The sequence below is a fragment of the Mchenga conophoros genome, linkage group LG1 (genome assembly GCF_057382185.1).
Source record: "Mchenga conophoros isolate Kocher_MC1m ecotype Shallow Benthic linkage group LG1, M_conophoros_male_GT1.1, whole genome shotgun sequence".
NCBI lineage: Eukaryota > Metazoa > Chordata > Actinopteri > Cichliformes > Cichlidae > Mchenga > Mchenga conophoros.
In genome coordinates this window covers 3947856-4019944 of record NC_140526.1, presented here as the reverse complement: position 1 = coordinate 4019944, position 72089 = coordinate 3947856, and the positions used below count along the sequence as shown (strand labels likewise).

The following is a 72089-nucleotide window of genomic DNA, read 5'->3' as shown; positions in this document are numbered from 1 at the left end:
AATTAAGAATCAGACGTGTGTTTGTCTTCATCAGTATCAGGATCAGCGAGCGTGTTAATCTGACACCAGAAACAGGCACCAGTCCGTCCAGGAGAACAGCTGACTACCTGATGAGGCAAACACCAATCAGAAGCTCTTTGTTGTTTTTAACTGAAGTGTTCAGCAAACCGACGAGTCTCCGCTCTGTCTGATCTCCCTTAAATTCGGTGCCAATGTTTGGAGGTGTTTATGAAGTTTGCTGTGAGCTGCAGGTTTCTGTGAATGTGCAGGATGTTTCTAAGAGGCTGATTCAGTTCAAGCTGAATCAACCTCTTAACCGAAATAGCTGCATATTTAGTCTGAGTCTGCTGCAGGGCTGCTAATCTAAACTGAGCTAACAGTGCTGGGGGTGGAGAACATACCTGGGGCCCCAGTTAACCCTCACCCTGCTTTTTCCACTCAGCTCTGCACCTCCACCCCCACCCTCTGCTTTCCCTTTGTTTATTTTACTTCCTTCAGGATCTTTTCTTTTCAGCAGCTGCAGAGGTTAAGATGGAAGAATCAATGCAGAAACAGAGCAGCGGAGATTCTGAACCAAGCAGATGATTCTCCTCCTCCTCGTCATTAGCATCATATTCATCAGTCCAGAAAAGATCCAGGGAACATTAATCACCTTCAGTTTGTGGAAAAGAAACTATGTAGGCTTCATGTTCTGGTTATTGCATCCAGATCAGACCTCAACCACAAACCAAACCACAAAACCAAACCACCACATCACCAAACTAAACTTTTCAGACCTCATCACACATTGTGTTTGTCATTTAGAAAGAAGAAGCCCTAAACCCATAGAGTCCCAGCAGAAAGCTTTCTCTTCTGTGGCAGACTTTGAAATACAGAAATGTCACAGACTTGGTTCACCCAGCAGCCCAGAGTCTAGAAAAACACTTTCTGTGCTGGCTGTGAAAGATCACAACCTCCTCACTCCAACGTATGATTGAACATCACGTTTTCTGATGTGTTGTAACAGCTTTAACTAACTTAATACTTTTATTAACTCTCTAGTAAGGAATGAAGCCATGGGCAACAAATATTCTCTCATAATTCACACAGATGTGACAAACTGTGTGACTTTAAAAACATTATTTATATTGAATAAAATTAGGAAAAGAATGTAAAGAAATAGCAGCGTTACAGTTATGTCAGTAATTGGAGGCCATGTGCTAGCTTATCAGCCCCTCACCCAGGCCTGGCTTCAGAGCGGGACCAAAGTGTCCCTATTCTGACGTTTCTAGGTAGATATTTTCATCAAAGGCTTTTTTGCCTTGGGAGACCCGACCAGGATTGAAAACAAACTATCTCGTGGGATCACTCAGGCCCACAAACCGCTCCACTGATAAGATCATGGATGCAAACAGTACTGAGCTTCCTTTGACGGGTGCCTGGGTTCTCTTGATAACATTCAATCAAGAAGAGGCACTGGGGAAGATCCTGGAGAGGGTCGGATAGTTGGAAGCATTGGCATCTTAACTTAGAATGCTGCCCCAGTGGTGGGTGGACAGATCTATGTTCCTTACGTTACTTCTAGTCAGAATACGTTACGTTACTTCTAGTCTAGTCTTCTAGCACAGAATATTATAATAGAAGTGGCTTCAGCGCCTGAAGGTTATTCAACAGAAACAAGCGACAGTGAAGCATACGGCAACCTTTTTACTAGACGTCAGTAGAGTGCAGATTGCAGGCAACTGAATTTGGTTTTCTTGTCCCTCCATATTCAAGTGCATAATCCTAGCTACGGTGGCCGCTGTAGGACAAACAACTTTGGCTGCCGTTCATCTGTTGCCTCTGTTTACCTCAGCTGTGAAAGGAGTCAAAGATGAGTCAAAGATGACGACAATACTCAAGCGAGTTGTTGAGGATATCAGCTTTTCTGTTGGTAAGTGCTGCTGTTATTGCCGCAGTGTTGGGGAAACTGTCTTTGAAGTGGATCTAACATTGTTGGACTGACACTGAGCGAATAAATGATGTGATGTGAGAATGTATTCAAACTTCATCGGAGGCAAAGTGTGATTTTTAGGACGTTCAAGCCTAACATTAGCTGGAATAATATTAGCTTATAACCAGCAGTCATTGTTTAAAGATGGGAGGGTCACATGTGTAATCTGCTGACAACAAGTAATTGGGATACAATCAGGAATAAATAAGAATGTTTATGCACGCTTTCATGTGTTAGAGCCTTGACTTTGGTTCAGGAGATAAGGCTGAGGTGTGGAGGAAGAAGATGACATTTTATCCTGATACCAGTGGCGCTGTCTCTTTCCTATGTGTTTCTGGTTCTTTAGTAAGTGCGACCCCTTCTCTTCTCATATCTATAGTCTGAAGGTGCAGACACACGGCACATGAATGCCTACGAGTTCTGTTCTCCTCTGGCTTTGGTGTACGACCATTGCAGCTGATCTTGCAGAATGGCAACGTCCAGCTCAACCATCTGAAGATGGCAGCTTCCAGAAACTGGGAGTCTGTCCAATTTATTTTTAATGAATTAATTATAAACTAATGAGATTGCATCCGTTGGTCTCAAAAAATGACTGACTGTTCCTTTAGAGAATTAACTGTGACATCATGGCTACACTTACGTGCAAGAAGTAAAAATACATTTCCTGTAGGAAGCACAAATTGGAAGTGAGGAGGTGTTTTCATGGTGAGCATCAATCAAACTGCAACATTATACCAGACAATATCGTGTTTCCTGCAAACGCCAAACAAAGCATGGAGGAAAAGATCAGAATCCATTAATATTGTTATCAGCCTTGTTCTAATATTACTTCTCCGCTTGTACATACAGGAACTCGCTCAAGCTGATAAATCTGCCTTTGAGCACGTTCAGTCCAACTAATTAAGACATCTGAGTTATGCAAACAAAAGCAGAGAAAACTGAGCAGAAGAAATTGGGCTGCAGGGACCCCCCTAATATATTTTATGCAAACAGTTATTAACAATATTATTAACACTGACTAAACTAATTCAGTCCAGCTCGAACATGCTGGGCTCAGCAGGCCACAGTTTCTGATGGCGTAGAAATCGAACATCCTCCTCTGCTCAGCCTCAGGCAGCTGGAAGTCATTACCTCCCCCAACCCACCCTCCCTTCCTCATGCTCCCTCCCACCACCCTCACCCTCACGCAGCCAACAGTGTTTTTACCACATTATAAATCCATTCAGGACTCTGCCAGCGGACTCTGAGCCAACTGTGCCGACCCTCACAACAACAGTTTGTGGTCATTTCGAACAACGCAGACATGAGCAGCCAACCTGCTCTGCCATCTGCATGCGGATAACACGGACGCACATGATTAGACAATTTTTACATGTGCGATTTAAGCCTGCAACATGTTTAGCTGCTGACAACAAACAATGTCACTGACCAATCAGGAGCACTGCTGGGAGGCTGAATGTTTAAACTCCAGTGTGAGGAGGACAGAGGAGGCAAACATTTCGAAATGATGATTCACCAGAATTATGATTTAATTCACAGAATTCTGGGAGGCTGTGACTTCCTGCCAAATGCTCACAGTTTTACTGTGTTATTACAGTAATTACATGTATTTTTACCTGCTGCTATAAACACAGAGGAAGGTGGAAAATTATAGGCAGAAAAACTAAAGAACAGAGAGAGAATCTGAAAACCTGAGCTTTTGTTTTTAATGCAGCCAGGTATCACTATCATTTGCATCCAGAGTTTTTCACGGCCTGTAGAGCACACGACCCCCTCCGTCCTCCAGGTCTGTGAGACGTCAGCAGTTTGTGGAGCAAACCAGCGTACAAAATCATTTCCAGGCTTGTTTGTGATCCTGAATGTGTGTCAGGATCTGATTTAATGAGTCAAACCTCCAGCAGAGAACAAACACCGTGACTCACTGGTGTTCAAACTGGCTCCTGTTAGAAGTTTATACACCAGTAAATCCAGTAACACATTAAAGAAAGCTGCAGTCAGACCATCTGCAGGATGAACGGCTGCTGTTACACAGGCATTAAAACGGGTTAAGACCAGTTTGTACATCAAATGAAAGCACGCTGACAGACCTGAAACAAGTGAAGAGCTTCAAAAGAAAATCATCAGTTTCTGCAGCAAGCGCAAAGCCTGGAATTAAATCCTGATATTTCCTCCAGCTATCATCAAACCTCAGTTCCTGTTTCAGGAAAAATGCACGCAGGAAGTTTGGCAAATCAAAATGGCCTTTGTGCCTTGGCCTTGACTGTCTGATGGGAATGCTTTTTTTCAAGGAGATACATTTTTTAAAAGAATTTATCATCACTGGAACAGTCGGGTAAAGCTGAGGCTTTACAGCAAAGAGGTTAAAAAGGGGCAGGAACTGAACTTGCATATGTAGAAATAGTATTTCCCAATGCATTTACACAATTATGTGCAAAATATTATTCTCCTATCGCCTCCAAAGTCTGATACAAGAATGACTGAACGAACTGTGGATGCATTTGATCAGCAGCAGAAAATTCCTCTGATCCTTTTTTGTATTAAACAGCAGCTGTGAGGCTGTAAATGTTCTCAATAAAACTGAAAATTACCTGAAATATCAGAATACTTTATTGATCCCTGGGGGATAAAACAGCAAGCTGCTGTTCAGCAAGAAAACCCTGCAAACATGTTGTGTTTGACAAGTTTCCTTCTTCAGTCTCAACACTTTATGATAAAAATTGGCAACAAACGGTAAATTCATTGTTAGTGAAACAAACACAGACTCTTTATGTTGTTATTAAACACTGAAATGCAAAAAAATATATAATTCTAATAAAACCACTAAGTAAGACATGAACACATGGAGAATATCCAAAATAAAAGACCCTCTCCAGAGTACATGTGTAAGTTGGAAAAGACAGAACAAAAGTGCACTGAAGACACAACGTGAAAGACACGCGTCATCATCATCATCATCGCTGCTCGTTCCGTGATGCTGAGGTCCAGCCAATCGGGAGGCAGTACTCGCTCATAAGTTGTTGTATTTTAATCCAAACTATTTTAGTGCCTAAAGGTGGTAAAAGTAAACGAGGACACCAACGTCCACAGTGTTGAACTCCATCTGCCAACCTCTACGTGCTTTAAAACAGGTATTATAAACATCACGTGGACATTATGTGGATATTACTCTAAAGTTGGATCTGGTTTACACAATTAATGATCACTTCATTATTTAATTACAGTACATAACCAGTAACTAAAGGTTAATTAACTATCAATTTACCATTTATTAATTATATTTTAGTGTTACCGCCATGTATTCTCAAGCTACTAATTGTGTTACCTTCACGGACGCAACAAAAAATCTGAATTCTAGAAGTGCCGAAGTTTAAACGCCTGATGGGAAACTGTGAGTCAGCCTCAGACCTGAACAGTTGAAGAAGGAAAAACAAACCCCTGCAGATGTTTGAGTTAAAGGAAGGTTAAAGTAAACAGGAAGCTCTTCATTTCTAAAGTTTGATTACAGTGAACGCAGTGCTGCTGTAAACACAGCCAGGATGCACCTAGTCAAGTGAACGTCTGTCTGTCTGTCTGTCACTGATGCATTTAAAGAAAACGTTTCAGCATCCAGCACATTTTTTTAATATCTGGAAATCAGTTTTACTGACTGGAAACAGCAGCTTGTGTGCTAATCTAAATTTATCTAGTCTGATGAGGGCAAACCTTCAGCAACACTTGTAATATTTTAAACAACTTTGTTTCAACAGTGCATGTTGGCTTCTGTACTTTATCTCAGATTATAACCCAGGAATTTGAATTTTTGTTCTGGACTTATTTTTGAAAGTTTAAGAGAATGATGTGAGGTTCCCAAATATGTTATTGTCTATGTTATCATGAGCTTTGGGTTTGAGCTTCTGTTCTTTATGTTCTAGTTTCTGAACATGCCATTTCCAGTGCCTCTGAGCTTGTATTAATAATTCTTGATTTCTGCTCTGTTCATTGTCTGTCATAGTCTCATGTCCATGTCTGTTTCCTGTTCTAGTGGCTAGCCCATGTGTCACTGCCTGGGTCTCTGCGTTTGTTACTTCCTGTTTTATTTTGATAGTCTTCCATCCTGTTCAGTTTTGCTTCCCCTGTCTCATTAGTCAGTTTCAGCTGTGTATGTAGTCTATTCCCTCGTTATCCTCTGTGTATGGTGATGGTTGCATGTGATCACACAACTGAATTACTCTGGTACCTGGTTGGTGCTCCAGTCCTTCCTGACTTAAGTAAAAGGATGCTAAGGATGGAGCTGGTTTAAGCGCAGAGGCCAACAAAATGGACTTAACCACACAGGGGGAACGGGGTTTCTTCTTGTGTCATGTTTAGTTACTGTCTCTGTGCTTTTTGTCTTTAAATAGTTCGTTCAGTTACTATATAAGCTGAGCTGTCTCTTATTGTGGAGGTCAGTTTGTTGAGTTATGATATCTTGTAAAATATTGTTGTTTTTGGAGTAGAATTATGTCTGGTTGCCCACTTAGTTCTTAAAATAGCTTGCTTCCATTATTTTGAGGTTTTGTAGTAACTTCTTCTTTTCGGGGGTTTAATAAAACCCATTTTTAGAAGATGACACCTGTGCTTGTATGTTTTTGGCTGCTTGGTCCCTGATAGTATTTATTTCCTCAGTCTCCCTCTCGTCGTTGTCATGTCAACCAATCATGCTCTGTGGTTTCCCTGTTAAATCCAGAATTCAAAATCCTGCTCCTCACATACAAGGTCTTAAATAATCAGGCCCCATCTTATCTTAATGACCTTGTAGTACCATATCACCCTATTAGAGCACTTCGCTCTCACTCTGCAGGCCTACTTGTTGTTCCTAGAGTATTTGAAAGTAGAATGGGAGGCAGAGCCTTCAGTTTTCAGGCCCCTCTTCTGTGGAACCAGCTTCCAGTTTGGATTCGGGAGACAGACACTATCTCTACTTTCAAGATCAGGCTTCAAACTTTCCTCTTTGCTAAAGCATATAGTTAGCCCATATGGAAAAGATATATATAAATCTTATAAAGTTTGTATCTGTCTTGTGTGAAACTTGTATGAAAAGCATACAAGAGTGAAAACAGATATAAGATCCCTTGAAGAATTATATAATGAAACTTGTATGTTTTGGATACTTACTAAAACAATATATTAAAGTAATGAGAAAGTGGCCACTTTCATGAGTAAAATCATATAAGTTTTTACTATTTCTTTTCCATATAGTTAGTGCTGGACCAGCTGACCCTGAATCCTCCCTTAGTTATGCTGCAATAGGTGTAGGCTGCTGGGGGATTCCCATGATGCACTGGGTGTTTCTTCTTCACTCACTATGTGTTAATAGACCTCTCTGCATTGAATCATACTAGTTATTAATCTCTGGGTCTTTTCCACGGCATGCCTTTTATTCTGTCTTCCTTCTCTCTCCCCAGCCTATGTTGGCAGATGCCTCCCCCCCCGATCCAGCAGAAAAAAAGACTCTTTAATGATTCTGATGGTGTAACTCGGTCCCGTCTTCCAAAGCTGGTTATGCAGAGCAGGCCCAGCCTCCAGTGTCTCTTGGCTTCCTTACACCACTGCTGGCTGAGCCAGCTGTCTGCCATGTGCAGCACCCAACACAGAGTTCACCGCTCCATTGTCTGATCCTGCTCCACCCAATCCAGCAGGCCCCTGTCTCCGTTACCGGCCACCTGCAAAGCCGCCCTCGGTTGTCTGTCTGCTCATCTGGCCACGTCATAGGCCTCCAAAGCTCCACCGTCTCCGTCGGCTGGCCTCCAGAACTGCTCCTTCTGCGCCGCTGGCCACGTAGCCGGCCTCCAGAACGTCTCTGTCTTTGCCGCCAGCCTCTGAGTTTTGCCCTGAGGCCCGGTCGACCTCCTGAACTGTTGTTTTTTGGTTTCGGGCTCTGTTTTTTCCCTCCACTCCTCTGTATTCTGAGCAGCTGTTTTTGGTCTGTTCCCCATGAACTCATTTCTCCTTCACGTGTTCATATTTATAGCAGCTGGATAAAAACGGGTTCCACCTGACCTTCACTCATAGCAAACTCTTTGTGTAAAACAAAAAAAGCAAACTCGATAAAACCACAAGAGTCGTCACGCGATGATAACCTGCAGAGACGCAATGACTCTTCACTTCCTTTCTCAGCTGTTGTGGGAACAGGAAGTTGTCAAACTGTTGTCATAGAAACCATAAATCAGAGCATTTTTCTATAGCGACAGGATGAATGAGGAGATATTGGCCGACCGAGGTCCCGAAGTCACATTTGTCGGTCAGAGTTATTCTGAGAGGAGAGGCGCGCTTTTGTCCATCGCTAATAAATGATCAATAATAAATAGCTGAGTGTGACTCTGTGAACTTCACTCATCACAAACAATTTTAATGCTTTATCCTGTCACCTCGGATTGGACATTGGATTGGATGTCACCTGATGATCCTGAGATTGCACTGATGTACATTTATGAAGGCTTCATGAAAATTAATCGTCATGCTAAAAAATGAAGCCATTGCCAGTCAGACTCTTTCCAGACTGTATTTTATGGTGAATCCAAATCTGACTGTCCTTTCTTACATTCATAATTCCATACATTGTGAAAAAGTCCCAGACATCACAGGTTGTAATGCAGCCCTAAACCATTACAGTTGGCTGTAGACACTCACTGTCGTACCTGACCTGCTCTGTGCAGCTCTGACACTCATCTACCTTCACTACCTCTGCTCTTTGCATCCTCACTGTTACGCCAGTCTTTCATACTATACAACAGTAGGCATTCTCAACATTCAAACACCCATCCCAAATTAGCCTGATTAGCACACGTCATGGAGTACTATGTTTATTTTCATTTTCTTTGGTTAATTAACCAGAGGCAGTTGTTGTTAAGCCGGGCAGGATCGATCCAATATGGAAATCTCTTTCTTTGTCATCTGCATGTTTCATTTGGCAAAGTGTACCTCAGGCTTTTCCTGTTTCTCTTCATTAAGAATGGATGCCTGACAGTCACTTTTCCACTGAGACATTTCTGTATCAGATCTTTGCTTTCTTACAGACACAACTTTTAGTTATTGTTCATCAGGGGTGATCGTGGCTCAAGAGTTGGCAGTTCGTCTTGTAACCGGAAGGTTGCTGGTTCGAGCCCCGGCTCGGACAGTCTCGGTCGCTGTGTCCTTGGGCAAGACACTTCACCTCCTGCCTACTGGTGTTGGCCAGAGGGGCCGATGGCGCGATATGGCAGCCTCGCTTCTGTCAGTCTACCCCAGGGCAGCTGTGGCTACAACTATAGCTGCCTCCACCGGAGTGTGAGAGTGAATGAATAGTGGAATTGTAAAGCGCTATATAAATGCAATCCATTATTATTAGCTGCAGACATTTTTTTAGGCCTGCCACTTCGTTTGTCGTCCACCTGTCCAATGTCCTCAAATGTTTTAAAGATATGGCACACATGATGGTGAGATTTTGGCTAATAGCTCTTTGGGAATACTCTTACTGAAGGATCCCGTCCATTTTTGACATCACACACATCCAAGGCTAGAAAAAAACTGTCTGAAACTGAGCATTTAGAGCAGTGTGGTCTGAGTCATGTCTAACATGAACATCCACCAATGCAACAGTAAAGATATGACAAAAAATAAGGACAAATATTATTGATCCCATTTAAAAGAGAACTACATATGAAAACACCCATAGAGGCAAAACCTGTGATTCTTCTCAGATTCAGTCAGAACTTAGACACGTGAAATGTGGCTGCTTACAACCAGTTTGACTTCCAGTTCCAGAGTGGGTAATCATCTCTGATGAACCCCCTGAGAAAGCAGAAACATCTGACTCAGAGTGGAGCGCAGTGGAGCCCCAGTGGTCTGCTTCAGTCTCCTTCAGCTGAGCTCAGGTCTGTTTCTGCTCTCTGATGAATAATTTCCAGATGTTTCCATTGTCTCAGCAGCAGATCTCAGATCAGATTACTGAGAGGAACCTACCCATGATGCACCGGGAACTCCTCCTACGCTGTCTGTCTTCAGGTTTTCAGTTTGATGTAAACTGACTCTGGGTCAGTTTAAGGTGCAGACCCATGACTCACACTTCAGCTTAAAAATGGACCAATCAGCTCACAGCTCTGTTTTAAAAATATAAACGAGTCAGCAGAAACATCAGCATCTGGAAATCATCTTCAGCCATTTTTTTAGCCTACTGCCATGACAACAACCTGCAGCGACAACCTTACGCAGTGTGTGTGTGGTTGTGTGTGTGTGTGTCTGTAAACAGCTGTTGCACACATCAGTCAAAATGTTTCTTTTTCTCCTCTCTGTGTCGTAGCCGGAGATAAATCTTTAAAGTGGAACATTATTGTGGTGTAAACTCGAGTGGACCTCCCTCAGTGCTCAAAGTGAAACTGATCCAGGTTCAGTCGTCAGAGAGAGAGATCAGTCTCTGCTGCCTCCTGCTGGTCTGAAAGAAAAGCTTTAAAAGATCATCTCAGTTCACCAAATGATTTTTTGACCCAATAAAAGGTTTTTCATATTTAAATTGTTGTTCAACTGAAAAATAATTAACGTAACCATGGAAATCCAGGAGTAACCTCGACACGCTAACCCTAAATCCTGCTTCACGATGCAGACCTGCAGCTTCTGTTCATTTACTCAGCGTTTTGTCTTTTTCTGTATCCATCAGTTTGAACTCAGTGTGTTAAGCTTTTCCAAGTTCAGCTACAATGGGACTAATCTCATGCTTGTTGATGGTTAATCTCTTGAAAGGGTGCACACACACACACACACACACACACACACACACACACACACACACACACACACACACACACAGTATAGGAAAATATGACAACTTTTTCTTTAATGTCCACAGTGCAAACTCAGGGCATCAATGTTGCTTTACAGTACGAAGGTCCTGGGTGTATTAAATACATCACTGCTCAAAGACGAGGAATTTATTAAATATTTCAAAAAGAGAGTGGACTTCATATTTAGACTATGATGACACTCCCGGAACATCAGCTTCTGTTCTATGGGAAGCAGGGAAAGCTGTGATGAGAGGTAAAATAATTTCTTTCCCCTCACACAAAAAGAAAGAAGAAAACAAAAATATTCAGGAACTAGAAAAAAAACATCAAATCCTTAGAAAAAGCCTACGCGTGCGGCCAAGATCAAGAAATAATGAACAAAATACGCAAAACGAAACTAGAATTATATGAAATTATTAATAAAAAAACCACAATTCCTTATACAAAGACTTCTCTTGCAGAATTTTGAACACAGTAACAAATCCGGTCGATTTCTAGCTAACCAGTTAAAAATAAAGAAAGAAAAAACAACTATATGTGCTGCTAAAGATTTGTCTGGAAACACAATATATGACCCTTGAAGAATAAACAACATTTTTAGGGATTTCTATGAAACTTTATATTCACCAAAAATAAACCCATCTAAAATGAAATTCATCAGTTTCTTGACAACATAACTCTTCCAAAATTACTAGACAGTCAATCAATGGCACTGGATTCGCCACTGACGCCAGGTGAACTCCAGGAAGTGCTGATAAGTATGCCTAATAATAAGGCTCCTGATCCAGACGGCTTCCCTGCAGAATTCTACAAAGAATTCTGGACAATTTTGGCACCAGTATTCCACAGCATGTTGCAGGAAATCGAGGAAAATGGCAGACTACCACCAAATATGAATTCTGCCAACATTAGTCTCCTGCTAAAACCAGACAAAGACCCTTTATTTCCCTCAAGCTATCGTCCAATATCCCTTATAAATGCAGACCTCAAAATAATCTGCAAAGCTCTCTCAAAGAGACTGGAGAAAATAACCCCCCTCTTAATTCATCCTGACCAAACTGGTTTCATAAAAGGCAGGCACTCATCAACAAATACAGGTAGATTACTTAATTTAATAGACTACTCATACAGTAAAAACATTGAAACCATAATATTATCTCTAGATGCAGAAAAAGCGTTTGACAGAGTTAACTGGAAATTTTTATTTGCAACTTTACACAAATTTGGTTTTGGAAACTCTTTCATAAACTGGATAAGAATATTATACAATTCCCCAACAGCTTGTGTCAGAACAAATGACCAGACATCCTCCAGCTTCTGTCTCCTGAGGGGCACCAGACAGGGATGCCCACTCTCCCCTTCACTGTTTGCAATTTTTATCGAACCACTAGCAGCAGCATTTAGACAGGCTACAACAATTAAGGGCATAAAATGTAAGAACATAGAACATAAAATCAGTCTCTATGCGGATGATGTGTTACTTTTTCTCCAAAACTCACAAACCAACCTTTCTGAGGTAATTACTCTAATAAACTGGTTTTCAAGAGTTTCAGATTATTCAGTTAACTGGTCAATTTCTACATTTCTTCCAATTAACTGCTCCTTCCATAATTCCTCTTCTGCCCCACTGCAATCAGGAAATATTAAATATTTAGGTATTAATGTTTCTCCTAAGCTTTCAGACCTAACTAAATTAAACCACATCCCACTTCTAAAGAAAGTAGAAGGCGATCTGACTAGATGGAAATCTTTACCCATATCACTCATGGGAAGGGTCGCCACTATAAAAATGATGATCTTACCAAAAATAAATTACTTATTTCTAATGATCCCGAACAAACCATCACAAGATTGGTTCAGATCTCTGAATTCATATATTTCTAAATTCTAAATAAGATAAACCCAGCTTAAAAACGCTACAAAGAACCAAGGATAAAGGAGGATTAGATCTGCCTAATTTTCAACAATACTTCTCAGGCTTCAGTACATCTCAGGATGGTTAAAACATACCTTCTTAGATGAGCCCAGGGTAGATGTTGAACAGGCACTATGCAATAATCTAGAGATTTCAGACCTACCATTTATCAGCTCAAACATCAAAAGACATGAATGCTTTAAAAGCATCAACATCAGCTCTTCTCTGACAGCATGGTGGGAGTTTCTAAAAATAACGGAGTCTTCATTAATCCCATGCAAACGTACACCTATCTGGAATAACCCTGACATATTACAAAACAATAATATGATTAATTTTCCAGAATGGAGTGGTAAAGGAATTAAATACTTAGAACATATATTAGAAGGAACAGACTTTATTCCATTTGACAGACTAGTTACACAATATGGGATCAACAAGAAAAGATTTTTAGAATATCAACAAATTAAATCCATAGTAAAAAAGCAGTTTAACCTCAGTCAAGTTGAATTGCAAACACCACCAAGCGCGGTACATTGTCTTACTCTTGAATCCCCTAAATTATTGTCTAAAATATACAGAACACTTTCTAAAATAGATGAATCAATATCCCTTCCTATTGCAAAGTGGGAAGCAGATTTGTCAGTCAGCTTAGACCAAAACTTCTGGTCTCAGATTTGCTTAAAAACCTTTAAATTGATTAGAAATCCCAGTCTGCAATTAATTCAATACAATACAATACAAAATACTACATAGAGTACAGGTACTACAGGTCATCGGATGTTCCAGATGGGCTTTACATCTTCCAACAACTGCTCACACTGTCAAGGCAATACACCAGACAATTACATCCACGCTCTTTGGTTCTGTCCACCAGTGCAGAAGTTTTGGCCGAGATATGTAAAGACTAGGGGTGCAACGATACACAAAATTCACGGTTCGATATTTTTTCGATACAAAAAAAATTGTTCATGCCTTTTTAATTTGTCATTTATTAAAATTATAAATATATATTATAACTCAAAAGTACAGTTTTTAAATTTAATGTTGCTGAAACAAAGTAATAAAAAAAATAAATCTATCTGCTCGAGAAATCACTCATCTTTGGAAAAGAGAGTTTATTACAGAGAAATGGCTCTTTCCAAAATAAAAGCTATTCTATACGCTTCTTCTGGGCTATATTCTCAGCAGCATATTAAACATATCAGGTCCCCATAAGGAGAATCCTGTGCTAACGGCTGTCTAAATGACTCGGGTAAAGTTTGTAGCATGCGTGCTTGTTGTTTTTGTCTGCTTCCACTTGTCTTTGCACTAGGATGATGTCTAAATGTGCAGTCATATTCGTTGTGTTCCCACTAGTGCTGTCAGCGTTAATCTGAAATGACGTTAATGCCACCACACGGCAAATCTACGTTAACGAGCTACCCCGGGACAACACGTTAACGAGCTAACTGTCTCGCTCCCTTGTCCTGTGCTCGGTGAATCTGCGTTTGACTACTCCGCCTAGGCTGCACTGACGAGCGCAGATCCACTGAGCGCTCAACACAGACAGCATCATCAGAAGAAAAGTTGATATAATAAATTAAAAACTTTGTATTGTTCGATACATATGTGTACCGAACCGAAAGCACTGTATTGAACGGTTCAATATCGATACAAGTATCGTTGCACCCCTAGTAAAGACTTATCAAAGTGTCTGAAATGTAAAATTCCAACCTCCCCTTTAGTGTGCTTGTTGGGCAAATTGGATGATGTCACTACAGAAACTAATACAGTCCACATGGTTTTTACTGCCCTATGCATCGCCAAGAAAACGGTCCTCATCAACTGGAAAAATAAAAATCTTAATTCTAGCCAATATAGAAACCTTCTAATAGATCACATTAGTCTCAAGACAGCCTCTGCCACCACATTACATCAATCCCTCTGGGCTCCTTTGATCGGCTACATCACTTAGCGGGGGTGGGGGGTCGTGGTTTGGTCCCGCCTTCGCCATTGTGGTTGTTGTGGAGGTGTCCCACATCAACCTTGACGCTTAGGGCGTCTGGAGAATCCTTAGGGACGTTATCCCTGGAGGGCTTAACCCAGGGGTTGCGGTCATAACCTGGTTAGTGGCTCTGGTTGCTCTTAGAGAGTGTTCTCCTCGTGGCTGTGTGCAGCAGTGGCGTCGGGTGGGCTCCCCCAGGTCCTGTCGGGCTGGGTGGTCCTGCTGCTGTAGGCCCCGGTCTGGATGGGCCTGGGCTTCCTTGCCTTGGTGGGTGCCGAAGGACGGGGGTGCCTACTGGGGTCAGCGGGAGAGCTGGCCCCAGGGAGGGGCATCTCCTCCTTTTCCTCCCCATCCCCGGCTGCCTCCCTCTTCCCGCTCCAACACACCCACCCACACAAGTAGGGCCTTGGGGTGCGGGTGTGTCACCAGGGTGCAGGGGAGGCATTCCCCCTCTGGCTTCTGCTCCGTGGCTGCTGGGTGACCCCTCGTCTGGGGCTCTCCTCAGCTCTTCCCAGGAGGGTGGCACGGATGCCCCTCCGGTGGTCCTCCTTGAGCCATGCACTCCTCCATGCCTGCTTCATGACGACCCTGAACCCTGGATTGGCAAAAGAAAATTGACGGACCGCTAATCTCATTGGGAAGCTGAGTGCAGATTAGTTTTTGCTTTAGGATTAAATCTTGCTTTTGTTTGTAATTCTTTACAGGTCACAGACTAATATTTGAATCTCAGTCTGTGATGCACCAAGTTAGGACTCATTCTCTCAGATTTGATGAAATATTTTGATAATGAAAATAGTACTTCTCTTTTATGACCTCCTTGTAATTTTAACCAAAGCTTTCACCACCAGGGGGCAGCATGTAATCTGCAGGTGTGTCCAGATGATTTTGGATTGGTGCTGGTGTTATTTTAACTTTTAGTATCCTTTTACCTCTTGCCCCATTGTTACGACTGTTAATAAGAACACCAGGTTAAATAATGAAGAATGCAATTATCATATTTTTTCAGTGTTATTTATTGAGTTGATAAGTTAGATCTGAACTCTTGTGAAGCAATAGAAGGAGGTCAGTCTTTTACTCTGACAATAGTGAACTTAAAGTATATAGTGAACTTTAATCTGATGTCAAATAAAAGTTGAGGGCTGTCCCAGAAGCTGCTGTGATATCGCTGATTTCTCACTCATAAAAATCCCCCCAAAAAACAACAATATCCACCAGAAGTAGTTCAATGTCATCTTTATAGAAAATTGTTCAGGTTACAGGTCAGTGTATTTTGTTTTCCTTTCCAATAGAAAAGAGCTCCTTCTGCCCAACATCAGCACAGAGACAAATACAGACTTTTGGTTACAGCAAAAAAACCCAATAAAAATAAAGTGAAACGATTTCCTCGTTTCACTCAGCAGGTCTGAAACGATGTAAACACATTCATCTGGTCTTTGAGGAAAAAACACGTTTCATTGCGCTGTTTAAACAGACAAAGATCTGCAGGTCAAACTGGAATAGTTAACATTGACTGTATGTTTAAAACAGTGGGATTATTTCATGATAAACTGATGAGATCTTTGTGTTTATTTAACTGGACATGAACAACAGCATTCATATTAGCAATTAGATCAAATAGTCTTTTAGTGCAATGTGTTTTTATGGATTCATCATGGGCGTGAAGTGTTGCAGCTAGCCAATGACACCTCCCCCCAAACAAAACACAACTTAAACTAAAAACAATTAAATACAAATTAAGGTAATAAAACAAAATAACCAACCAGCATATATAGATATAGATATTTGGATGGAATTAAATATTTCTCATAATATTGTGACTTCATTTCTTCCTTCACTGTTCTCATTCAATAGTTTCACAGGTCAACTTTCTTACTCTTCAGAAACACAAAGCTGAGCTTCAAACCGGAACTACAGAAACCAATGTGTGACATCACAGCAGCTGTGTCCAGCTTTTTTGTGTCAAGCAACAAAAAAGAAAACTACAATCCCATAATTCTTTCATTTGATAAGTAAGAGCTTCCCACTGTTAGCATGTTAGCATGATGAAAAAAACCTAAATGTCTGACTGGACATTTTAACTGAACACATGTATGTGCCGGCATAAATCCGTTTACATTTCTTAAAGCAACAGAAACCTTCCTGCAAGCTTTCCAAATATTTACTGTGAATCAGCTGCAGACAGGAAGTGACCTCACTGCTTGTTGCCCAGTTTCAGGAAGCGCTGTGACTTCTGTCTTGCCATGCGACGCTGCCGCTGTGCCATCTGAGCATCAAATATGGCGGTGTGCAGCTTCTGCAGGGAACAAGAGGAACCAGGTTGGGGAGGGTTACATCACGAAACAACACACATCCACACCGAGGCTTTCATTCATACCCAGGTTTCCACCCATACAGACGCTTCACCCATACTGAGGCATCCATTCTGTGATTTTTATTTAAATGCACTAAATTCACCTCAGATTAACAAAAAAACAACTCAACAAATAATGTGAGTATACAGGCCCTTTCCAAAAAATTTGAATATCATGGAAAAGTTTATTTATTTCCATAATTCCTTTCATGACTTTCATAGATTATAGATTCAGGGCCCACAACTTAAATAATTTGAAGTACTGTTGTTTATTTGTACATAATAAACCCACGAACTCATCTACTAAACTCAAAGCACCTGCACAGGTTTTCCCAAGTGTCATTAAATTGTTTCACTTTGACCCAATTGCCTCAGTTAGGTTCAATATGGGGACGACTTCAGACTTGACAACAGGCCAGAAGAGCATCATTGGAACCCTCCATAGGATGGGTAAGCCACAAAGGTTCATAGCTAAGGAGGCTGGCTGTTCACAGTGCTGTGTCCAAGCATATCAATGGAAAGTCCAGAGGAAGGGCAAAATGTGGCAGTAGAAGATGCACCAGCAGAAGAGATGACGGGGGCTTTCAGCAGATTATCAGACAGAAGATTCAAGAATCTGTCAGAGATCCAGAAAGGGTGGAATGAGGCAGGAGTCAAAGCTTCAAAACCACTTCTGCACCTGAGCCAACGTCAGAAGCGACTCAACTGGGCCAAGGAGAAGATGGACTGGACTGGTGGCCAGTGGTCAAAGGTCCTCTTTTCTGATGAAAGTAAATTGTGCCTTTCATTCGGGAATCAAGGTCCAAGGGTTTGGAGGAAGACGGGTGAGAAACAGAACCCATGCTGCTTGAGATCCAGTGTGAAATATCCACAGTCAGTCATGTTTTGGGGTGCAATGTCCGGTGCAGGTATTGGTAAACTCTGCTTTCTTAAATCCAAGGTCACCACAACAGTGTACCAGAATGTTTTAGAGGGCTTCATGATTCCTTCTGCTGAGGATCTGTATGGAGATGCAGATTTCATCTTCCAGCAGGACCTGGCCCCTGCACATACCACCAGAAGCACCAAAACCTGGTTTGATTGCCATGCCATCACAGTGCTTGACTGGCCAGCCTACTCGCCGGACCTAAACCCCATTGAGAATCTGTGGGGTATCAAGAGGAAAATGAGGTCCACCAGAACAAAACAAAGAAGAGCCGTCAGCAAGCATCAAGAACACCTGGGCTTCCATAACTGCCAGGCAACACCACAGGCCGATTGCATCAAGGAGACGGCGCATCGAAGCAGTGATTCCGGCGACGGGATTCCCAACCAAGTATTGAAGATTAACATATCATTTTGAAAATACCACATTTTGACTGATTTGATCCTAATTTTTTCTTTTTTTCCTGCAAAAACTGAGAAGTAAATGGTGATGTCTTCACAGTATTCTAATTTTTTGAAATCCTGTTTTCGTGGGTTTATTATGTACAAATGAACAACTAAGTACTTGAAATCGTTTAAGTCGTGGGCCCTGAATCTATAATCTATGAAAGTTTAAAGTTTTGAATGAAATTATGGAAATAAATAAACTTTTCCATGATATTCAAATTTTTTGGACAGGGCCTGTACGTTAGCAACCCCCCACAGTGAGTGGGGTTAGTTGTCGAGAGGTTTGTGGTAACTTTGTAGCATGACAAAGTAAGCAGAACTTTTTGCAAAATGCAGAAGTGAGTTAGGATTATTATGTAGCACACAGACGAAAGCAGGGTTAATGTGCAACACAGAGGCGAGCGTGGTTAGTTTGTAGCACGTAAAGAGGAAGCAGTGTAATTTGCAATGCCTCAGGTTTGCTCACGCAGACATAAACAGTCTTTGTTTTGGTGATTATTACTGTTTGTTTCACGCTGTTATTGGGGCCAAACTGAGCTCATTAATACTGTTATGTGCTGCACACGTCACACCTGCCTTAGGTAAACACCATAACTGTCCTTATTTACTCCATTAAGTGCGAGTTCGTCAATAAATAGTTAAAACCTCCTCCTGTCTCCTGCTTTCTGTGCGTCTCTGATGGAATTTGGTTCCGTCCTCCTTACAATTTGAAATCCCACCAGAAGCTGTTCAAAAGTGGAGCGTTTAATCTGGACCTGGTCTTTTATTTTGAAAATTGACATGAATGCTAATGCTGCTCTTGTGCCGGACTTCTAGCTCTCACCTACTGTGTAGCTTGATGCAGCTTCGATAAATAATCGACCCAAGAGGTTTACAATGAACAGTGTTCAGGCTTTCCTTAGCCTGCTTTCAGTTCAAGTTAATAATGTTACGGCTGCGTGCGCTCTCCAAAATTATGACTGCACAGGAGAGCTCTGAAACTTTAAACCAGATACATTTAAATATTAAAGCTTGCTGTCCCACAGCCTGATACAGGAGATGAGGAAATCACTTTAGTTTGTCTGCAGATCAGAGTGAGACTAAATTGACTGATTTAGCAGGTATGTGTGTGTGTTGTGTTCTAAGAGCTGCATGTTAAACAGTGTGAAAGAGACTTAACAGCACATTAGAATTAAATGTAAAAAAAAAAAAGAATCTTCAAATGGATACATGAAAATTTCACTAACAATGTGCTGTCGCAGATAAATCTGCTGGTTTTACAGCTCTGCAGGGAACCAATGTGAAACATTTTCCTCCAGCAAACAGTCTGTAATGCACTTAAACCAGCTACGACAAAAGAACAACAGAAAGTGGACTCTGAATATAACCTCGTCCCAACCAGGTCATGTATTCAGCATGAGTTACCATGGTTACACTGACTTTAAACTTGACACAGCACACTTTGCCATTACTCTTGCTTTGTAGTCCTCCACATGCTACTGTAAACGAAGTTGAGCAGGAAGCTGCTATCAGCTTTGGTCCATATTGAAGTCAGAATGTGCTGCAGCCTCACAGACCCACACACACACACACACACACAGTACCTGAGCAGTGTTAGGGTCGTTGAGCTGAACGCTCCTCACAAACTCTTGACCATCTCTCTTTGAAAACGACAGCTTCTGCTGCTCCTGAGACACAAGACATTGAAATGTAACATGGTTACAGGATGTGACCTCACACCTAATCTTAATTGTTACCTTCCTGATTAAACAGCCGACAAATGTGGCCGATGAATTTGAGTTTTATTCAGAGGTTTATTTTGGTACCTTGCTGTAAATCTTCAGCTCACTTCCCACCACAGCCGGCGGTCGACAGATGTTCTCATACAAACATTCCCACTCTTTGTTGAAATGACCCACAAATTCTATCTCCTTAACACACAAAACCCTCCTGCACAAAAACAACAACGACACCGTAAGCAACGACACATGCTGACAATCAGCAACGAAAAAACACAATAAAATAACAACAGGTTTTACCTGTTGGTGACGATGATGTTGGTCTTTCTGTGTCCAGGATACAGACAGTGATCTCTGAACACTTCACCCTCCAGCTGTTTGATCTCTGATCGCTGGAAACACAAAGACTCCCAGGTTTTATTTACCGACCACCTGCGGTTTGAATCTGAACATTATACATGAACATAAGGTGACCCCGTCGTTCAGTAAAACCATACAGGGTCCACACTGATGCACCAAGAGGTGGATTTTACCATGCGGTGTAGCTCGTTGCTGGATGACTTCTAGTTGAAACAAGGACATTTAACAGTATGAAAGAATCGGCTATATATAAAAGGAGGAAGCAAGCTGACATGTTTGATTGTTTTGGAGATTCTGAAGGTTCAGGTTTGGCATTTTTGTTGCTGGCATCTATTTTTATTTGCGACAGGACTTCATAGCGAAGGGAAGGATCTGTCTCAGAAAAAAAAAAAAAAAAGATTAACCAAATCAAAGATAGACCTGTCCTAAAATATATCCTGCTTTTTCATAAAAGGAACATAATCTTGCATTAAGGACATCCTGAAACCAACAAACGAGACCTTAATCTCACAGGAAAGTATTTATTCAGACTTATATGAGGTGAGAAGTAGAGCATCTTTCTGAAACACTTGCAGTCCAACTATACGACTATTTGTAATAATCCTTTAAAAACACCGTTCTCCTTGGAGAACCCCAAACTTTTTGTGCAGATGCCAGATGGAGGAAATTCTGAAAGCATGACACCGAATGCTTCGATTAACAGCAGAAATGTTAATAAGCGTGAAAAGTGATCCCGTTTTGTGGAATAAACCATAACTAATTAACCAGTGAAGCAAACCCACCACCAGAAGAAGAGAGAGGAAACTGTGGACGTATCAGAGGAGCTATACACACACTTCTATATGGCCGAGGATGCTAACATGTTGCAAAGCACACTAAAAGACGTATACGCAAACCAAACACGCCCTCTGAGAGAAATCTGACCTACTTCAAAAGAAGGATCGGAACCAGAGTGTGTGATAGCGTGATTCTGTGAAAGCACGTGTTAGTGAGTCGTTACTCTTCTAACCACATGCTGACAGTAAAGGCGACAGCCCCGCCCCCTCCCACCAAGCCCTGCATTTGGAAAAAGAAAGGTGTGAGTAAGAATTTTTATTAAACACAAATCTTACAGACAGCGACACGCTCTCAGCTGACAAACACTCAGAGTTAGTGCAGACACAACAGAGGTCATGCAGACTGAGTCGTACAAAGAGTACATCATCACAAAGACACAAATATTAAACAGCAAGTGTTCATATACAAGTTCAGAATGAATTTAAAGCTGACGCTACAGAACGATACAAAAATATCGGTAAGCTCTACACGGACATGTATCTCAGCTTTATAGCAAAATAATTTCACCACCTGCTAGTCTTGTCTGAATAAACAATATGTAATAAATGGCTATAAACAAAAAGGGTCATTTAAAAACTATTGTTTATAAACAGAAATAAAAAACTAAAAGCAGAAATGTTTTGTGTAGAAAAAGTAATAAACTGAGAGCTGAGTGTAGAAATGTTTGAGGTATGAGAAGAGAGATTAGTTTTGGCATGCATAGAAACCTGAATCATCTCAATATCCAGAATCAATGTGGATATAACAATAATATAGACTATTATAGAATATTATAGGATGAGGAATTGAACCATAAACATTTTATTAGTCATAGACAGGATTATAGTCTTTCAAAGCACTTGATTGATAAGTTGATCCGCCCAAACGAACACGATTATTCCTCCTCAGGCTGCATGTGGCACCAACACAAGAAGAAAAACAAAAAAGAAAGAAAAAAAAAGGGGTTAGAAGCACAGACACACAATATATTAGCAGCTCCAGAATAAAGTTTTTCTGGTGTGTTTTCCAGCAGCTGAGATCTGATTCCTCATATCTCGTTTCTCCTGCTTTCTGATGTCTGCCTGATTGCTGGGTGTAGACTGTGTTCACAGTGAATGTGTGTTTTGGCTCAGCTTGTTTTTAATTCATAAATATCCGGAGTGTGTGTTCAGAGCTGCTGCTGGTTTGGATTTTTATCTGCTGATTGGTTTTGGGGCAGAACTGTTTTTGTTTTTAACAGCAGAAGACCACACCTGCTTCCTCTCAGCAAGCAACATCGGGTCGTTATGGAGCAAAACGGTCAAAGCGATCGAACCTGGAAAAGGTCGAATCCCTGCGACTCGGTCAGGTCATACGGCCTGATGATCCCATCCTCCCTGATCAGACGCACCGGCCGTAGCTTGGTCACTTCCTCTGTCGCCTCGGCCGCCCTGAAATCACAACACACGCGGGAAAACAGAGACGCACTTGAAAAATTATTCTAGTGCTACAGAAACTGAAACAGACTCATTTCTGTGCCTTCCTGCTGAAGCTTAATAACTTCATATGGTGGAAGTGAAGTTGAAGCATCATCAGTCGGCATGCTGACTAGTCGTTTCTACAAAATGAGCCCTGAGAGTTGGATCTGCTACAACCCCGTTTCCAAAAATGTTGGTGCACTGTGCAAAATGTACAGCAAAACAGAACAGTCATCTGCAAACCATTTAAAGTCTGTATTTAACTGAAAATATCTTAAAGGTAAGAGATCAAATATTGAAACAAACATTTTTCTCAGTTCTTGAAAGCTAAATGGACGCGTTTAATGTTAACTCTGTCCCCGTAGTGACGAATTATGTCACTATTAATAAAGCTAGGGCTTGTTTCCAGATTGTTCCAAGAGCTGCTGCACGGGCAGAGACCTCACCCTCGTCTGATGCACACCAGGTCAGTTTGAAACCTGCCACAGACTTTGAGGCGGTAAAGAGTCACTCATTCTTCTACCAACACTTGCTGTGCTTTTGGAAGCCAAACAATTTTCTATTTCACTTATTCAGCAGAGCCTCCTGTGTGTATATTTCCAGTGGCTGTTTATGAACAGAGAATTATGGATTCTGTGGATCTTCTAATGTTGTTAAATTCATTCTTTAAGAAGTACTTTTTCTCTAAATTGTAGAAACTACTGCATCTATCTGTCATTTTGTACCACTGATTACACTCAGTGTTGTCTTTTTGATCCATTTTCAGTCAAATAAAGATTTTAAATGTTTTCCTTTAACTTCATATTTGTCCTAACCTTTTTGGAAACGAGGTTGCAGTTCAACCCTGAAGCGCATTCAGAGTGAAGCAGGTTCATTTCTAATGCGCACGATGCTGCGAGAAGCTTCCGTCAGGTGCGATATCTCACCTTTGGTGACCTCTACAGTGACAGCGTGAAACGGTAACATTCAACAGGTTATCATGAACCGACTGACGTGTCACAGGACAGATGTGTCCTCCATACGGAGGAGGGGGAGGAGGATGAAGGTTGATAAGGTTCCTGGGAAATGTTTTGGGCATTTCAAAGTATTTCTTTCTACTTAAATGTGTGGACAAAAGACTAGTTAAAGACAAAACGCAAAGGTCACTGCTGATGTACACAGAGTTGTTCTACCTTTATCCCAAATATCTCTGTCCTGATAGAAGAACATATAGAAGACAGATGTTGATATCCAAATAGGGGAATGTCTTTAGTAAGAATGATTTGCATCCCTCCGGTAGAGCGCTGGCCCAGAACCTTCATGAGACACTTGATATTATTATTTGTCACCTGCTTCCTAGTATCTATAATTACTTCCACGTATATTTTAAATCTGAACCATCGCCTAACATGTTCAGAATGTACTATGTAGATGGAAATAATCAACTAGTATTTAAAAATATTTAGCAGTACTTTGAACTTTGCAGTGCAGTTTTCTCTTTGATGCAGCTCAAAGCTGTTTTTAGTGCGAGCGTCACCTCAAACAAACCAACACCGTGGCTGTTAGTGTTTCTTTACACAATCAGTATGAACCAAGGTGCCAAACTCAGGCTGGAAGAACCATGTGACCATTCAGTCAGCCAATCCCTGAGGAGAGACCAGGTGATGCTTTGAGATTCACTGGCAGGTGGGACAACAGAGGTTACTGCAGACTTTAAAGTACTCAGTGGTGAGATTAAGGTAAGTGTATACAGAAACTCATCTGTCCTCGGTTATATACCTGCAGAAACGTCAGCAGGACGTGAACACAGTGTTTCCCATAGATTAGCAGAGATGGGTTTGTCCACACGGCCTCTTAATGAATCAATAAATGTATCTACACATATTTTATGAGTGACAAATAAATAACTGATCAGCTGCCTCTCATCCTGTCGATTAACTCTAAATCCATCATCGTGTTGCCGCAATGCTGGACAGCCAAACCCACAGGGAGGTCGGCAATTTAGAATCACCCTAAGCCCAATAACTGCATGTCTGCACGACTGGAGGACCCATGCAGACAGCCCAGACAGTGGATTCAAACCTGGGACCTGAAAATAGGGATGAGGGTGTGAAATAGACTGTGGAGGGACGAAGACAGAACAAATGCTAAAAAGAGTCGCCACACTGGCTGGTTGTTGACACAGGGTGACCTGCTAAGGTTAAGTCTACGTGTGGGAAACAACGGAAGGGAAACTGCGAGGACCAAGCAGACAAATGTTTTCAATTTTCACGATGTAAATGCATGAAGCACTTCGGATCTCTTTACAAGCAGGACCTGTGACTCTCCTCGGGGGTGTGGCTTTCTGAATCACAATGCTGCCACGAGCTGGTGGGTTTAAGAAAGGGGAAGGGGCAGCAGAGGCAGACTGATGGTGGGTGACATGATGAGCATGAATCAGTTTAAACTCTTGACACGATGCAGCGACTTACCGTCCATCTGCCGCAACAGTCAACATGCAAACGTCAAAGTGCCGCAGGTTAAAGCTCGACCCCCTCACTACTGCTTCATCAGGTCTGATCAGGTTTTATCTGGTGCAACAATGAATGCTACCCAAACATTTAAAAAGGGGAAAACTAGTCCTGAACCTCTGTAACAGATCTACAGTTCAGCTCTCAGGCAGCGATTAAAGAGTTCGGCTTTAACATGCTTCATGTGAAATACTCACACACCAAAACAGCAAGAAACCAATGAACAAAACTCCCGGCAACAACGACACGAGACAGAAAACAAAAGCAGAAATTAGTGAGCAGACAAACAACACATTAAGAAGCACACAGAAAACACAGGAAGTTCTTCAGTCTGCAAAATACTGGAGACAAAGTATGAATAAACAGAGTCACTGACAGACTGAAGAGTGAAAATAAAAACTGGACACGGACGAAAGCTTGAAGCAAATACCTCTGGATGCCCTGGAAGGTGCTGCTGGCCATGTCCACGATGCCGCCTGTCGGCTGAGCCACCACCCCCACCAGACCTTTACCGATCCCCTTAAAGAAACCCGCTGCTCCCTCCTTCTTCGCTCCTACAGAGAAAGACAGAGTAACTGCTCTGATCCTCTGCAGCTCCAGAGTCTACATTTGCAGTTTTGGGTTTTCTTGCATTTCTCTGACAGAAAGGGGATCTAATCTAATTCAGGTTAGTCTGGGTGTTGAATTTCATCATCACTCACAGTAGTGTACTGCACTCTGCTGCAAAGAACATGTTTCTGTTTTCCTTCAGATGGAGACTCTACAGGTGAATATGGTCAAAATGTAACTAGTAAACGTCACTATGCGAAAGCTCAAAGTTCGTATCTGCTGTAGATTTGCACCAATTTGCATATATTTACAGAAGACATATGGGCACACTGGATAAAGCTGGGTTCAACATTCATGGTAACATTTTGTCTGTCTCCATCAAGCAAAGTCTCTCTGCTCTCTTCTTTTTCCCTTCACCCCCAAACTGAGTGTTTGCAGCAGCAGTGTGGGTTTCACGGCAGAGGAGCACGTACCCTCCACAGGTTTGGTGACGATGCCGGTTACTCCGCCCACGACTCCCTGCAGAAACAAGAACTGTTACTGAACTGCATCGGGCTCACATCAGGACACACAAACCTCTGAACTCTGTCACTCTGTACCTTCAGCAGTCCTTTTCCTCCTTTAGCCAGACTTTCTCCAAAGTCTTTGGGTGGTCGGTTCATCTCCTCACGTCGCTTCTGTTGGTACTCTTTATCCATAGTGATGGCTGCCAGACCTTTACCAACCGATCCCGTGATCTTGGAAACCATGCCTGCGGCGCCACCTGCACGAGGAATCAGCTCGCTAATAATACTGATCGCAGTGGTCATCATCTGTCCTGGTTGGCATTAAATCAGTCACTGCGCATCCATCATGCCTCTGGCTTTCTTACCGACTGTGTGGCCCAACAGGCTGCGGACACCGATCACAAAACCTTCAGCAAACTCCTCCGGACCCTGAACGGCTCCCTGACAAACACAAACCACTTTTATTTCATCTGGATTCTCCTGCCTGTCAGTTTCTCAGCTCATGATCCAAAAATAAGACTGACATCAGAATCTTTCCTGGTAACTATCAGAAAAAAGTCGATTACGTCGTCGTGTAGTTCAGGATGAGTTACCTGGAAGGGCTCGTAGAAGAAGGCCTCCACCCCCTCAGACAGACCTCGGATCAGTCCAAATGGATTTCCCAGCACGTCCAGACCCAGAACCAGAACATACATCTGCTTCAGGAACTGCAGGCAGAGAAAGACACCAGGTTTTCTTTCTTGAGATTTTAAAATACGACCAATGGTGCCCCCCAGCCTCGTTGTAGATACACCTATGGCATCAATTTGAAAATCCTACGTTGCTTCGTTCTCAAGTTATCGCATTCCCAAAGTTAGATGCCCGTCAACCTTTTACAGCTGAGGGGTAAAAACACAGATTATCTGCCTTTTGCTTCTGCAGAGACGCTTTCAGAATTTAACACAGGTTTAATACTAATGTCCACGTGATCAAATTTGTTAAATGTTCATCATCATCATCATTTATTTATTTATATAGCACTTTAAAAACACACCTGGTAGACCAAAGTGCTGTACAATACTAATATGCACGTAGTAATAAAACCAGACAGGGGTGCAACGATACACAAAATTCACGGTTCGGTTCGATACTTTGGTGTCACGGTTCGATATTTTTTTCGATACAAAAAAAATGTTCATGCATTTTTAATTTGTCATTTATTAAAATTATAAATATATATTTTAACGCAAAAGTACAGTTTTTAAATTTAATGTTGCTGAAACAAAAGTAATTTAAAAAAAATAATCTATCTCAGGGCTCTCAAAATTTCAAAATCCCTGGTAGCCCTTCGGGCAGGGACTCTTCAGTTTTTGGTAGCCCAAAATAAATGTAAGTAGTCCGAATAAAAAAAGAGAGCAATTTTTTGATTGATGTTTTGTTTCCTGTTTTGTTTCCTTTACAATATTATACATTAAAGTATAATATTGTAAAGGAAACAAAACATTAATCAAAAAATTGTTGAAAAACAAATTACAACATTGTATAAAAATTACAATCATCAACTCAAATACTTGGTTCTAATTGAACAGAAATTTCTATGAACTTGTAAGAACTGTGTAGGACATGAATCAGTCTGTGTCAGATCCTGAATTTGAAATTTCCACTGAAGTCAGGGGTAAGAGACAAGTGGAACCAAGATCGAGGCCATTTGCTTTTTGAAGTTTGCAAAGACTGCTAAATTTTGCCAGTAGTCGTTCACTCTTTGCAACATAGTACGCTGTTCTAAACAGATTTTCAGGTTTATTTTTAGTATGTTATTCGCAATTGGTGTTTGTTCTGGGAAAGATATTGCAGACTGAGCAATAATGCGTTTCTTGCATTTCTCATGGGTTCTAATGGGGGCCTTTCTTCAAATGACTGGTCCCAGTAACAAAGGCGCTTGTCGACTCAGAAATCGAGAGAAAACCAACAACACACCCGGCAGAACATTATGTTATTTACACGGGTGCACATCCGCATGTGCGCATTCACTGTCAAAATAAAAGACGCGCACCAGATAAGAAGTTGCAACGCGCGTTTGCGTCCATATAAAAAGCAGTTTTTGTCCTAGAGTGGGATTTTCACGGCACATTCCGCACCACATCTCTGTGCGTTCATCATTTGTTTGAAGCCAGCTCACCTCCTGCAACCACTTTTCCAAGAATACGTGCTTCTTTTGTGGTTCGGATTCCTTCTGACATTTGTTTGGAGGTGGAGGAACATCACAGTAATTGCTCAAAGGAGCTTCTTCGACATCTTTAAGAGTTTTAAACAAATGTCTGTCCTCCTCCAGAAAATCTTATGTATGCAAACACGCGTTGCAACTTCATATCTTGTGCACGTTTTTTTTTTTTTTTTGACAGCGAATGCGCACCTGCGGACCACTTATGTGCAGCCCTGGTTATTTAGCTCGTCATATTGCAGCCACAGAAATTCTTTTGTCCATGAAACCATAAAGCTGCACTTTCTTTTTGCCTTATAGTCTGATTTGTCATAACTTCTCCGTTTTGTGGTGAACTTTTCTTTGGCTGTCACTTCTTCACCCTGACCTGTCTTATTTGGCTCAGCAGAACTAAAATATATATCCTGCTGCTTTTACACACGCACACATAACGGTCAACGATTCTCTGCGCGATCAACCTCCCATATGTTTAAGCTGCGGGAGAGTTCACTTGTCATGTTTGCATAGTAAGCTAACGATTGATAAGACGATGTCAGAGGAATTGGTGCACAAATTATCATCACTCACAGATCAGTGCTGTCGCTCTCTATACACAGTTCGCGCAATTGCAAAGTGAAAGCAAAAAACAAGCGCAAATTCAAACGAGATTTCAATATGTCACATATTGACAGTGGCTCACCGATGCCAATGACATAATTACCCAGCTACATTTCCGAAAGAATGCAAAAGCATTGACATATATTTTCCCTTCCTACAACAGCCCGACGGGCAGGGCAGAGATAGATTTTGGTAGCCCGACTGGAAAAATCGCTAGCCCCAGGACGTCGGGCTAGTGATATTGCAAGCCCTGTATCTGATTGAGGAATCACATCTTTGGAAAAGAGAGTTTATTACAGAGAAATGGCTCTTTCCAAAATAAAAGCTATACTATCCGCTTCTTCTGGGCTATATTCTCAGCAGCATATTGTAGCGGGTCAGGGCTGTTTGTACAGTTATGTTTTGTTTATGTTGCCATAGTGACAGGTGACGCCCTCTCGCTGCGACGGTGTGTCCTTCCGGGGTCAGAGGGCGCCCTGTGTGGTGTTGTTGTTGTTGCTGTGCGGCTGCCGCGCTGAGCAGTTAGCTAGCGGCAGTGTTCTTCTGCAGATGTCAATAAACGGCTGTGCTCCCTGGCTAGCTCACGGGAAGCAAGACCAAACGACACCTCCGTCTCCTCCTTGTCTGAGCTCGCCACAATATTAAACATATCAGGTCCCCATAAGGAGAATCATGTGCTAACGGCTGTCTAAATGACTCGAGTAAAGTTTGTAGCATGCATGCTTGTTGTTTTTGTCTGCATCCACTTGTCTTTGCACTAGGATGATGTCTAAATGTGCAGTCATATTCGTTGTGTTCCCACTAGTGCTGTCAGCGTTAATCTCGTTGAAATGACATTAACGCCACAACACGGCAAATCTCCGTTAACGAGCTACCCCTGATCGCCTGTGCGTGGGGCTAGACGGCCAACACGTTAACGAGCTAACTGCGCTAACACACTAGTTCCCACCCATGTAATTGAGCATTGCGTGGCACATCCAACATACTGTTTTACTTTTGTCCATGACGCGCTTACCTTCAGGGTCATATGTCACATGAAAACCAAAATAATTCCAAACGCCAGATCTGAATGAGGGTGGGGGAGATTCAATTTGCCATGTTGCAAGGAGAGCTTAACTTCTGTCTCGCTAGCTTGCCCTGCGCTCTTCCTTCTGACGATGCTGTCTGTGTTGAGCGCTCAGTGAATCTGCGTTCGACTACTCCGCCTAGGCTGCACTGTGGAGCGCAGATCCACTGAGCGCTCCACACAGACAGCTCAGACAAGGAGGAGACGGAGGTGTCATTTGGTCTTGCTTCCCGTGAGCTAGCCAGGGAGCTGCTCAGCGCGGCAACCGCACAGCAACAACAACAACACCACACAGGGTGCCCTCTGACCCCGGAAGGACACACCGTCGCAGCGAGAGGGCGTCACCTGTCACTATGGCAACATAAACAAAACATAAACAAAACATAACTGTACAAACAGAACCCCGAACAGCCCTGACCCGCTACATAGCCCCCACCTAAGGGGTCAGTCGTCCCCGACGACCCCATTACCCCACACAAAGTCCTGCAAATGTCCAGGTGCCTTCTTTTGGCGCACCGGCCCCTCACGACCGGCGGGGGAAAAGTCACTCGGGTCAGAACATGGGGTGCCACCATCATCCCACTTCTGACACCAATGTGGCGAGCTTAGACAAGGAGGAGACGGAGGTATCGTTTGGTCTTGCTTCCCGTGAGCTAGCCAGGGAGCACAGCCGTTTATTGACATCTGCAGAAGAACACTGCCGCTAGCTAACTGCTCAGCACGGCAACCGCACAGCAACAACAACAACAACACACAGGGCGCCCTCTGACCCCGGAAGGACACACCGTCGCAGCGAGAGGGCGTCACCCGTCACTATGGCAACATAAACAAAACATAACTGTACAAACAGCCCTGACCCGCTACAATATGCTGCTGAGAATATAGCCCAGAAGAAGCGGATAGTATAGCTTTTATTTTGGAAAGAGCCATTTCTCTGTAATAAACTCTCTTTTCCAAAGATGAGTGATTCCTCAATCAGATACAGGGCTCGCAAAATCGCTAGCCCCGGTGTTGTGCCAAAAAGTGATTGTCTGCCAAAAACTGATTTCCAGTGTTTCTGTGTATTTTTTATGTGTAATATCTTTACGTATGTTCGTAAATAGACTTCAGTGAACAGGGGATACAAAGGGGTTACATAAAGAATTAAAAAAATTATCTGTTTTTTAAGTATCTTTACAACTTGTACTTACATTATAACCAATCCGGTCCTTTATCCCCACTTAAAATATTTTTACAGAACTATTGTAATATTTGCTGCCGTTTCTGCTGTCCTGTTGGGCAACTTACTCTTACAAAATACATTTTTAATGTTAATGAGATTTTTTTTACTGCATAAATAAAGGTTATATAAAAGTCGCTGCCAAAAACTGATTGCGGCTTGTATCTTGTTACACGAATGTTGTTTGTGGCTCAAGATGACTTTATGTCATCCATAAGGGATGCATTTGACATATGTTTAACATATTATAGCCCAACAAGTTACTTATAGCACTTTAAATATGAGCAATTGCTTTTTGGCAAATACCGGAAATCAGTTTTTGGCAGACAATCACTTTTTGGCACAACACCGGGATGTCGGGCTAGCGATTTTGCAACCCCAGTCAGGCTACCAAAATCTATCTCTGCCCTGCCCGTCGGGCTATTGTAGGAAGGGAAAATATATGTCAATGCTTTTGCATTCTTTCAGAAATGTAGCTGGGTAATTATGTCATTGGCATCGGTGAGCCACTGTCAATATGTGACATATTGAAATCGCGTTTGAATTTGCGCTTGTTTTTTGCTTTCACTTTGCAATTGCGCAAACTGTGTATAGAGAGCGACAGCACTGATCTGTGAGTGATGATAATTTGTGCACCAATTCCTCTGACATCGTCTTATTAATCGTTAGCTTACTATGCAAACATGACAAGTGAAATCTCCCGCAGCTTAAACATATGGGAGGTTGATCGCGCAGAGAATCGTTGACCGTTATGTGTGCGTGTGTAAAAGCAGCAGGATATATATTTTAGTTCTGCTGAGCCAAATAAGACAGGTCAGGGTGAAGAAGTGACAGCCAAAGAAAAGCTTACCACCAGCCACCGTACAAATCAGACTATAAGGCAAAAAGAAAGTGCAGCTTTATGGTTTCATGGACAAAAGAATTTCTGTGGCTGCAATATGACGAGCTATATAACCAGGGCTGCACATAAGTGGTCCGCAGGTGCGCATTCACTGTCAAAAAAAAAAAAAGAAAAAAAAAAAAAGAAAAAAAAAAAAAAAGAAAAAAAAACGTGCACAAGATATGAAGTTGCAACGCGTGTTTGCATACATAAGATTTTCTGGAGGAGGACAGACATTTGTTTAAAACTCTTAAAGATGTCGAAGAAGCTCCTTTGAGCAATTACTGTGATGTTCCTCCACCTCCAAACAAATGTCAGAAGGAATCCGAACCACAAAAGAAGCACGTATTCTTGGAAAAGTGGTTGCAGGAGGTGAGCTGGCTTCAAACAAATGATGAACGCACAGAGATGTGGTGCGGAATGTGCCGTGAAAATCCCACTCTAGGACAAAAACTGCTTTTTATATGGACGCAAACGCGCGTTGCAACTTATCTGGTGCGCGTCTTTTATTTTGACAGTGAATGCGCACATGCGGATGTGCACCCGTGTAAATAACATAATGTTCTGCCGGGTGTGTTGTTGGTTTTCTCTCGATTTCTGAGTCGACAAGCGCCTTTGTTACTGGGACCAGTCATTTGAAGAAAGGCCCCCATTAGAACCCATGAGAAATGCAAGAAACGCATTATTGCTCAGTCTGCAATATCTTTCCCAGAACAAACACCAATTGCAAATAACATACTAAAAATAAACCTGAAAAATCTGTTTAGAACAGCGTACTATGTTGCAAAGAGTGAACGACTACTGGCAAAATTTAGCAGTCTTTGCAAACTTCAAAAAGCAAATGGCCTCGATCTTGGTTCCACTTGTCTCTTACCCCTGACTTCAGTGGAAATTTCAAATTCAGGATCTGACACAGACTGATTCATGTCCTACACAGTTCTTACAAGTTCATAGAAATTTCTGTTCAATTAGAACCAAATATTTGAGTTGATGATTGTAATTTTTATACAATGTTGTAATTTGTTTTTCAACAATTTTTTGATTAATGTTTTGTTTCCTTTACAATATTATACTTTAATGTATAATATTGTAAAGGAAACAAAACAGGAAACAAAACATCAATCAAAAAATTGCTCTCTTTTTTATTTGGACTACTTACATTTATTTTGGGCTACCAAAAACTGAAGAGTCCCTGCCCGAAGGGCTACCAGGGATTTTGAAATTTTGAGAGCCCTGAGATAGATTATTTTTTTTAAATTACTTTTGTTTCAGCAACATTAAATTTAAAAACTGTACTTTTGAGTTAAAATATATATTTATAATTTTAATAAATGACAAATTAAAAATGCATGAACATTTTTTCTGTATCGAAAAAAATATCGAACCGTGACACCAAAGTATCGAACCGAACCGTGAATTTTGTGTATCGTTGCACCCCTGAGATATATCTATATAGAGATATATATCTATATATCTATATATCTATATATCTATAGATATATATATCTATAGATATATATATCTATAGAGATATATATCTATAGAGATATATATCTATAGAGATATATATATCTATAGAGATATATCTATAGAGATATATATCTATAGAGATATATATCTATAGAGATATATATCTATAGAGATATATATCTATAGAGATATATATCTATAGAGATATATATCTATAGAGATATATATCTATAGATCTATATATCTATAGATCTATATATCTATAGATCTATATATCTATAGATCTATATATCTATAGATATATATCTATAGATCTATAGATATATATCTATAGATCTATATATCTATAGATCTATATATCTATAGATCTATATATCTATAGATATATAGATCTATATATCTATAGATATATATCTATAGATATATATAGATATATAATAACACTTTCCAAGTCACGCTTGGAAAGAAAGGGCTTAACCTTCGATAAACGTCTGAGGTGATAAAATGCTGATTTTACCACGCCGTTTACGTGGTCATCAAAGGTAAGTGCAGAATCAATTTTAACTCCGAGATTTGTGATCAAACTCTTTAGTTGGGAAGTCAAAGCTGCAAGATCAACATCCAGAGTATGAGAAGAACGATTTGGGCCAAATAAAATCGCTTCTGTCTTCCGATCATTAAAATTTAAAACGTTTTTTGCCATCCATGCTTTGACATCAGTAAGGCAGTCAAGCAGAGGTCCAGTTGGGAGACTATCAGAATGACTAAAAGGTAAGTAGAGCTGGCAGTCATCTGCGTATAGATGGAATGGCACTTTATGTTTCCGGAAAATCTCGCCAAGAGGCAAAAGGTACAACGAAAACAATAACGGCCCAAGAATAGATCCCTATGGCACACCCCAAAGCAGAGGGGCCACAGAGGATGAAGCCGACCCCAACTTAACACAAAAGGTCCCATTTAAGAGATAGGACTTTAACCACAAAAGTGCCGAATCATCATCATCAGTTGTTACTTCTTCAGATCTGATTGGCTTATCTCCATTTAATTACACCTTTGTTTGCTTGTAGATAAATTACGACCTGGATAAAGCATGGCACACATGGAGGCTGTAACTTTACCTGTTCAGTATAGTGTCGAGCCGCCACCCACGTCAGCTTCTCTTTACTATAAAACTGGTGCTTCACCTCAAAGAAGGCCAGTCTGTGGGACACAAACATGACGAATGTCAAACAGAAAGTTTTACTGTGACAGACTCAGCAAACAGCCGTCCCCTACTTTACGGCCCTCAGCGCATCTCTCTAATGCCGCCGCAGCAGCGGCGAGAGTCTCACTTGAAGATGATGTCGTCGACGTCGGTCAGCGTGGCCCCGATGCTTTTCAGCAGCAGGTTCAGAGACTGAATGGCTTCCGTCTCCTCAACCAAGTCATCACCGCTGGAGCCCAGAGACAGACTGAGATGGAGCTGAAACAAACACACGAACACCAAGATGGAAACAGAACCTTGACCCAGTGACGACACTGGGCTTATTTTGAATCCAAACATTCATCTGGTTGACTTAACGATTTAAGCCGTTTTTAAATATAAGTGAAAAGGAGAGCTCAGACTGTGCGTCTTCACCTTGATGGGTGAGATGTGGAAGTATTCGAAGTAGCTGAGACCAGATGCGTCAGTCCGCGACGCCTCCATCAGCTCGGCCTGCAGGCCCTGCAGATCTTGCTCTATCAGCCCAGACTGAAACACAGACACACCTCAAACGCATGAACCCTCTGTGTGTGGTTCATGTTGGCACTTTTCACATGTTAGAAGCAGCTCTACCTTCTCGCTGTCGGCCTGGGGGTCTGCAGCAGGAGTGAACAGAGCCAAAATGGCTCCCAGGAAACCCTGATCGATCTTTACTGCCATCTCCTGGACCAAAGCCATGAAATACCTGGAGAACACAGACAAGCTCAAGACAAGCTGACAATCTTTTCCTTAATCCCATCTCTGTGCTTACCTCTCAAAAACAAGTAAGTGTGGCTTTTTCCACACACGAAGGATTTGGACTTCAGCAGGGTTGTGGTTTTAAACACCCTGCAGGTCTTTAGGTGAACTGGTTCTTACTCACTTGAACTGCATGACGTTGCTGTGCTGGTTGAACCTGGTGATGATGGACACGTCAATGAAGGGCTTTGGCTCTGTGGAGACAGAGAGCGGAGTTAAAGACGCTCGGCTCACCGTGAGAACGGTCAGATCAAGAGTTTGATCGAAGCTATGAAGAAGTTAATAAAAAGACTCCACCTGTGTCCAGAGCGATGGACTTTGGAGGAAGAACTGGATTGAAGACGATGGGGAAGATGGCACCTGGAAGCTGATTGTCCACCTGGACACAGAATGATGCCAGTCATACAAGAGTGTGTATTTCTGTGCAGGTGTGTATGCATCGTGGTGTGTGAGTGTTTACCTGCAGCCAGTGCAGCTGAGCTCTCAAGCTGCGCTGATGCACCGACTGCTTGAACTCCACTTGGATCCCAGACAGGAAGTTCCTCCTCACTTGGCAGGAAAACGGCTGACGCATCATCATGGTGGCCCCACTGAGGTTCACCTGAGAGCCAGTGACATCACAGCTTCCCTCTCAGCTCAGTGGACAATTGAAATTTAAATTGTGTGTGTATTTTTTGGGGGGTGGGCGTGTTTCAGGTGCACGTTGACCTCTCACCTCCAGGTTCTCCAGTCTGATCCAGCCGCCGGCGGACTTCCCACTCAGCTGATTCTGGTAGGCTTTCTCCAGCAGGCTGATGTTCTTGTTATTGAACGGCTTCCAGCGATTCTTCGGCTTCATTTCCCAAACAACACCTGAGCTGTGATACAAACACACATGTAACGCTGTAACACGCTTGTGATTATGTGTTGATGTTGCTCCAAGCGGTGTGCTAGGAAGCAAGATTCAGTGGGTATGATCATCTCCAGTGGGAGCTGGTCTGCACAAACAGACGTGTGCAGGAGCAGCAGCTCTACTTAGAGCTCCTCTAAAGTGCAGCCTCTCTATGTGGGAAGCTCATTTCACCCACTCATATCTGTAACCTTCTTCTTTTGGTCACTACCCAGACCTCCTGACCACAGGTGAGGGTTGAATGTATATTGACTGATAAAGAAGTTCTCTTTTCACCACAACAGTCCAGTACAATGGACACATTACTGGCCTTCTCCATCTGTCAATCTCACGCTCCACTTTCCTGTCACCTATTACCAGGATTGTAAGGATATCTGAACTCCTGTGTTTGGGTCAACAGCTATCCCAGTCCAGAGGGAGCAATCCACCGCTTAACATCTGCAAATAATTTAAACCCTATATAAACAGCTCTAAGGTGCAGCGGTAAAAAGAGAGCTGAACCTAAAAGTGTAGATAAAAATATACTGGCTAGTCCTGCTTGTTATTCCTACTCTCACCTATGTTCATAAGCTGTAACTGGTCACAGAAAGCAGAAGCTGACGAGAACAGGCAGCAGAATTCAGCTTCCTCCCAATGGGCGAGGAGCTCAGTTATTTAGGAGAGGCTAAAAGTAGCTATTTCTTCACCAACAGTGCTACTTTAGTCAGCTGGAGGTGGTTCAGGCAGCTGACTAGCAGGCCTCCTGGATGCCTCCAAGGTGAGGTGTGTCCAGGCATATCCAGCTGGGAGGTGACCCTGGGACAGACCCGGGACACGCTGGAGTTATTACGCCTCTCTAAGGACTCAGTAACGCTTCATTATCCCCTCAGAACAGCTGGAGGAGGCTGTGGAGAGGGAGGTCTGGGCATGCTTTCTCTGTCACCCAGATCTGGATAAATAGCAGGAAACTTGCAGCTGTTACATTGTGAATAAAACCAAAACAAAAAAGTAGAAGATTTTTTCTGCATATCTTGGTTGCATTTTGCTCCTCTGGACCTAAATGAGATGGCACTCATCTAGCCCATTTTTAAGGAAGAAGAGTCCATTTACAATCTCTTCTTTATGAGAACACAGACTGATTTTAAGATAAAAATGTGTTAGTCAAGAAAGCAAATAGCTAATCTCACACTGTAGACGAAGCCTGGAAATGTGACCTTGCTTTGCTGTAAACTGCTCTGGTAATGTGATAGTGTTTACCTGGTGATGCCAATGTACGCGATCTCCTGCCGCTTGCTGTTGTTGATCAGTGACAATCCAAGGTTTTGCAACAAAACTTTTACTTCCTGATCGGACTGTTCAAGCTCCTCAGCCTGACGAGCCTTTGTCACCACTCCAACGTCCTCAGTAAATATCAGCACCCGCTGGCGTCCGTCCAGGAAGGAAGCCCAGTGGATCTGAGACTGGCTGTCGTAGGAAAACTGACCAAAATCATCCTAAATGAACACAGACAGACTGTAAAGAAACTGATGTTTGTATCCTGGGTTTCATGAAGTTTGTGGGAAGCAAACACAAGGAGCATATTGTTATTGCTATATCCTCCAGTTTGACTGTAATAGTACCATAACTAAAGATATTCAATAGGATGTGAAAATAGCAACGGAGACGCTAAAAGTCATCAGGAATATGTGTACAGAGGGGAGCTACATCAGTAAAAGAAGCCTCAGTTCCCCAGACTTCTCTACAATCAGATGTCTTGTAGCCAGAGTGGTTGCCTCCTGATGGCCAGAAAATCAAGGTAATAATTAATTAATAATTAAGGTTGTAAAAGCAACTAAATGTAAACGAAAAACAAAACATTTTGGTTACATAAAATTAAATTAAAAACTAGACTTTAAAAAAATTTAAACCAAGAAATGATTTTGCGAACTTGGCAAATTAAAATAAAAATATTATTTTTTTCCTAGTTTGAGCTTCTATTACGTTTTTAGTTGTTTGCCGAAAAATTTATTTGCCTGATGAAGGATTGATGTATTGAGATTCTGGATGTCTGTCTTGGCTCTGACGTGTGTTCTCCAAACAATCATAATTACAACAACAAGAACAACAACAACACTGAAACTAATAAAAACGAAACTACAACTAAACATTTTCAAACAATAAAAACTAAACTGGAACGAGAAACTCAATCTGAAAATCAACTAAACTAGACTGAATTAAAAACAAAAAGCTAAAATGAAATAAACTAATTAGAAAATACAAACTCATTGTTTAGATCATAAATCTACACTAATCTTTTATATAAAGTAATTGATCATTTTTCTCAGTACAACAGCAGTGGCTGAAATAAATGGTTTTTCTGGTTCCTCAGGGTTCCAATTTTTGGTCCTTGACATTTTCAGGTTTGTTACATTAGATTTCTTCGGTCACAACAAACTGAAAAATTATTTTTCAGAGGATGAGGTTCAGCTGTTACAAAGACACAAAGGCATAGTAATATCTGGCCCTTCCACTATTAATTAATCAGAGAGTTTCTGCTGTTTTCTGTGGGAAATCTTTTGATATGCGTTTCATCAAACCTCAATAGCGACTAAACAAAGCTCGACCTCCAGAATTGTCTCACCATGACACACAACAGTGTCTTCTTACAAAAAAAATGCAGATACGAGATTGTGTGTGAGTCTGACCTTCAGCAGATCCAGCTCTCCTGAATGATCCCGGCATTCCCAACGAAGCATGCGGACTCCTGTTGGGTCGTCCCACGCAAACCGTCGAGTCTCGCTGGGTTTCAACGCATGAAAGACGGATGAGCCGCTGAAAAGAAATGGCAAGTAGCTGGGTTTCCACCAAGGTGTTTCACAAAGAGAAAATTAACTGAAATACAAATTTGTCAGGGAACTGACATGGAGTGACAACCAGAAACACAGAAAACAGGCAAAAAAAGCCTTTAAGAGCTTTTTTTGTGGCCAAAAACCTGGAGCACCTCCAAGAATGCAGAAGTTAAGACAGAGTGAACCGTGTCAGATGAAAAAGTTACAGCTTTTAAACTCTGATAGGCTATAAAATAACATATATGTAGTAGTGTGTTGACCTCTGACCTCTGTTTATAGCTGATGGTAGCCCAGGGCGTGTGGTTAACCAGCAGGGCAGGAGCTGCTCCTTCATAATAATCACTGAAGCTGATGACGGTGGAGTGATCGGAGAGGTTGACGTCCACGATGATCCCACCGCACTGAAACATACACGCATTTAAAAATCTCCAAAATGTACTAAACTGTGAGAGTTCGTCCGATGTGTCTGGTCTAATGCACACTAACCATTTCCATTTTTAGCAGGGTGCCGTTGTCCTGTTTATTGAAGAAGAAGGATTGGGAGGTGGATTCAGACCCGACAACACGGACACACAACTTTCCCGAGCCATTCTCCGGCCACAGAGGGAGACACTGCGCCACAACAATCGAATTATGAGAATTATAATAACATAAGGAGTTTGGTAGTGACAATAAGGAAGACAGGTCCCTACAGCCTGTCTGTTCTAAAACTAGAAATTCATTCACCTCGGTGGAAGAGATGTAGTGCCACTTGGTTTGGCTGCTGACTTCTCCCACTTCTAGTTCATAAGACGACTTGTTGACCAGAGTGTAGAAAGGACTCATGGTGACGATCCTGGTTAGTTTAAAACTGCTCATCTGAATACTAACACCCACCTGCACACAGAGACAAGAAGCATGAAACTAGATCAGCTCACAGCTGATGATCATTTTAATCAACCCAGGAGAAGAATGTGACACATTCAAAAGCTCCACAACCAGCCTGGTCTAATCCTCAGAAAGACAAAACAGGTTAAACAGTTTGATTAAAAGAGAAAAAGAGTTACCAAGAAGTCCATGTGGTTGGCGGGACAGCGAACGCAGCCATAACTTCCCACTGTGTCCAGAGAGAACCCGTCAGACCAGGAACTGGTGGAGACGCAAAGCTGGAGCTGATACAAAACATCAATGTGCAATAAATAAACATTTTACATGTTACAGAAAATGTCTGGCTTTGTTTTTATCGTCAAAAAAAAATAAAAAAAATAAAAGAGTTAAAAAGGAAGCAGTGATCAGAAAATAGAGGTCTGACCAGATCTAAATATACAGGAATAAAAAAAACGTACCTGGAAGCTTATAAAGCATACAGGCTCGGATTGTGAAAACTTTGAACGACTTGTTTAAAGTCTAAAGAAGAAAGGCTGGACATGTGTGTCCAGGTGTTTCTCACCTTGCACTTGCTGAACATGTTTTTCTTCTTGAAGGAGAACAGGATGATGTCTCTGTAGTCGGCCGGGTGCTTGACGGAGATGTCCTCGGCTTTGTACTGGAGCACTCGAGACGTTTTGTTGATGATCCAGTACGGACTGAAGAGCGACAGCAGCAGGCGGCTCGCCGTCCTCGTCGCATGGACGTTAATGTCCACAGTCATGTTTATGTCCGAGTCGCAGGTGAGACATATGACCAGGAACTCGGGCATTTCCTTTTCAATCCGAATGTGTCCGTGCCAGTCGCGTCCTTGATACCTCATCAGCACCAGCGACACGATCTCGCCTGAGACACGAGCGTTCAGGAGGTCTGACGTGCTGCCTTCACGGAGCTCGCAGCTGTCTACTGAGCTCTGGGGATGCAACACATCAGGTCCGATCAGGTTATTTTAGATCAGGTTAGTTTTCATTGGCTTATAAAATAATAAAAAACATTTCTAACAAACAGATGTGAATATCTGCAAAGACTCTTTATTATTGCATTGCTAAACCTTGATGGAGCTGTTAGGGTTACCTCCATCATGTAGCGAATGGTGTATGGCAGCAGGTTGCGTAGGGTAGCCATAGGATGGAGATGGATGACATAGGCGGGGTCCCAGTCCTCCTCTCCACAGCTGGTGATGTGTCGCAGGTCATCGGGGACGGCCAAAGTGCTGACCATGAGTGGCAGCAGGCTGCTTTCGGATGCGGGACACTGAAGCATCGACCCCACCTCTGAGCTACAGTGCACCTGCTCCTTCCAGGATATGCAGGTGGAAGATGGCGCGTACTGACCTGTCAGCTCTCCTGCTGGCTGCAAAAACAGCTGAGATCTGGAGGAAAGAGGAAGTAAAGACTCTCACCACCTCCGGAAGTTATGACGAGGCACCTGGAGCTGCTCAGATCCACAGGAACTCACAACAGCACCCAGAGAGTTTCAGGGACAAGATTGCACTTAAAGTGTCACAAATTCAGTTTGGAAAAAAGGATCTGCAACCAGAAGCTCGCCCATGTTGGCAAACCCTAAATTTGTAGATGTTCAGAGCAGCAGAGGATGTCTTTTATTGAGACAATCATCAAATCCACAAAGACTATGACTATACTAACAAACAGTCTCTCGAACACCTGAAGAAGGTGGTGTGATTCTACCTGTAAGTTTCTAAGGTGACATGAAACTCCGTCTTGGGTTCGGCCTGTCCAATAACCTGCAGAGCTCTGGTTTGTGGAGAGTACTTGAGGATGGTGAATGGCACTGAGAAGTGATTCTTTATCTAAAAACACAAACAAAAGTTGCCTCTAAATAAACCTGTCCTGCTTTTCTAATCACAATATCGGCTTTATTTAGAGCGTCTGTGGTTCAGACCTGCAGCGGCGAGCGAACCGTGATGACCTTGTTGCCTTCGTTGGCGTCAATCTGCAACAGCACAGATATGGCCTCCTGCAGATTCGGGCCGCGGATGTTGTAGAGGCGTCGACCCGGTTTGTCCACAGGGATGTTGGCGATCTCGCTGTATCCTGAGGGCACTGTATGGGGAGAGAAATAACACATCTCCAATCACAAGCTTAGCATAAGACAACGCGCAGCACCAACAGAGAACGAGTGGGAACGTCTGACCGATGGTGAGGTTGAACAGGCAGCTCTCTTGCCGCTGGAGAGCTGAAAGTTTGCCTCTGGATGTTGGTTCGAACATTGAGTGCTCCAGTTCCATGTTCTGATCCACCGGCAACTCGTGGAGCTTTCCCTGCCCCGCAGATCCCACCAGTCTCAAGTTAGCACTGTGCTCCACAATGAAGGGAATTCCCAGAGAGTTTCTAATAGTGAATGGCGACTTCTCCTTCAGAGAGTAATCAAAGGTGGAAGTCGTTCCCTCCGAGAACGCCTGATCAAAACACAGCAAAGGAAAAGGGCACTCAGTGATTCAACGAATTAACACTTTTTCAAAAAGTCAATTAGAAGTGATATTATAGCATCAGTCAGACACAAACTGAAGCTGTTCTGTACCTTGGCGAGGTTTTGGAAAACGTTGAGGCAGCACTTGGAGATGGTGACATTCATGGTGTCTTTGGAGCAGATGTTAACGACAGTGCGAGGTTCAGGAAGGAATATGAAGTCATCTCCGTGAACAGGGCTTTTGTCATGGATTGGGTTGTTCTTCATCTGCAGGAGCAAAAACAGCATCACTAAGTTCATCAGCCTCATTCCACCTTTAAATGGCAGATTACAGACGTGCCGTTAAACTCTTACACCTGTAATATTAAGGTCGGTCTATTCCAAGAAAAAAAAAAAAGAAAAGAAAAAGAAAGGGTTGGGGGGGGGGGGGGGGGGGGTTGGAAATGAGCCACTTGGATGTTTTATATGAGGAACACAAAGATGTCTTTGACATAAAACTATTCACAGACAAAACACTTCAGGGAATTGCTTTGCTGTGGGACATTCACTGGAGTGGGACATTGTGTAGCTGTCATAATAATCACACAAAGTTCATTAAGAGCAAGCTTCGCTGCTAGCAGCTTTACCTCGAACTCCAGGTTCCACCTTCGTCTGCCGCCGTCGACTCGTTCCAGCAGAGGCTCCCACACCGCGTGGGTCTCATTAAAGTAATTCACCTGGGAACAGATGACACACTTGGTTTTTTTTCACTGAGCACAGCAGCTGCGATAACTCAGCTGTCAGAGAGATTTTTGTCTTTCTGGAATATATCAGCCTATCCCTTCCAGTGGCGTCAACACCTTCGGTGGTAGGATGAACACATGAATAATGTTCTTAAATACTCCTCAGCTAAAACTAAAGTTAGGAAAAAAAAAACAAACTAAAGTTAGGAGCCTTGAATATATGACACGAGTTTCAGGATCAGGTCTGAATCCAGGTTGAGTTCTTACTTCAAGCGTCATATCAGCTCTCAGCTGTGGCAGCGAAGACCAGTTTTTGGCTGAACCATTGAAGGAGGACTCGGCCAGCAGCAGAGGGACTGTTCGATGACCCAAACCGGACTCCAGAGTCACCTGTACAACCTGAGGGCCAACAACAGCTCGTCAAAAAGAAGCAAACCTTCTTTAAAGTTTTACAATGAATGTTCTGCGAGGACGCTGTGGTACCTTGACTTCGACGCCAAAGCTCTCCCCTTCATTTCGTCCGTCCGGTTCTCTGAAGCTCTCGGTGACCTCGGTGGCCTGGTCCACTCCCAGGAACCAGTAGTTACAGTTGTAGATGTTCATGACCGACCACAGGTCACTGACATCGGGCTTCGATGCCTCGCACTGTTGATCCTTCTGCTTTGCCGTCATGGCGGCTGTTATCGTTGTCACTGTGTTGAGGATGAACGGTGAAATCTGCAGATGAAAGACACACTGGTGATGAGTTCACTGACAGTCGGGAAATCACCGCGAGTCCAGAGAAGCAACACAGAGTCTCCAACATCTGTCAGTGTGATTTCTAAATCCATAAATAAATACCTTAATTATGATTTCCTCCACTGTCACGGAGCCCCTCAGTGGCTGATTGGGGTGAGCTTTGGTTTCCAAGGTGACCGAACAAGGTCTCAGTACCTTTTGGATAGAGCCAGACTGATACCTTTAATCACGTTTGTTCATCTCTCATTACTTACAAGACCACTAACACATCACATTTTCTTCCCCTACAGTAAGACACTTTTTCAGTTAATCTGTTACCCGACTCATATTTTTAAGGGTAATGCAGTAAAAATGGTTTTACTCCCAGTCGTTTACTACCCAAAACGCTGTGGGTTTAAATGTGTCTGACATATCAAAAAACACAAAGCAGAACTGATATAACAGTGAGTGAAAGGTTCTCTCTGAAGAATCTACAGACTGCAAAAAACAAGCACACTCTTACGGTGGTGACAGCCTTGTCCTCTTTGTTTTGGATGAAGGGGCAGGCGAGGACCTTCAGCTCCCTCAGGCTGGCTCTCATGTTCTGTGTGCCGTCCTCCTCGGCCTGTAGCGTGAAGTCGCACTGAAATGAGGCCACGAGAGCTGGGGCGTCGGCCTTCATCAGGTTGGCCACGAACACCACCTCTGGGTCCACCACCACTGCTCGAAGTCGAGTCTTCACTGTGGAGGCTGCAGAGAGAAAACAGTCTTGTGATGGTTTTTCTTTTTTTGTTTCCGTTCTCGCTTTGTGATTCTGAATGGTCGTCTTTAGCTTGACTGAGAAGCTCTGAATACTTGGAAACATCAATTTTACAGTTTTATACAGTAGATATACTCAATCCCCCCCGCCTCTCCGGTTGGGGTCTGGTGTCCCGATCTTACCAGTCTTGGGGTCGGCTCGTGGTTCAGTGGTCTGTCTCAGCTGCAGTCTGTCGCTCGGTGCAGAGGTGGCGGGCGGAGCCGAACTCTGCGGCAGAGCCTGCAGGAAGAAATCTCCGACGGCCATCAGAAACTCCACGCTTGCACAGAGATAGAGCTTCTGCAGAATGGCCACCACCTCCCGTTCTGCTGCGCTCTGCCGGTACGTCACGTCGATCGTGACCCCTGAGCTCTCTTCGTCTCTCTGCCTCACCATCCTGCAGCAAGTTAACACAATGTGTGATCACTGACCGAAAACTCTCATCTAAACCACTTTGGTAGCAAAAAACTAAATTGCTTTCCATATGGATCATATTCACTGTGCAGTGTGATCTGACTGTTTCTTCTTCTTCTCTGAAAAACAACTACAGACTATTTGATGAAGAACTCCATCAGTGATTGATCACGTCATCAACAAAACAGTCAGACAGACAGAAAGCAGAGATCATTTGACTTACCGCGAGGTGACCCTCTCCATGCCGGTCCTCAGGTCGTCCAGTGTGCAGGCAGTCAGCACCGTGCTCACCTCCATGCTGCCATTATTTAGGATCTTCCCTGAAGTTTTTAGCAAGTGTAGGGCAAATTCTCCCAGTCTGAGGTCCTGCTGGTTCTGGAGATCTGAGGACTGGGAACAGGGACAACAGTCAGGAAGAATAACTAACACTTACTTGCTTACTCCAACCACTGGACGAATAGCGTCCCCCAGATATCAGTTTCTTTTCACGTCCTTGTTGTTTCTAACTGACCTGTTTGGGGTCGAGGTACAGAACCAGACCAAGAGACTCGATGTTGAAGTTAAACTTGACAGTCTCCAAAGTTTCATCGTCCTCTTCACTGTGGCTCACAGTCATCTTTCCAGAACCACCTGAGCAATCAGGACAAAGATCACATCAACAAAACGGCAAGAAAGCTTAAAGTGGATCTATTACACTCATTAACAATATTTTTATTCTTGGACTTTCGAGCAGCCTAGCTTGATTTAGGGTTCAAAATAATCCTGGTCTATCTTATATCAGATACATGTCAGCGCTTTGAGTACTCCGGGAGAGTAGAGAAGCGCTATATAAGAATCAGTCCATTTACCATGTCATCAGTCAGACACAGAAACCAGACAAATATCAGGGTTCAACTCTGGATGAGTGAAGATCTGAACAAACTCAATCGGACCTGTCGGGGTGGCTCCAGCTGCTCGGACCTGCAGACTGGTCTCCTGCCGGGCTGCGGCGGGCTCCGGGCTTCCGGCCTCTCCCAGATTCTCCATCAGGATCCTGAGCACCACCTTCAGGTCGTCTTGACTGAGCTTCACCTGCACAGACGCATCAGTCACTACTCAGTCTGTCTACAGCTGTGACTAGAATGAGGCTACGGCTAAAGGCTGCTAGCCTAGCCTAAACCTGCGTCCTTATTGGAGGTGTCTACGCAGACTACAGACCACAACAAACAAACTGCATCCAGCTTCCAAGTAAAAGACGAGACCAGCAACAATATAACTCTACAGAGAGGCCTGTCCTCAGGGGAAACTGTACCTTTGGTGGTTTACTTGTCGACTGGTTGTAAAAACAAGAATAAAATCATTAGTGGAATTTCTGACACATTTTATTCTATTGAGGAAGATTATTACATACGTCTTAAAACACCAACCATACTGTACAGCTACTCTGTTTTTATATCGTCTTGTAATCTGGGAAAGATTTTTGGTTACAAGTTTAATAATGTAACAAGCATACATGTTAACTTCCTCTTCCTCCTACCTTCATGGGTTTCAGATCTCCATCGATCTCCACAGCAGCCATCTTCTTGTACCAGGAAGCTGCCAGGTTTCTCTTGATGTTCAGGTGCAGGTTGACCGGTTCAAGCAGCTCTCTGCTAGGTTGGTTTGAGTCAGGCTCTAAGCAGGTCCTGGGCCACAACAGGAAAGACTCAATGTGCTTACAGGAGAAACGAATCAAAGTCTGCATATAAAAACAAAAGCTTCCCCTTCAAAGCTTTCTGCTTCTGCACCTTTTTTTCAAGCATGACCACAATATCCTTGGAATTCCTGATCTGACTACTTGCACATGCAGTTTCATCCTTTTTCTCAGATTGACCAGCAAATTTCACTGTTTTAACACAAAGGAGAGGCGCCAAGATTCAGGTGGCCAGATTGGGTCTTCCTTCCTGCACGTCTGTGGAGGTTCTCAGTCATTAAAGCTCACGGTAGTCTTAGGAGCTTAAAAAGACATTGAAACCTCTCGCGTCTTATCCAAGAGGTTTCCTGCAGCTTTAAAACTTTTAAAAACTGAAGAAGCTTCTTGGTGAAACAGACTTAAAGAAGTCCAGTTGCATCTTTTTACGCTCCTGAGACTTCCTTTAAGGTCCTATTCTAAGAACATCATTACTGACATTAAGGATTTCAGTCTTCAGGTTCTTTCATTTCACTTTGTAAAATCTTAATCAACACCATTAACATTTCTGACTGTGGATCAAGTCTGTGAGGCTTTGTTTCACTGACCTGGAGAGTTTCACCTTCGTCAGCTGGACGTCCATATTGTCGATGACGGCTGGCAGCGGACATCCTGTGACATCCAGCAGAGAGAAGCTGTTCCCAACAGTAATCAGACCCAGGTCCACCTCCAGAGCGTTGTTGGAGGTGGAGGACTGTGGTATGATGATGACTGGGGCCTTAAGGTTGATGTCCATGGACAGACGGAAGCTCTTCTGGGCGAAGTCACGTACGCTGGACGCGGCCTTCTCCGCTGCCTGAGCCGTCGCGGCGCTCAGAGCTTCTTTAGCGGTCTGGAAGTTGTTGGTGAAATTCTGCAAGAAAATTTAAAAAAAAAAAAAAAAAAAAGACAGTTTTCTTCAGTCCAGTAGTGACTATTTCATGCACTCTTAGGTGTTTTAAAAACCACTGGATCCAGGTTTCTTTTTGCATTTCTTCTCATTGGCAAAAATTAAAAAGAATAAAAGAAAACTCACAACATTAATACTGAGAAAGAAAAACAAATCAAACTGGGAGGAGGGAACACAAATAACAAACCAGTGCAGGTTTAGCTGCTCGGGTCAAACTAAAAACAGTTCTACAAACTAACTTTCAATCATCACGTGTGACTCACCAGCAGGGACATGAAGAACCTGTGCAGGTAAACCACCTGGATGCAGCCCACGTTTAACTTCACTTTGCCGTCAGTTTTGGAGGTGTCGGCGTAGCCCGCGCCCTCTGTGGCGTTAGGGGTCAGACTCACGCTGAAGCTGAACACCTCGTTACCCACGATGGAGATGGCCTGAAGCATAGTCGGAGGGAAACCGTTAGCTCACACAAGAACACAAACACAAGAGGGCAGGACGATCTAAAGCAGTCCCGGGGTATCAGGGTCTGAAGACGTTATCAGTTTTGACACAATGGAGTGAAGCATTCTTATATAAGACAACTTACTGACCTTCTTGTGGAAGCTTTTGGGATCAACGTTTAGAACAATGAAGTCTCGCATGCCGCCTGATATATGAGTCTGAGGTCCTTGCATCAGCAGCGAGCCATTAATACCTGAGGTACACAGCAGGCGTGTTACATCAGGTTTGGTAGTGAAAACTCACAGAAAACAAAATTCAGCTCTGATTCAGTACCTTGGATCTTGATGTCGGCCATGTTGCACAACTGGTCGCACACTAGGACGTTGAAGGCCCCGAGATCCATGACCACCTTCAGGTCTGTGACCTGAGAGTCTACAGGTGACACCAGGGCAGCTGCAGGAGAAAAATAACACATGACGCTGAGTTTTAAGTCAGACGCACATTGTGTGTGTGGGTGTGTGTGGTACTGACTGGACTTCGCAGAAACCGTCTTATCCTCCGTCTTTGGTCGGACTTCTTTCTCTGGAGACGGAACGCCGCCGCCAGATGACAACGCCGTCGACAGGAAGTTAATGGCTGACAGCAGAGCTTCGGTGTGAAGCATGACGTCGAGTGAGGTGAAAGTCACCTACGACCCAAGAGGAAAGCTGATGCATTTTAGTGGTTCTCAAAAATGTGCAACACCTGGGATGTGTGACAGATCTTAGTCCCGTGGTGCCACGTTCATCACTGGTATTTTATTAAGTTACTTTTCCCCTGTTCTACCTCTCGTCACAAATACAGGTTTTGTTGTTAGACAGCGTAGAGAGACGTTCATAGAAAGAACAGGCTCAAATCTATCAGAACAGGATGACGTGACGTGGAGCATTTTTTGTGTCTGTGTTGTAAATTTGAGTAAAACTTGGGTGATGCAGTGTGAAAATGATTTCTAAATCAGACAAATCCACCTGGTAACACTAGATCTGTGCAAACAGGGCTAAAGCCAAGCTTGCATTTCCTTCAACACGACCATGAGATGTGCAGAGATGATGCTGTACTGATCTGCAGGTGATGAACTATGACTCACATTGATCAGCTGCTCGGTGTTTTTGTAGACGGTGGAGAAGTTTGGTCCGGCACGGTCGGCCTGATGAAACAAACAGGCTGATTAAAAACTGCTGAATCTCAAACCGTCGACCCCACACGTAGTTCTCGCCTCCACCTCCCGTGCATGAACAGGTAATCACATGGTGACCTCACCTTACAATACTCCACTTTGAGCAGTTCAGCTCCAGACTCGACTGAAGAGCTGATGAGGCACAGCGGCTCCCCACTTGAGTCTAAACCAGAAGAGACCAAAGCTGTCACATCATCAACATGTTCGACCGCACATGCACAACCAAAGAAACCAGTACAGACACACTTGTGTCAGTAAACCCTGGTGTGCTGTAACGCTCTGACCTTTGAACTCGAGGCACTTCAGGGCAATTTTTCGGATGTATGTTGCTGCACTCATGTCGTATTTTCTGACTTTTGTGTTAATGCCCATGTGGGCGACGTGAAAGACCAGGAAAGGGGACTCCTTCTGTTCCTTTGGCTTTTTCAGAGTCAGAAGCACCTTAAGAGAAGTAGCAGAAAACACATTTAGATGACAGCAGAGCGCCAACATGTTGGAGCAACAATGAATGCAAAATTTTGTATCTCTTCAGATACAGAATGATCTTTCAGACTCTCTAAAGTCTCCACAGACTGATGTTCTCTTGAAACAGAGGAAAAGTGAGTCAGACTCTGAGCTCTGGCAGATTTCGTACCTCTTCCACTTCAAAGTTGAGGAGAACGCTGATGGTGTTTTCATTCTGAATTCCATTGGTTGCGGCCACAGCACCATTAGATGCTGGTGGTAATGACACCACATCTACCAGCTGCTCTGCAAGCTCTGCTTTCTCTGTGGAAGCAAAGCGGTGATTAAAACACATTCGTGTGTGCAGTTTCAATGCCCAGAAAAAGTAAATACTGGTCTCCACCCACCACCACCTGCCCACCAGATTTGGGTCCCTGCAGCTCTGCCCTTTTGCTGAATGAACCAGACACCATTTTATTGTACAGATGAAAGAAGGCAGTACTAGATATTTGTTTAATTTGCAAGTCATAGAACATAACATGGTTAAAACTTGCTCCTGGGTTCTTCACAGTACTGGAGTAAGGATCTGGTTAAGTCCAAAGATAATCACTTCAGCTGTGTCTGAATTTACAAGCTGAAAATGACTTTTCTCCAACTTATTTCATTTCCCATCATGTGCTGTGAGAGTGAATCACCTTGGGCCACCTGTCTCTTCACATCCATGCTGTGCTCTTTGTTCCCCTCTCCAATGTTCTCTACTAGAATCTTCATCAGTACACCAAGATCTTCCTCACCCAGACTCATCTGATGGATACACAATAAAGGTTTAAGTCTCACTCTGCAGAGTCTGAATCCTGGTTCAGGAAAACAAGAGAGACCTACATTTAGGGACCGGAGCACTCCCTGGACCTGGACTCCGGGAATCTTAGAGAACCAGGAAGCTGCCAGGTTTCGGGTGACAAGCAGCTCTAAGTTGATTGGCTGAAGGATCTCGATGTCGGGCAGAGAGTCTCGCTTCAGTGTGGTTCTGAAAGCACAGTGGAATCTGTTTTTATCTGCTGGACCTTCGTCATGTTTCAGTGCAGCTAAGAGGAGAAACATTTCCCATCAACTGGTGTGTACGAAGACGCCAAGCGATGAAGAGAACTGGATGCAATCAGTGCATTGGTACCATTTCTAAGTCCCAGTGAGGTCTAAACAACCTGAGTTTAGCTGGATTTAAACCAACAAACACAATTAAGCAAAAGCAGAACTGTTTCCAGCCCTGCTCACAGTCAGTGTATTCACATTTCTTATGTTGTTACCTGGACAGTTTCAGCTGCGTCAGCTGGACATCCATCTTCTCCACCACAGCTGGCAGAGGGAAACCCTCCACCGGCTGCAGAGAGAAGCTGTTTCCCACCGTGATCAGACCCAGATCCACCACCACAGCATTACAGGAGGTGGAGGACTGGGGGATGATGATGAGTGGGGCCTTCAGCTTGATGTCCATGGACAAACGGAAACTCTTCTGGGCGAAGTCTAGAACACTCGACGCGGCCTTCTCCGCTGCCTGAGCCGTCGCGGCGCTCAGAGCTTCTTTAGCGGTCTGGAAGTTGTCGACGAACATCTGAAGAACAAAAGCAATCAGGTGTGAGATGACAGACTTGAGTAGACTTAGAGAGACGCCATGAAGGAGCAAGTCAGAGGGCCAATGTGAGGAGTTCACTGTGTGCACAGGTTCATTTCTGTTTCACAAACCTTCACAGGGATATGAACCTCATGCTGATGGCAGGCTTTAAAGTCGCTGCGCTTACACACCAGCTGGCACTTGAAATCAGGAGTTGGAACCGAGACGTGGAAACTACATTAGTTACGTTTTTTGAACATTTTTAATATCGTAAATATCGAGCTGAGTGTAGAAGTTAAAAGGTTCATATCACGACTGACGTATGAAACAAGAATGAAAGTCAAACCCGCTTTAAGGAGACGTCACACAGGCAAAGGTCATGTGACTGACGGGGGGGTGGCAGTGAGGGTGTGGGGGGGATAATGAGGGCAGCTGAGTGATTTGCATAGCACATATGGAGGACGTGAGCTCTGATTACTGTCAGATGCTGTGCATGAAAAGCATTCCTTCTTCTGTCATCTCTCCCTGTGTCCGTGCTCACTCTGCCGAACATTCAAACCAGTTGTTTTAACCATCTCCTGGTCTCAGACGGGTGGCGCTCAGGGTTTTGAGTGACTTCCTGTCTCATGTGCTTTGTTTCAGTAACAGTTTGGTGGAAACACGCTCATTGAGGATGATTCTGCTGGACTGTCGGCTATCCTACAAATTTGTAACTGCCTGGATTTCTATGTCACGCAGGTGGGGTTTACTTTTATACTGCAGAAATCAGATTGTTGACACACCCTAAAGACATCCATTAAATTGCACTGACAACGAATATAAACGCACAATATGAGAACTACACCGTACGTCTGCCCTCTTGGCCTGGTTGCTCTTGGAAAAGAGATTTTACCTGGATAAACAAAAGGGTAATGAAATAATAAAAATTAAAAGTAGCGTTTTAGAAAAATGAAAGTGAAGCAAGCCCTACAAGCCAACAGCTATTTTGCAACATTGGGTTGAGCTCAGGCTTTGTAAAAAGACTGAAATGTGTTTCCTGCTTCTTAAACATATGAATAGTTTTCCTTATTTACTTCTTTTGATATTTTAATTTATAAAAATAAACTGGTTCCAAATAGATGATGCATTATAGTCCGTTAATCATCATTCTGTTGATGAGTTGAGGACAATGTGTCATGGGAGGTCAGACGTATTCATATTTTCTAAAGTTATGAAATGAGAAATAAATACAGATGTGATGAGAAGCTGATCAAAGAAAGCATGAGCAGAGAGTATATTTAAAGTTGTCTTTTTGTCACTTCCCTTCTCCCTCAAAGTTAAACCTCGTCATATCGCGCCATTCAGATTAACCCGAGTCTACGACCAACGAGTAGAAGGTAGAGACGGGGGTTAATCCGCTCACAGAGACAGGGTCCCTCTGGGACGTTAAACCTGATGATATTTAAGCTGGTGGTGCAGCGGTGTTGTCGAGTGAAGCTAAAGCAGAAGGTTTTGTGCAGTTCAGAGGTGCATGCTGGATGCTGTACCTCGTCACCAGATGTATACTGAAAGCTAAAAGAAGCCTGCAAGAACAAAACACATCAACAAGACAAGAAAGATGAGAGACAAAGAACTGCAGAGAAAGGTCATGCAACAGGGAACAAGACATCTCTGATTTGACTCTACAGCTACAAACACATCAGAGAAGTTCAGAGTTTAAACTAAAGCTGATTCCCGACGACTGTCCTGCAGACATTACAGTGACAGCTGAAGCCAAAAGCAACTGAACATATAGAGTACAATACAGTTTCATTTCACAGTGACATGGAGCCAATTTCTGTCCATCCCTACTCACACTCACTCATTTCACAGAGGTCAACCACACGGAATGAAATTTGAAATTAACTTATCAAAAGGTTGGAATGGGTTTATAAACCACCATTAAGGAGCAGCAGCGGTTGTGTTCTGGTACGGAGGAGACTTCAAACACTTACAGAGGGACGTTTAACGGAATAATCTCACAATAAATAAAATCACTTGCATGTATATGAAAAAACTCATTGCTAATTATCTCCTGTTCTTCAGAATGAAAAGGCAAAGCAGAGAATTTTGGAAATTCTGCAAAGAGCTTGAATAGGAAACAGAAGGGTTTTTTTAGCAAGTGAAGCACATAATCCTGATACAGCCGTCTGATAGTGGCATAAACTCTCATGAATGTCTCAGTTCCTGGTAGAATTCAACAAAGGAAAAGTAATCGAGTTTAAAAGAGGCAAAAAAGTACTTTAAGCACTTTAAGTATAAGTACTTAATTGATATCCTAGAGGGCAACTCCAGGCCTCGAGGGCCGGTGTCCTGCAGGTTTTAGATCTCACCTTGGGTCAACACACCTGAATCACAGGATTAGTTCGTTACCAGGCCTCTGGAGAACTTCAAGACATGTTGAGGAGGTCATTTAGCCATTTGAATCAGCTGTGATGGATCAAGGACATCTAAAACCTGCAGGATACCGGCCACGCTGATCACAGAGTGGCTGAGTGTAGAAGGGCGGAGCCGATTAGATTTGGGCCACAGTGTGTCACAGATAATATAACATAGGTTGATTAGGAAGCATGTCAGACTGTTCACGGTATCCTGCTATGTGCTGCAGACGTCACCTGAAACTGCAGATGTGTGAGCGTGGACTGCTGGATCATAGAGGACATTGGCCACACACAGACAAGGCAAAGACTAGTTCTGTAGTTAGTGACTGTGTTAAGTTGAAGAGCACAGAAACAAAAGCAACACACTCACAACAAATGAAGGAAATTAATACTTCGATATAGGAATCTGAGAAGCCAAATGAAAGAAAGAGCCCACATCACATTTAAACACCGAAATGTGTGTTTAAAAATGAAATGTGTTCAAGACTAGAAGTGTGTGTGTGTGTGTGTGTGTGTGTGTGTGTGTGTGTGTGTGTGTGTGTCCATCACATGTGTTTGTGTATTTATACATTAACCTATAAGCACCATCACAATCAGGAGGGCAACCGTAACCAGGAGCCCAACGGCCTCCACACAGAGACAACAGTCATCTGGCCTTTTAGGGGTCGCCTGTGTGGAGGTCAGGGCTGAGTGTGAATGTGCATTTAATGTGTAGAGAAATATGACGCTCCTTACCAGCAGAGACATGAGGAACTTGTGCAGGTAGACGATATGGATGCAGCCCAGGCGCAGGGTGACCTTCCCGTCCACCTTCGACATGTCGCCGTAGCCGTCGCCCTCGGTTGCCCCGGGAAACAGAGAGAGTTTGAAGCTGAACACTTCCTCACCCACGATGGACACTGCCTGCAGGGTGAAGAAAAGACCACAGCGGCACTTTCCATGACTCGAGACAGAGTACAGAACTTATTCTAGTACTAAAAGATCCCAGCTGACTTTTTACAGAAAAACAAAGACACTTAAGTGCACACAAACTTCTAAAGTAGCTTCTTTGTCTGGACTCAAGGCAGAAAGCAGATCTGATCATATATTGTGGCACGTGTACTGTTAGCATGACAGATGCTCAGGCTTCAGACTGCTTGAAAACCTCTGCTTTAGACAGCTAATATTCACTCCTGGGTCTGTACGACATCAGTGAGAATGGATCTCTCTGTTATGGTTGTCTCAGGGAACCAGCTGTGGCTGACAGAACAGCAGCCGGATCCACATGCTGATGCTGTTAAAGCCTTCCTGCTTATGAGAGGCAGAAAGCTGGCCTTAAAGGAAGGGCAGTTAAGCAGCTTGTTATAGGCTCATAAAAGGATACAGGACTTTAAAGTGCGAGTAATAAAAAACAACCTTAGTGGATTTCAAGAATGAAAATATAGAGCTGGAAATGAGTAATCCACTTGAAATCAATGTTAAACATCCTACTTAATGATCTGAGAAGTCTGTCTTTCTACCGCCTTTAGAATAGAATACAATAGAATGCCTTTTATTGTCACTATACACATGTACAATGAGATACAGAGCATCTCCTACTCAGAGCAGACCTGTGGGAAAGCAAGGTGCACAGTTTTACAGCGCTACATAAATAGTATACAAAAATATCACATGTACAAATACACTGTGGAAACAAAGTATTCCAGCAAGTTTTCCTGCTGCGGACCTTTCTGTGGATGGTATTGGGGTTGACGTCTGTGACCACGATGTCTCGCAGCCGTGCGAACACCTCCGTCTCCTTCGGCTGCACCAACACAGACGCGTCGATTCCTGCAGAGAGGTCACATGACCACAATTTATGCTTGATCGTGTGCCGTCAGCGTGCCCGTGCTTTTATCTCTCACTTCAGCTCAAGTGTTCGCACCTTGGACTCTGATGTCAGCGATGCTACGGCGGTCATCACACACCTCCACATGGAAACAACCCAACATGGCGACCAACTTGAAATTGAATATTCCTGCATCCTTAGCTCCTTTAGATACTGCAGAGAACGAGAATCATATCCTGTCACATGAAGATCATTCAAGACACACCTGTAACCAGATGGTTAAGCCTCACCTGTCCGGCTCTTTCCAGTCTTCTCCACCTGCTTTTTGACATCTTTGTCTTTGTCTCCGCTGAACTGTGATGGCATGGCGTTGTTCAGGTAATTGATGGTTGAGAGTAGCGCTTTAGTGTGAAGGAGGAAGTCCAGAGAGGAAAACTCCACCTGAAACAGCAGTAGAGAGACACCTGAGAGGAAGCATGGCATCATGAACCGACTGACTGCGAGCCACTATTTGTTTCAGAGATAAAACATCCAGACCCACACTTTTTAAAGCGCTTCTTGGACAGGAAATAATCCCTGAATGACCAACAAATGTCGAGTCACATGTTTGTGTTGTTTGTATTAAGAACAAAAAAAAGTCATAAACTGAATGACTAAATGCTGATTTTAACAGTGGAATAAAAGAACCGCTCGCCCACTCACCTTCAGCGTCTGCTCAGTGTTTTCAAACAGTGTCTGGAAGTTGGGACCGGCGGGGTCGGCCTGCGGCAGCACAGAGACACAAAAACACGTTCAGCGGGTTCATGTTTCTGTTTGCTGGATAAAAGGCCGATCCTGACTATGTTACCGGACTGATAGCGCCAGGCAAAACGATCTGAACTGTGGTGTTCTGAGCCATTTTTGGCCACATCAACACAATCTTCAGTCACACCACGACCCCACTTACTACATGATTGTGACCTGTCCCAAATCTGTGTCTATTATGTGTAAACAGACCTCTCTGCATTCAGTCATACTTGTTATTAATCTCTGTCTCTCTTCCACAGCATGTCTTTATCCTGTCTCCCTTCTCTCTCTCCAACCAATCACAGCAGATGGCCCCGCCCCTCCCTGAGTCTGGTTCTGCCGGAGGTTTCTTCCTGTTAAAAGGGAGTTTTTCCTTCCCACTGTCGCCAAAGTGCTTGCTCATAGGGGGTTCAATTCAATTCAATTTTATTTATATAGCGCCAAATCACAACAGTCGCCTCAAGGTGCTTTATATCATACAGTAGATCCTACAATAATACATACAGAGAAAAAACCCAACAATGAAATGAGCCCCTATGGCAGTGTAAGTGTGTCCATGTCCTAAAATGAGTGAAATATCTGAGGAGCAGGATCACCAGCAGTGAGATCCAGTACTACATGTAGACCAAACAGGTGAGTCTGCTGGTGGTGTGTTTAATCTTACCTTGATGAACTCCACCTTCAGCAGGTTGGTGCCCTGCTCCGAGGAGCTGATCAGGTGGAGAGGCTGTTTTGTACCACCTGAAACAACAAAAACACATTTAAAAAAAAGAACAAAAATATCACGACTACAAATGGAGACTATGAACAGGTACACAACACAAAAGAATTCGTTTAAATTATGATGTTAATAGCATCTGTGCTACCTGGCAGGTCGCAGTAGTCGAGCATGACTCGTTGCAGATACGAGGTGACGCTCAGGTCGAAGCTTCGTTTCTTCCCTTCGGCTCCCAGGTGACAGATACTGAAGGACAGGAAAGTCTTTTCCTGTTCCACCTGCCGGGTCAGCTCCACCAGCACCTGAACACATCGCACGCTGCTCGGTCACACGTTCTCATTTAACACTAGGACACCGCACCCCACCCCCTCCTCATGGGTCGCATGATGACCTGACACGAGAGCCAAACATTCACACACCTCTTTGACTTCAAACTTGAAGTGAACATCAGTGAGATCCTCCACAGTCGAGCGCTGATGATCCTCATCTGTTGATTTCTCACTGGTGTCTTCATCCGAATCTGAACACAAATTACGCACGACAGCATCAGTCACAGCCCACAGCGTCGTACAGCGTAGCTTTAAAGCTTTTAATTTGTTAAAAAACAATAGTCAGTCGAAATGCACCAAGCACTTACCCGTTTCCATGGTGTCGAGGAGGGTGGGGGGAAGGTCAAGTGCTCGCGGTCTCACCTCCACCAACGGCAAGACCTACAACAAGAATCGCCCAAACACGGTCAGCTAAACATCGAAGTGCAGGTAACTCTCACTCCCCAAAGTTCTCTCTGCAATCCCTCTAACATCCCTCAGTCCTCACCCTTGACCTCCCCATCACTCCCCAAACTTTCACCTGTCTCTACCACCCCCCAAATGTTTTTGCTCTGAAGTTTCCATCATCACTCACTCCTCCAATCCCAATATATCCTTTCTATATTAGTGCTTAGCTGCAAGACGAACGGTCTGTACCAAACGTACCTTCAGTGTTGGGGTGGATGGCGAGGAGTCCACGTTGGGTAGAGGGATGCCGTCGACCAGCTCGAGGACACTGTGGATCTTCTGGTCTGAGATCTTAACGTGTAGCAAAGGCAGCTCGCCCGATACCTTAAACCTGAAACGCCAGAAACGATTTGGATAAGGTGCACAGGTGAGTGCAGACGAGTCAGCAGAGAATTTGAACGCCTGTTCACCGGTGGGAATCATACCTGGGCATCCTGGCATCCTTTTCCACCATGCACTTGGCCAAACTGAGAGTGAGATCCATCGGCTGGAGGATGTGTTGGAATGAAGAACCCTGCTGCCGTGCTACCTTCCAAGCCTCACCTGGAATCAGGTTACGACAAATTAACTAAAAATGATAACAGATGTAATCTGAGGAAACACAGTTCACCTACTGGCCACTTTGTTAGGTACACCTGTTCTACTGCTCGTTAACATAAATATGGTGAATGAGCTGGTGCTTATATGCCTTATATGTATTCAATACTTGCACTTTTGTGTATGTGTAGCTCTGTTGTTGTGCGCTGATGTACCTGACTTGCTGTAAAGCACTTGAACTCGGCTCAGCGTCACGCTGTATCTGTCATAGGCTCGATCCATGATTTCCTCCAGAGACGAGAAGGAGGAAGTGGACGACCGGATGCCGCTTTGCTCAACACTGTTTAACTACAGACCAACAAATACACACTGGTGTTAAGTGACAGGCTGTAGTGCAGGCCTGTAAACACTCACGCTGTTGTCTTATCTGTTGCACTACGAGCTGTAAGGTCAAACCACAAAACATTTATGAGGCCAGTTCTATAAAAAGGCAAAACCCAGGCACACCAGGAATTTAGGAAAACAACTGTAAAATATCCAGAACTTAAACTGTACTGTAACGGAAATTTTTACGAGACACAGCTGACTTTCTTAAGGTCAGTATGTGTATTTATTATTTTTATAGTTAGAGAATATTAAAGAAACTGGTTATCATCATGAAAATATTATAAAAAAGGTATTTTCATCTTAAAAGCAGGGGTAAAACTAAAAGGACTGACCTGAAAGCAGCCAAAGTCCACGATAATGAGGTCCGCCGTGCTGCTGTAGAAGCCCGACTTTGGCAACAGCAGATAGGACGGTTTCAACTCGATCCTCAGGTCCAGGACCTTTCTAGTCTCAATCATGTGAGACAAACCTGCAGAGACATGAATCCCTTAAAGTCCTAAGACCCGAACTCTTCCACGGCATGCATTTTTAATTTCTCTTTGATATTTGGGCTGATTGGGACCCGATGAATGTAAAAACAAAGAATTACTAGGTTGGGTTTTTTTCCTGATTTATGTTTCTAAGAAAAATAAGAGCCACATATGAGGATATTCGTTTAGAATTTCGATAGAACAGTAGCAGCATAACATCCTCGTAAGTGGATATCAGGCCCTTGTAGAGCAAAATTGAGTATTTTGGTCTAAATAACCCAAAATGTGATGTCCACATATGTGGACGCCAGGTCCTAGGAGGTTAAAGTCCTGGTATGGACCCAACAGTCCTGATCATCATAGGACTACATAACCTGTTCAGCCGTGAGGACAATGGACCCCTGCTCCACCGTAACTGCTGGTTTGAACAGAAAATAGTTACTGACCTGTGGCAGTTTTCTCTTTGATCTCCTCCAGTTTGGAGAGTGTGGCCGTGGTCAGGACCTCCAGATCCACACCTTTCTCTGTCTTAAAGAAGTCGACGATACTGTTGACTGTCAGCTGAAGGATGAAAACACAGAGAGAGACAGGAATCATAAGAAACAACCATCTTTGACTTCCCAGAGACACTTAAATGGGTTAAAGAAGAAGAAGAAGACACAGACACCAGTAAGACTAACAGAAACTAAATGAACGCAACATACGAAAGACAAGCAGCTTTCATTTACTGTGAAAGGTGGTTTAAGGCAAACGTGATCAGAACGATTACCGCATCATAGATGATCTCCACAGGCTGAGACTCGACTCTGAGCAGCTGGTCACCAGTGCTTTCCTCGGGGTTCAACTCGAACAAAACGCTGAGCAGAGACGAGGACGAGTCGCCCATTGAGGCGATGAGTGAGGGCGTCGCCCCCTGCTGCTGCAAACCAGTAACATACCAGTGCTGCAAGGTCGTCTCCACCCTGCAGCAGAGCAGGGTCAATACAAATACCAGTCAGACTGACATGGATATGTGGACCTTCCACCAAAAGTAGCACTAGAATATTTCAGCAGGTTGATTTATTTCATGTGTGTAAAATAAAAACCCCTGACCTGATGGCCTGAGCTCCGGGCCTCTGAGAGATTTTCGTCTTGAGGTCGATCATCTGGACCTTGAGGATCTCTGGTACATTGGGTTCCTCTCTGACCGTGACCGAAGTCCTCAGTAGCTGGAAATTGACGATCACAGCTACATACTGAAACAGACAAGTTCACGCCAGCTCAGTGTTACCAAAAAGTCTGGGTCCTGCTTCAAGTAGAGTCGGGTATTTTCAAATCTGCGCTTCATTTGACATTTGTGGGCGTGTAAATGATGAAAAACAAAATGTCTATAATTAGTCAGCCGCTGAGTGAGGACGCTGCAGCATGATTGTAGAAGCATGAAATGCTTCTTTGCATAGACACCTCACACGGTTAATCCGAGTGTCAGATTTTTACAACCGGATAATTAAAACTGAGTGTTTACTTGGATATAGTTTGCTCTGATGAGGGTGCTAAAGGCAACAATGGGAAACTTGAACTTATCATCTACAAAGCCCACGAGCATGCAGATAGCAGGTGTGTTTACCTTTCTGGGTAAAGCCAGATTGTGAGAGCTGCCACTGTACCCGATGGCTGTGTACAGCTTTTCCTTCTCCTCTGCGGTCATGATTTGGTCGAGTCCTGAACCTGAACAACGGCAGACACGCTTTCAGCCGCCAGTTTGGACAGAGCGAGGTTTTTAAGGGGAATCTGAATATCACTTACTCTCCGGCTCTTTGCTCTCCTCTGGCGCCTGCTCCTCCTTTTTAGCCTTCCTCCCAAATAAGCTGCTGAAGAAACCTCCTCCCTGCTTTTGTCCTGCCGCCACCTTCTTTGCTGCCACCTTCTGTCCTGATCTGATCACCTGCAGGGGGGGGGGAAGACGAGCATATGGCGTATAGCTAGCCTGAACTCTCCTCTGGTCTAATTTCAGTCACTGTGTTTACCTCCATGTGCGCCTGTTGTCGGCCCAGAGTGATGTTGAAAACATCCAGAACTTTCTCGAGATCCTGGAGGAGCAAACAGCAGGGAAACAGCAGCAGCAAAGTTCAGCTTCTTTATGAGCTCTTATTGGCAGCCAAAATCCTCATAATTAGGATTCATTAGTTACATTCAGTAACTAAGGCAAAAAAGCAGAAATCAAACACATGACTGGAATTTTCGTTCATTTTAAAGTGATCTTAAGTTACTTCATCTTCGTCATCTTCAGCAGAGTGGTGGAAGATTACAGAGTGCTTTGTGTAATTGGTGGAGATAAAATTCCCACTTGATACTGTTAGCTCTGACTCACCACCACAGCTACATGTGAGCGACTGTGGTTTCTGTTGGGTGTGCGCTCTGTTTAAGCTTGGCGCTGCTGTACAGAGACACCTTTACCTGGACTTGTTGCTCAGTTTCCTGGCTCACTTTGCCCTGGCTCAGCAGTTTGGTCTTGTAGGCGTTCTTGTAAGCCTTCAGGTTCTCCCGATGACGTTTAATGTTAGACCAGGACCACGTGTGTGAAAGAGGGTGGATGTGGACCTCTGTCACGCTGTTGACGCCGTACTTCCACCTGAGAGAGGCAGAGGAAGCAAATATTTGTGAGTTTCTGAGTCGATTTTGTTCCCTGATCATCTCCGAATTGTAAACTTTACAAAACAGACCAGAGTTTGACATTTCCTTTCACTGGGACGTCCGGCCTGAACTTCCTGTAGGGGGCGTTCTTCACCATGCAGTCGATGGACTCCAGCAGCTCCACCATGGTGAGGTACTGTACAGGAATCCGAGGGGAATGTTTAGAGAACAGTCTCACCTGTCTTTGCCTCCCATCTTGGTCTCATATTACCTGTGGTTTGGTCATCTCGATGGCAATGCTCTGGACCTCCAGCTGAAGATCTGCCTTCGGACTCTTCAGCTCCAGCTCAGCGCTCGGGTTGATGCATATTTTAGCCGAAGCGAAGATTGGTTTGAAAACTTCAGGGAGAAAAATATTTATGGGTGAAATTTGTGTGGATTTCACTGAGTGTAAGACGGTAAATACAGAAATGCAACAGAACAGGGAGGCTGAACTATGTGAATGCTGTTCCTCCTTTTAAAAGAAGTGTTGAACTCACTGTACTGATAGTGAGGAAGCTCCTGGTCCTTAGTGCAAATCCCAGATTTTAGCTGGCCCTGCACGAGAGGAGGAGACAGACGATGAGCGTGAATGTTTCCTCTGACAACAGAATTAGGGTCACTCGGCTGACAGGTACGTACATTTGTGGCTCTCATCTTGCAAACTGTTGAAATTAATGCAACTTACAGTGTCTCCCTTTATGGTTGGTTACAGCCAACATAGGGATCACTGGATGACTCCATGAAATGATGACGATTACCTCATTATTTGCTCAAATTAAATTAAAGGTTTAGGACTAAGCAACAGCTTTATAGCTGTAGTTAACATTTACATGCCTTTTCACTTATCATTAGTTTTATTTTTACTTTTTATTCTTGTTATATTTTTATTGTTAATTAAGAATCAGCTCAAATCAGGTGACTCTGTTCCCAACTCACCACGATGTCCTCCCACGATCCTTTGTAAAAGATCGGACTGTTGACGTTCCAGTAGGCGCAGAGAGACTTCAGACTCCCGAGCTGCGGTAAACATGTAAACAGCAGCAATCAAAATCATGGATCGATCCACATCACATGACCGATGAGCTATTCTGCATCCTTCACACAGGTGACGTGCAATTTAAGCTTTAAGCTTACAAACACCAGATAACAAGGAACACAGAATTAGAGGGCAAGCAGAGCATCTGTCACCTTATAGATGATCTTTGCTGCCTCGTTCAGGATGCACTCTTTCCAGGTCGCATCAGTGGTCTAAAAAAACCCAAAGAAAACACAGCGATGTACCAACAGCAACTGCACAGGTAGTTGGAAGTGTGTATGCGTATATGTTACCTTAAGGCTGAGCTCTGACAGCGTCACTCCCATAGACAGGGGGCGCTGTGGATCCGACAGCTAAAACAAAACAGAGCAGACATGAGCTGACTCACCTTAACGAGTATCCGGATTTGAACCTGGATCAGTACTTACATCATCTTCGTAGCGCAAGTGGATGCTGCTGATGTTCACCTGCAGGTTTTTAATCACCTGAGTGGCCATTTTCTCCGCAAACGTGTCCTTCTTTTCTTCCTTGGGTTTGTCTGAAACAATAAACAGTATAAAGCAAGTCTTACTTGGATTCATACCATTTTTACTTCACGCTGGATACAGATGGTTTGTTTCTGTTCATTCATAAAAAGATTCTGAGCTTTAAAAGGCAGGTCCAAGAAACCAATATGTAACAGAGATCCTGAAATATCAAATCAGCTTGAACTGATGCTACCTGTCTTGTGATTTCACACTGACCTCTTCACAGATCAGATTTTCACTACCATATAGAAATGGCCAAAATAATAAAAAGTAAAACTGCAATCTTTCTAGAATATTTATAAGTGGTATCAGTCAAAACTATTGTTTCAGTTCGTTTAGTGTAATATTTTGAGGACCAACAGGCTTTGTGTTGATCATAGTGACCAGGTGGGTGGAGGCTGGTGGTACCACCTGGCATATTAAATAACACTGAACACCTTTACCAGAATTTAAATGTGAAAACACACTGCATAACCATCGAAATATCCAAATGGACTAGACTGCAAAGAGACCCTGTCACACAGGCCTAGCGAGCTGTTGGTGACCTCATGGAGCCACTACAAAGATGAGGTTTTTCACTCACTATGTGGCTAGCATTACACATTTTCTCCTAGCAACCAGTGGTTTCCGGGTGGGTCTCTAGGCATGTGTGATTGGGGCCTTACAGGAAAAATGTCTAAACAAAAATAAATAATTTCACTGAACTACTATGAAGAACTGTTTGCAGTACTGAGTTCATTCAGCTTAAAAACAGGACTGTAGTGACTCAGACACACCTGTGAGGTAAGGTAGAGGAGACAGCAGTGCAGTTTAACAGAGCAGCTAGCAAAAGCTCAAAGATCAGAGAGAAAGAAGGAGCAGAGAAGTCACAGGAAGAGTCAAGTATTCACAAATTAGGAATTAGGTCCTCCACAGTGCGCTCTATTCATGTCCAGCTCATCACTTAACAACCTAACAGCCTAAAAAGGGATGCTGCACGGCAGTCTGCCTAACTCCTGTCAGAAGAGAGACTCCCAGTGTGTAAGAGAAGTGGCTTCAGAAACCTTATTTAAACGGGAAGGTAATTCTGTATTGGCACTGTATTATTTAAGATCTTATATGTATATTATTAACCTGACATGAACACTGGTGTCTCTCGTAAGCCCGATACTCTACATGAACCACTTTATAAAAATGCTCCCGGGTCCTTGAATGATAAAAGTCTGCTTCATTAATGGTATAAGTCAAAGGATAATCACTCTCTGTTACAACTTATGAGACCATCTTTCCAGAACAACAGAATCTCCCAGCTGAGTAACATCGTTCTGAATGGTTGATCCAAACAAAAGGACCACGCGCCTGTTTTAAAGCACAAACTCAGTGAAAATGTGAAACTCACCTTCTTTGTGGTCATGTCGTTTCAGCTTCTTCAAGGCTTTTTTGTGCTTTTTGTGTTTTTTACGTCCTTTTGGGACTTTGGCAGCGTTAAAGGAAGAGACGGCAGTTAGTGTGAGAAAAGCCCGAAAGCACACAGACTGCAGGAAGCAGCAGCAGAAGACTCACACATTCAACACTAAAACCAAACTGCTGAACATGTGCGAGCCCGAGAGCACAGATGGGGGGCAGAGATACAAACTAGCACCTCTTACATTTCTTGACATAATCAGAGTGAGCTCTGAGATAATGTGTGTTTATTAACTAAAGGCAAACGGCTAATTAATGGAGCAATATGGCCAAAAAAAACAAACAAAGAATGATTCAAATTCAAATCCCTGAACATCTGAAGCTTTTTTTTTTTTAACTGGACTTTTATTGGACTGAAGAGCTGTGAAATGCAGCCTTACCTTCTGATGCCAGCATGCACCTACACACGTGTGTGACGCCGACCTGTGTGTCTGTGTGCGTTAACTTTTATGTTTCATTGTGTGTGCCGCACTGTGCACTTTACCCTTGACTGGCTCCTTGTAAACCACGCTCTCCAGACTGAACAGCAGATCTCCGGTTTGAGATGCTGACAGCCAACGCAGCATGAACGGGACAAACAGGATGTTAATACATTCATCCATTCACCTGTGCAGGACATGATTCACACACTGCGGCGGTCTGGTTTGGACACTTCTGACCTGAAACCTCACAGTGAAGCTCTGACACTTAACACACACATCTGGGTAGAATCTGCACATACGGGATGAGAATTATTTGGTAGCTTAAGCTGTTTAGTTTGCAAACCTGCAAAAAAAAAATCTGAGTTCAGTGCTGCAAAATGTTTTTTTAAAAATACCCTGAAAAAATATCTAGGACTAAACTGAGACTCTGGTTTCTTCGCAGAAACACCAAGTGGAGGAACTAAAACTGTGCCTGTTTGTGTGGTGGGAAAAATGTGAACTGGAGGAAGCGAAAGTTAAAACCACAGGAAAATTTAGCAGAGCAAAGATGGCAAATGAAGCAGGAAATAGAAAAATCCACAGGTATCCACAGGTGTCACTGAGGTCAGACTGACTCACCCCTGCGTGCGGCCATCTGCAGCGCATCCTCGATGCGTTGCAGTTCCCTCTGCTTGGCCTCCTGCTGGTAACGCTCCTCCTTCGCTGCATCATACTTTAATGCTGAGAAAAACAACCAAAACAAAGCCAGAGTTAGTTTTAACCTCCACCAGCGTCGACCTGGTGCCTGCTCTGAACTGTCTCCTCCTACTGGATAAAGAGCCAGTTTGTCCGTGCCGTCCCTCACGGGACCTCTCCGTGTAGTTGGAGCTCCCTGTGGAGTTTCACCACAAACAAACTAAAGTTCAGTTTACATTCAGCATGTCAGGAGTTACTGTGTATCTTACAAATGTGTTCAAGGTGTTGTCATCTTTATAAAGCATTTACTGGCATGCTGCTGTGTATCTCGCTTTGTTGCGCAAACATTGTCTTTGCATATCATCTCTGGTTCTGTTTTTCTTGCGCACAGAGCAAAACTGCTCCTTTGGGTTACTTGAAGTCAAAACAGGATCACATGAAAAAACTGTTACAATCAGTCTTTAAGTAAGAGCCGCTTATAGAAAAGAAACAAAACATATTACACTTGTAATATGACTTCTTTCTCTCACCCCAACCAGTTGCAGCAGATGGCCCCGCCCCTCCCTGAGCCTGGTTAAAAGGGAGTTTTTCTTCCTACTGGACACAAACCTTTTCCAGATCCCCATATATCCCTTTGAAACATCCCAGGATTAGTTTTCAGAAATCCCTACATCAAGATTAAGGAAGAACCCCAGACGGGAAACCAGATACCTCTACACAAAACCACCGAGACGGTTAATCAGAGCTGCACGATAAGTTTACTGGAAATTGCTGTTTTTTGTTTTTACCTGAAAGGTTTTTCTACACACCTTAAATCCAAATTCAACACAAAGCTGTAGCAGTTTCACAGTAAAAGCTCTCCACTAATCTAACAGCATAGAGGCTTTTACTTTGAAGGAATTTAAAAACGGATTACAAGTTAAACCGCTGTTATCATACACTTATTTGTTTTTTGACATCGTGCAGCCCTGACAGGAAGCCCAGAGAACGGATCGGACCTAAACCCGAACCTCCACCTCTGAACTGGTAGCTTACCGTTATACGGACTCGTTTTCAGCTGAGATCCAGCTGGAACACACACACATAAAAGCTGAGAAAACACTCCTTTATCAAAAGCAACACACTGTTAGTAAACTAGCCACGCCTCCATGATGCCATCTGTTAGAAAAGCCTGAAAAAAAACCCTCTCTCCTGTGTGTGTGTGTGTGTGTGTGTGTGTGTGTGTGTGTGTGTGTGTGTGTGTGTGTGTGTGTGTGTGTGTGTATATAGGAGTTATCATAAGCTGTATACAACTGATTACCAGCTCAAAAGAAAATGTATCGTCCACCTTCTGAGTTCAACTTCCTGTTTCTTCTTCTACTTCATGTGACACTTGCCTGGAAAGATGCTTATCTGCAAATTCAGCATAACTTACTGGCTCCAGGGACAACCAGAAGGTAAAGACCCTCCAATGTGGCAACCACAGCATCATTGTAGAGGTTCTTCCAGGGGATTTTCAAAGTCAGCTTCCCTGAAACACAAACACAGATTCTTTCTGATTATCAAAAGGAAAATGTTCAACATCCCAACCCTTACAGAAGTCTTCTAGATGCTGGTGATTGGTCCAGCTTTTGGTGTGTTTGTGTTTATGCTGGCTATCTGCACTCGTGCACGTAGGGATATCACTTCCAGCTGATCATCATCAGATTAAACAGGAAGGAGCTGAGTAAGCTTAGATTTTTAATTGCTCTCTTAAACCTTCAGCAGCTTGCTAAACAGGTTTGGTAGCATTAACTAAGAATTTACCACCCTACCATTATGTTTACATATGATCACTTGAGGCTACTGCCAAAAAAAAAAAGAAGCATTGCTGTGTCAAAATGCTAACGTCGAGGTTTTGAGGGTGTGTGTGCGGGGGTAGATACATATTTGGTCTATGGGGATGGCTGACTTGTGATGTGAAGCAATAAAGCACACAAAGAGCTTCAAAAAAGATGGCATGAGGTGAATAACAACCATCAGAACTCACCGATCTGTCCGGCCTTCACTTTGAAGGGAACATCAAACTCACTCTGAAACGCAAATGCACACACTATTAGCACCATGGCCTGTGGAAAGGGATGACGAGCCAGGTGTCCAGGCTTAAACTCTGCCATTTTGAGTATTCTCACTCAAAACACACTCCAAACTACTAAAGCATCTCAGAGCAAACAGGAAGTGAGAATTTTGCAGCCTACAGATTATGTGGTTAGCCTGTGTTTACAACACATATGATGTAACAAGCTAGCAATCTTCTGTAACCATGAGGAGGCCACAGTTATCACACCATCACAACACCATGTGACAACCAAGCAGAGTACAAAGGCCAAAAACAGACTCCTTTACATTAAAAGCTCAGGCCACTCTATAAAATCATCACACTAAACCACAGGCTGCACGTGTCAGTGTGTGAGGTTTGGGACTTACCAGAGCATTTTCTTTAACTCGCAGGTTCTCAAGGACAACATTTCCTGTAAGAAATCAGAAGAAGAATCAGAGTCAGCATATCTGATTGTGTGTTTACAAAAAGAATCATATGTTTCACACGTATCCCTTTAAATGCTTCATTTGGCAAAATTAAGGTAAAACTTTAAACTCATTCTGATACAAATACTCGGGTGTATCAGCCTGATTTTGCTACAGCAGTTTTATCGATAAACCTGCCCAGGATCCACCTGGATGTGAAATCCTTCAGGTGATTTTCCATAAGCAGCTAAGCCAGTATTTGATTAGTGGAGAGAAGCTTCCTTCTCATGTGTGCCAGCAGCATGTTTACAGATATGAGGAAACATTAGGAAGCAGGAATGTAGCCAGACAGGCGGCAGCACATTGCCCACATGTTACACTTCTGCCATGTTCACATATTACTGACATGTAATGTCCTGGAGTTTTTACTGAAACTGGTTTGAACATGTACACAAAGGCTAACTAACTTGAGGATGTTTGCTTGTTATATTGCACAAGTAACAGACATTAAAAGGTTAATGAGTCCCAGTTAACTTCCTCATGAAAGACTATTCAATTAAATTTCCAGCCGTGGCTTTGCTGTAACATCATTTTAATATGTTTAAGTGAAAGCATTTAATCAGTCTGTGTAGCAGTGACAAAAATAACCATGCTGATGATAATGGCTTAACCGCAGACGTGCTGCAGTGTGTGTGTGTGTCTGATAAGCTGCAGGTTAACTGAATTAACTGAATGCACCTTCTGTGTGTCACTTTAACTTCAGCGCCACTTCACGCTGACTGATCTGGTATCTGGATGAGGCCCAAACACCAGGACATGTGCAGCGGGCTGAGGGTCCGTCTGCTTGCAGTTACTGGACCCGAATGTGGGCTGCAAAGTTCAGTCCCCCTCCAGCGCCTGACCTCGTTGTAATATCCGGTAATTCAATAACAACGAGTCGCTGTGAAAGCTGGACGTGAAAACACTCACATGTCCGTGTTTATCCTCTCGCTGTGAGTCACTCTTTAGTTCGGCGAACATTTAACAAACTTAAAGCATCCCCAGTCAGCAAAAAATAATATTCAACCACAGCACTCAGTAGCTTCCGCTTCTACTTCGCTGTATATTAAGTGGAGGTGTAGCCCAAACACCAGACGAAGCTTTAACGAAAGTTAAAATTTCACCAGAACACATACTAAATTACAGCTTAAATTGATGCCGATATTATCAATAAACTCTATCGCTTTACAGTATGTGTTCAGACACTTTAATTATACTTGTCAAGTTGTGCAAAAAGACGCAAGCACTAAATTTAGAAATTTTCGAACGGAGTCTGGCTCGGATGCGTGTACAACAGAGACAGTTCCTAGCTAGCTGCAGAACCCACCTCCCCAGATCCCGATCTTGAGCTGAGACTTGTCGAGATTCTCCACGTAGTCTCCGATGAACCTATTGAGCAGGTCGCTGACCAGAGACTCGAAAACCATGACCGAAAGCTCCGGGATGGACCCAAATACAGGGTCACCGTCAGCTTTCCCCTGATTTCCGGCTCAGCTGATGACAGATATTCAAGTCTGACAGCTTCCGAGCTCGACTGCTCTGCCTGGTCGATTAGCTCCGTCTGTGTGAGAAACCAGTGCGTGTGTGAGAAGGAGAGCATCGATCAATCAGTCAGGTGAGAGTGAGTCAGAGCTGGAGGGGTGTGTGTGATTTCTCCTCGACCTGGTTTGTGAAAGAAAAGATTCTTTGTGTTTCAAGTCTCCGAGGACGCACTGTGTGTAATATCAGCACTCGGGTCCCCAATTACAGTGACTGTAGTAATGCAATGCTCATAAAAACTTTCTTGAACAAGAATAATATTTTTAAAGCAAGACACCCCAACAGTGTGTTAGCAGCACAGAGCCACTGCTGTCATTGTGCACAGCGCTGCACAGTTGATAAGATCGGTGGAGAGAATATAGTGATACGGATCACGGATCACTGATTTTCTGACAGCGGTGAACCGAAAGTGTCCAAACCACAAACAATAAAATGAAACTTAAGTGCATCTGCAGAATAAACAGTTAACAGGTTCAGGCTCTGGGACTCAGACTGATGTTTAAAAGAAACTATAAATATCCACCTAATTATGTTACAATAAAAACAATAATATTTTTGATTTTTTTTTTTAACTGAATGATTTGCAAATATGTATAGATTTATAGCCCCGAAATAACCAACGCTGTGCCTTGATGATAGAGGGAGATGGATACTGTGAGGTCAAAAGTGAATTGAACTAATCAGACAAAACAGAAAACAGCTCGGCCCTCCTGCCTGCGATGCTAAAGTTGATTTGAATGCTTGGTCTGGAAGCTTATTTCTAAAATGCTTTTGGTGCATAGACTGTATATAAAAGTTGGACGTGATCAAGTTAAAGTGAAATCTCGGGCTGAGCATTTTCACAGTTACCCTGTTGGGATTTTGAAATGGGACACCACATGCCCATAAAATATATGTAGCAACTTGTCCATTAGTGGCATAATGTGCTTCACCTTATTACTTTTTAAACACCATTATTCTAAAGTAAGCATCAGATTACGTTCAGTAAGTGAGCAAAAGTAGCAACTGAGACTATCATTTCATCAAAAAAGTGTTTAGTGAAGTCACAAATCAAGCGTGACTGGATCATATCTTCTTTGCAGTTTGACTTCTTTTTGAAGCCACTCCCTGCTGGCCATTGGAAAGAGTGCAGGCTGAAGCTGAAGCTGTGTCTATCCTTTATATACAGTCTATGATGTGGCTGGATTTAGGCTGCACCACAGCAAGCAATTTGCTCTCCACACATCAGTTTGTTGCTGACAGTTGGACACTAGCAGACATCCATGGCTCTGGTTGCCTAGGTAACCCTTTAGCGTATTTACCACCAGGTCATATATCTATCAAGGTATGCTGCATAGTCTTTTACTGGTAGTCTTTTCAATTGAAGCATTAAAATGTTATCTTTGGAACCGCGCACTTTGAGCTGTCTGCAGTTTTTTCAGCCTTAGTCGCTTAAACTTGCCAGATGTGGTTTATTTTCTACATCTGTTCACAGTTGTGAAGCACTTTATTAACACACGCAAAGCCTTTTTATTCACACAGGCTAAAGTCAGCAGGTGTTGATTTGTCCTGCTCTGTGTTTTCCCCGCATTGTAAACCTGCACATCTCCATTTTCTGTGTTAAGCACATTGAGTGTATATGTAATGAAATGTGCTATAAAAATAAAATCGTCATCATTTGTCAGTGTAATGTTTGTCTGCACCTTAACATGAAACACCTGCTAGATGATACGTGACACACTGGT

At 43.1% G+C, this 72089-nt stretch overlaps 1 protein-coding gene across 5 annotated transcripts; it reads right to left on the bottom strand.

Annotated features, from left to right (window-relative positions):
• Window positions 1-15866: 15866 nt before the first annotated feature.
• On the bottom strand, window positions 15867-70368 carry vps13c (vacuolar protein sorting 13 homolog C). Of its 5 annotated transcripts, XM_085287201.1 has the most exons (89): window positions 70154-70368; window positions 68749-68792; window positions 68312-68354; window positions 67718-67813; window positions 67339-67371; window positions 66247-66348; window positions 65691-65753; window positions 65142-65216; window positions 63665-63774; window positions 63530-63589; window positions 63389-63448; window positions 63137-63217; window positions 62698-62755; window positions 62430-62557; window positions 62248-62354; window positions 61982-62156; window positions 61552-61614; window positions 61331-61469; window positions 61152-61252; window positions 60638-60780; window positions 60315-60507; window positions 59992-60106; window positions 59408-59544; window positions 58904-59036; window positions 58577-58694; window positions 58350-58482; window positions 58013-58085; window positions 57795-57895; window positions 57524-57677; window positions 57322-57398; window positions 56574-56633; window positions 56162-56312; window positions 55968-56084; window positions 55770-55873; window positions 54800-54967; window positions 53192-53227; window positions 51361-51665; window positions 50939-51083; window positions 50752-50860; window positions 50247-50380; window positions 49897-50053; window positions 49696-49775; window positions 49523-49582; window positions 48928-49084; window positions 48730-48849; window positions 48546-48649; window positions 48222-48389; window positions 47618-47922; window positions 46878-47025; window positions 46653-46673; window positions 46294-46432; window positions 45873-45991; window positions 45585-45751; window positions 45091-45344; window positions 44672-44898; window positions 44272-44364; window positions 43915-44148; window positions 43699-43830; window positions 43336-43425; window positions 42821-42976; window positions 42434-42698; window positions 42182-42342; window positions 41968-42089; window positions 41354-41651; window positions 40803-41192; window positions 40420-40524; window positions 40100-40249; window positions 39860-39985; window positions 39641-39774; window positions 39230-39356; window positions 37803-38038; window positions 36393-36534; window positions 36138-36278; window positions 35975-36056; window positions 35802-35871; window positions 35513-35624; window positions 35315-35428; window positions 35028-35158; window positions 34815-34896; window positions 26858-26971; window positions 26630-26705; window positions 26358-26521; window positions 26232-26277; window positions 25640-25763; window positions 22579-22693; window positions 20388-20479; window positions 20175-20298; window positions 19953-20036; window positions 15867-16941 (listed from the first exon to the last, which is right to left on the bottom strand). In XM_085287201.1, the coding sequence occupies exons 1-89, from the start codon at window positions 70251-70253 to the stop codon at window positions 16840-16842; spliced, it is 11304 nt and encodes a 3767-aa protein (XP_085143327.1). In that variant the 5' UTR covers window positions 70254-70368; the 3' UTR covers window positions 15867-16839. The 5 variants fall into 5 exon arrangements, with proteins under 5 accessions (XP_085143327.1, XP_085143497.1, XP_085143412.1 ...); XM_085287371.1 differs by lacking the exon at window positions 53192-53227 and having other exon boundaries at window positions 70154-70367; XM_085287286.1 differs by lacking the exon at window positions 67339-67371 and having other exon boundaries at window positions 70154-70367.
• Window positions 70369-72089: the final 1721 nt, after the last annotated feature.

Excerpts from the sequence above, each read along its gene's own strand:
- vps13c (XM_085287201.1), bottom strand. The coding sequence starts at position 70,253 with ATGGTTTTCGAGTCTCTGGTCAGCGACCTGCTCAATAGGTTCATCGGA. Across the intron at positions 51,084-51,360 it reads ACGCAGCTGAAACTGTCCAG|AACCACACTGAAGCGAGACT; the intron begins GTAACAACATAA and ends CTGTGCTTTCAG. Across the intron at positions 39,357-39,640 it reads ACCATCAGCTATAAACAGAG|CGGCTCATCCGTCTTTCATG; the intron begins GTCAGAGGTCAA and ends ATTTCTTTTCAG.